Source organism: Tetrao urogallus (assembly GCF_951394365.1).
Source record: "Tetrao urogallus genome assembly, chromosome: 18".
NCBI lineage: Eukaryota > Metazoa > Chordata > Aves > Galliformes > Phasianidae > Tetrao > Tetrao urogallus.
Window position 1 is genome coordinate 7,271,984 of NC_136831.1, and position 72,089 is coordinate 7,344,072.

At 43.1% G+C, this 72,089-nt stretch overlaps 3 protein-coding genes across 3 annotated transcripts; 1 reads left to right on the forward strand and 2 right to left on the reverse strand.

The window, feature by feature from the left end:
• Positions 1-16,082: 16,082 nt before the first annotated feature.
• OGFOD3 (2-oxoglutarate and iron dependent oxygenase domain containing 3) lies at positions 16,083-51,075 on the reverse strand (the record flags this gene model as incomplete). The annotated part of the gene is made up of 9 exons (XM_079544286.1): positions 16,083-16,219; positions 28,548-28,671; positions 32,158-32,311; positions 37,258-37,314; positions 38,672-38,736; positions 43,759-43,801; positions 44,587-44,662; positions 50,713-50,939; positions 51,017-51,075. 9 exons carry the CDS (start codon positions 51,073-51,075, stop codon positions 16,083-16,085), a joined length of 942 nt encoding a protein of 313 aa, XP_079400412.1.
• Positions 51,076-51,087: 12 nt separating this feature from the next.
• On the forward strand, positions 51,088-58,074 carry HEXD (hexosaminidase D; the record flags this gene model as incomplete). The annotated part of the gene is given in 12 exon segments (XM_079544171.1): positions 51,088-51,294; positions 51,297-51,421; positions 51,485-51,572; positions 51,670-51,834; positions 53,336-53,519; positions 54,692-54,763; positions 55,256-55,451; positions 55,621-55,703; positions 56,505-56,583; positions 56,659-56,760; positions 57,254-57,343; positions 57,906-58,074. Coding segments are annotated over 12 exon segments (1,560 nt in total).
• A 3,863-nt stretch (positions 58,075-61,937) lies between these two features.
• CYBC1 (cytochrome b-245 chaperone 1) lies at positions 61,938-68,025 on the reverse strand (the record flags this gene model as incomplete). Its single annotated transcript, XM_079544328.1, has 6 exons — positions 61,938-62,064; positions 62,590-62,734; positions 63,989-64,085; positions 64,949-65,022; positions 66,032-66,073; positions 67,941-68,025. The coding sequence occupies 6 exons, from the start codon at positions 68,023-68,025 to the stop codon at positions 61,938-61,940; spliced, it is 570 nt and encodes a 189-aa protein (XP_079400454.1).
• Between the last annotated feature and the right edge of the window lie 4,064 nt (positions 68,026-72,089).

Consider the following 72,089-nt stretch of genomic DNA (forward strand, 5'->3'; position numbering starts at 1 on the left):
AACTAGATGATCTCAAAGGTCCCTTCCAACCCAAACCATTCCATGATTCTGTGATTCTACAGTTCTAAGCCCTAGCATAGCCCAGGCTGGATGTGGCTCTGGGCAGCCTGGTCTGGTGGTTGGAACCCTGCACATAGCAGGGGGGTTGAAACTAGATGAGCATCGTGGTCCTTTTCAACCAAGGCCATTCTGTGATTCTTTGATTCTACAATTCTATGATAAGGGCGGAAGGTTGGAACACACGTGTCATCCCCAAGGTGTGCTGTGCTGTGCTGTGATGCCCTCTGAGCATAAGAAAAACCCACCACAGTGCTGATGGTTTGGTTTCCAGTGCTTGGCCCAAGGGGAAGGTCCTTGAAAGGCCACCGTCCCCCCCACAGCATGACAAGGCTGCCATAGGACGGATGCTTACTCCATAGGAATAGTGTATATGTCACCAGGTGCATAATGGAAGCAGGTGATTGGAGAGCTGTAGGGGTTTCAAGAGGAGCATTAGGGAGTAGGCTTCCTGCCTAAGAAAAATCACATGCAAAAACATCTAGTGCCAACGAGACTAAAAGCATCATTATCAGCAGGCAGGGGAAACTGGGAAGGATCTGTGCTTGGGAAAAGAAATAAGAGCAGGTTAAGCATACACAGTCCTAACACACTGTGGGGTGACTTTGGGTGGCCATGCCCTCGCTGTCTCCAGCAGGACTGTGCTGCAGCCTCAGGGCAGTCAGCATCAAGGGGCTGATGGGGAGCATCCAGATGGAAGGTGAAATGTTGTGTGTTTGTCACTCATCTCATTTCCCACTCAGAGCTGCTCCTCTCTGCCATCGGGCTCTTGTGAACCCGCATGCTCTTACCCTGCAAAGAACCAGTAAACTAACAGGCACCATAAAGCATGTCATTTGGGCAGGGGAGAGCCTGTTTAACAAGCCAAACTGGCCAGCAATCAGAGGACACTGCTGTGCATGATGAATGCCAGCCCGTTAGCAGCACAGTGTGCAACACTGCATCCTCCCAGGTGCTCAGCCGGGTGCAGAGCATTGGGAACGTGGCTCCTTGGAATCTCCCCTACTCCCAGGAACCAGAGTGCAGTTTAAGAGATGGACTGTATAAACAGCATCTCTCTTATTGTCTCGTTGGAGCTGCTACACTGCCAAAAGGCAGTAGCTCTGACTGCTTAATAAATATCCTGCCAGGGTGGGTGTTTGAACTTCAGTTCCTCTCGTCTGTGGATGGGAAGCCTGGACGATTCTCTGTATGCTTGCATCAGGAGACTGTCTTCACATTGTCTAACAGCAAAACCAAATCAGCCTGGTGGATGACTCTGGAGTGGGATGGTTGCCTCGTGTCCATGGCACAGAGTGCTGTCTGTGGCTGACACATCTTATAGGATTCCCATACGGGGCAGCTTTGCTCACCCAGAACATTCGGGGAGAGTGTAGAACTCTGGGTTCTCACTGCAAAACTCCAGACGTTATTCGAAGGAAGGAAAACAGCTTTGTCATGAGAAGTTTTCTGCAGCACCCTTTGGCTTTCAGGTTTCATGGCTCACTGTCCCCTCTGCCTCCCCAGAACACAACACCAAAACCAGCAGACAGTGAACGAAAAGCGCTCGAGAGCTCGTTCCTTCCTTTGATCTAAGGGAGCACCAACTGCAGTAACAGCAATTTCTCTGTTTTCACTTGAAAAGAGAAAAGGCTGTGCTTCATGAGACAAGTGAGAGCGCTCATTCCCCCCATGCCCTGGAGAACACATTTGGGTCTCGCTGATTTTCTGCAGGCTTCACCTTGAATCACACATTTTTCATCGCGTTCTTCTGCGCTTTTTAACAGCGTGTTTGTGGTAAATGCTTCAAAACCTCATGTTGCCACTTAGTCCTGAATACAAGCAAATCATTAACGTTTTAAGTCTTATTAAGTGCCTATTGTATGTCTGAATACCAGGAAATCCCATGAAATAGAGGTGATTTTATGGGCACTTTGTACATTGCAGGGCTGGGTGCATTAGCTGAGGAGACTGGGCAAGGTGACACATTTGCTGTGCCCAGAAGTCAATGCACCATCTGTGCCCCGTCAGCATGGTCAGAATAGAAATTGCATGAACTTCCATGCAACCTAAGAGAGCAGATGAGGGAAATCCTGAAGTCAGCCCCACCGTCGGCCGTCGTACTTGGGAGTCCCTCTGGTGGCAGCAGCTCTCTTCCAGCCTGAGGTTCTCAGGAAGAAAATGAGCTTTTTATTTTTAGGGTTTTCAACCTGACTACATGAGAGCTTTTAATTTCTTTAAAATGTAACATTACTGCAGCATCTTCTGGACAAAGTGAGTCTGTTATGCACAGAAGCCCACTCCCAAGTGCTAACTTTGCTCTCCCACATTTCTTCCTTTGCAAACCCAGACTGACTTATTCCCATCATTTCACACAGCCTTGCTAGCAGCACACATGGAAACACCCAGGCTTGATGACTGACTGCAGCTTGGCCAGGTGTCTTTTTGCCATTTTATATACTTGCTACTGTCAGTTTTTCTGGGGAATTCCAGAGACTTAGAGTTAATTGCTATGGCTTGTAAGAAATCACAGAACCATTTGAGTTGGAAGCGACTCTTCTCCAAAAGAGTGGCTGGGTGCTGGAATGGCCTGCTGAGGGATGTGGTGCAGTCACCATCCCTGGAGGTGTTCGAGAAACATTCAGATGTCGTAGTGAGGGATGTGGCTTAGTGGGGAGGTGTTGGTGGTAGGCGGGTGGTTGGACTGGATGAACTTGGAGGATTCTTTCCAAACTTGGTGATTCTATGATACTGTGACCCTTAAAGCCCAACTCCTCTGCAACGAACAAGGACAGGACAGCTATTGCTTTGCCTTCAGAATTCTAGCAGCAGCTTCTCAGGAAATAAGTTCTCTTTAAAATAATTACTATTACTGTGATACAAGCTTCTTTGTCCTTGATGAGAAATGTACCTAAAGCACAGCAGAGGGAAAGCATGCATCTCTGGCAGCAAAGTTCCATGGGGGGATGTGGATGGCCTGGAGTTTCATGAAGCCTGGTGGGCTTTGCGTGCTCAGAGCTGAGCCCAGTGATCCATGGTCCCAGCCTCCTGGCCCCAGGGAGAAGGCTCCCAATGGGGCATACTGAAGCAAAAATGGCAGCGTTTTCCTCCTCTCCCCTCCCCTGTTTCCCAAGAAAAGGTACAATTATAAAAGGGAAAAAGGAATTCTGAAGAATTCTTCTGGCACTGAGGCTCTGTGTTTGTGATCCTCCTTAGAACTCACAGGTCATTTCATTTTTTGTGTAAACGAAGTATTTTTGTAAACACTAGGAATGCTTCTCCAGCAAGGAGCAAGGTGAAGAGTTTGCTGAATCTCTTCCATATTGGGAAAGAGCCTCCCCAGATCCTCCATCAAGTTATCTGGAGGAAAAGTAACAAATAAGGGTACACAATGCCAACCCACCCAGCGCTATCAGCTGCATATGGCACAGCACAGCTCTCAAAGCAAAATGGAGCTGATAAGGAAGAAGTGAGAGCTGCTGAGCTCGTTTCGGCCACGTCTCACTACGGTGCTGTCAGCCTTTCCTTGTGCACGCCCGTTAGGATCTTGAATTCAGCTCCTGAATTCTTAACTAAAAACAAATATGAATTCATCCAAACAAAGCAAGGCAGATTCCTGAATCTAAATGTGCTGTGTCCATAAACACCGAGTTCTGGAGACAGTTAGTGCTTCACATACGTGCTCCTGCAAACCTCATCAGAGGCTTCCATCAAACTCATAACACTTCTAAGCCATTTAGTTTCACGTCTTGCCTTCACATTTGGGAACTATAGGGGCAGCTCATGCAAGAAGCCCCCCAGGAGGTGACACTGCATTAGAAAACCCTACAGATACGTTGAGTTTCTGCTTTTTCTTTCATAAGAAGTTGTTTTCCTTCATTCAACACTGTAGAAGGGAATATCTTAGGCTGCAGTTGTGATGCCGTTCTTCTGAGTTACCTCCACCCCCATGTTTTGAAAGCAGCTTCAGTGTCAGGGCTCAGGAGCAACCGCAGCAGCACAAGGCGGCAGTTATCTGATCCCTCTCAATGTACAGTTATCCTCCTTCCCATCACTGGCAACAGGACTCTCATCGTGAGGCCATTCATCCTGAAGGCTGCTGATAAGTATCCCAGGCAGGCTTAGAACAAGATAGCCAATAAAGCCCACATTTACAAGCACTGTGATGCTGTACACCTATCTGGGCAGCGCTTGACATCTGAGCTGGGGGAGATTATCAGCCATGGGAGGAGGTGGGAAGCCCCGGCTGCTCCTTCACAACCCCAGGGACTCTCTGTGTGACCTTGTAGAAGCCACCCATTGCTGCCTATAAACCAGCGATGTGGTTTCCATGCTCTGCACAAGTGTTTTAAGACACCGGTAACACGTGTGAAATGCTTTGAGATCCTCAGATGAGAGATATTATGCACAGCAGTAAAGCACTCTCCTTTTAGGGACAGCTTGGGATTCCAGTTGGCTTTTAGTGCTTGAACGGAGGGAATGTTTGTGTACCAGAAGAACTCCTCATCCATTTTTAGATTAATGGCAGGCAGGGAGTGAAGATTATCGCTCAGCCTGCAGCCATGGCAGCTGTGCTTGGCTGGCGTCTCAGGGAGCACGGCTGGAACGATGCTCCTGATAAAAGCATCATTATTTCATGGCACTGCTGCTCCACACTTCTGCTAGTGAGAGCCAAGAGCAGGAGGTATGGCAGGGAGCAAACTCTGCTCTTCACCTCCTGGCAGCCTCTTCCTCCCCATGTCACGGGTTGGGAGTGGTGGGACTAGCAGAGGTGAGGGCATCGCTCCCTGTCATTGTGTTCTTGCCATCTGTTTGGAATGATTAAATCAAGGAGCCTCCTCCTGCAGTAGGCACAGCACAGCACGAGTAATTGCCCACACTCAGCAAACAGCAGCTGAGTAGCTTTGCTTTGCTGCTTTACTTTGTTTTAATACAAACACAAGTTTGTTGTGGCACAGGTCTCCTGGATTTCCGAGTGCTGCCTCTGTCTCCACAGCATCTTCTCTTAGGGGGAATGAGAAAGTGATGGGGAGAACTCTGTAGCTCCTGTTTAAGTGGAGGCACAGCTGGAACAGCACCCACTCTTTTCCCTCCCTCCATCCAAGTGAATCTTCTCTCTACCAAGCATTGGGGGCCCTGGGAATTCACTATTTATCTGTTATATAAAGGAGGGGGAACAGCAACAAGTTTGGGGTTTAGTTCAATAAAAGGCAAGAGAAAAAAAGCCTTAAGCCTGGGAAAACTTCTCACGTCCGCCAGTACCACTGTCATGCACACAGCCCCAGAGGGGGCCCAGCGTGGGCAGAGGGCTCTGCTACCTGCACAAGGCAAAGGTGAAACATTACTGTGCCACAGCAGATGGCTCATTAACCCAAATGGGATCACAGGGAAACTGCCCGAGGCTGGAAGTGCTGTGCTGCAGCAGCCACATCCTGCGAGGAAGTGCATGGAAATAGGGAGGGCACCAGATTAGACATCAGAAAGGAAAAAGGAAAAGCATCAAAGCGGCATCTTAACAGGCCTTCCATCTTCTCTCACATTCTGCAGTAGATGTTTATCTTAAGGAGCTGTGAGGTGTGTGTTTCAGGCCCTGTCTGTGGATAATTACTGACTTCAGCCCAGGACCTGTACCTGAACAGTGTCACATTCCCCTCATTCTGAGCAGCATTTACAGAAGGATGGTGGATTCAGTTTGTTTGTTCAGTAGACTCATTTTGCTTTCAGCGTGTTGCTGCCTTTGGTGCTCTTGTTTTAATCTTCCGTACTTCTTTGGTCTCTGTGTACTCCATCCTTGCTTTGCCTCATGCTGCAGTCCCTCCTTCCATCCTCCAGAATGAAAGTGCCTCCACCAGACCCCAAAACATAGAGAGAGTTGTGAGGCTCTGGGGAAGTGTCGTACCTCTCATGTCTGTTGCTTCTTGCTGCCTGGGGAGAAGGCAGAAGTCTCTATTGATTTCCACAGCATAACCACAAAGTAGGCACTGCATGACTGCTCCCAGCAAATCCTGCAGCTCCAGCCAAGGAATCTGCATCCCACAGCTCCAGTCTGCCTCGCTGGGGGCAACACAGGACATTTCCATGGCTGCTGCTCCAGCTTAAGCCCTGCTTTGTCCTGCTTTGCCAAAGCATCCTTGAAGAGATAGCACTGCAAATTTGATCCACGCTCATTGTTTGTGTGATGGTTTCTAAGTCTTGGACTGCACACTTAAGGATTCAGCACAGAGTTGGGATGGAGGCAGCAGTTTTCCTCCCACCACTTCCAAAACGAGGTGGTTTGTTCCTGTTTTCAGCTGTTTGACTCACACCTCACGGGCTTCATTTCCTGGCATGTTCACAGCTCGTGCTGAGAAAGCTGCAGTTGGCGAGGGCACGGTCTGTTATGGATTGTAATTACTTGCTGAGCTCATTATAATTGTTCAGTTATTGAATAATTTGGAAAGCCAAGCAGGGGGAATATTTGGTTAATTAAGAGCTCGTTTAATCGCTGCTGATTTTATCTTTCCAAAACAGCTCTCACCTTACCGGGGTTTGAAAACCTTTGCTTACCAGCACTGCCGGTGGGAAGCAGGAACTCCGCTCTCTGCCTTCCACTGATGGCACCTGCTCATTTATTACCCAGAGAGGCTTTCTGGAGCAAGGACAAACTTCCAGGGCCTTTGGGCACGGTGGTGCACAAGACTGAAAAAAATAATAAATCCTTTACAGCTTATTGTCGTGATTTTACTTGCATGAAGAATGTCAGGTATCTGTATGAGAGCTCAGGCAGGCTTGTAACTGATTTCTTTTGAAGACTATTTGGAACAGTTTTGAGGAAAGGACATAAAGAAGAGATACCACTGGAATCAAGATGAATACAGCTTAATTCGGAATTATTAGTTAATAACAATGCTGCAGACATTCAGAAAGGAAGGAGAAGAAAAAGCAAAGCCTCGCAACCTTTGTTGATCGCAGGCAGACTTATCTGCCCTTGTTACTTCCAAAACCTCTACAATTTATGGGCTCCTCTAATCCAAGCACAAAATGAAGTGTACTGAACCTCATCCTTCACAATATGCCCTGGAACAAAGTAAACTTATTCTAATGTGTACTCCCTAAAAAGAAAACAGACAGACCTTGTATCTCTGGAAACCTATCAGTCTTTCACAAAGGCACTCATGAACTGCTCCTCTTCTTTTCCTTTTAGATTAAATGCTTCAAACAGGAAAATAATTTTACCAGCTTTTTCAAAGCAGACTCTGCAAGGTGAATTCTGCAAAGCAGAAGAGCTGTCAAAGCAGGTTGATTTTAAAACCTGACAACCATGACAGCCTCCTCGCAGCAGAGCACAGCCACGTCACTGCTGCAGTTACCCATGGTTACAAAACTGTTGAATGAAATTGAATCCAAACCTGTTGAGGAATGTAACTCCCAAACAGGCAGAACAAGTGATCTGGAATGATAACAAGTCAAGCAATTAATGCATTTGTCCTGAGTCCTGGCTGCTGAGGGGACAGGGAAGCTCCTGGTGTGATCTAGCTTTGTATGTTGCTTTTTTGAGAAGAGGGTCAGCCATAAAGCAGCTCTGTGGGAGCCCCATGGTTTCAAGGAGAGGAGAGCTAGGGGGTGTTCTCTCTTTGTCCCCAGGGAAACAGCAGAACACAAAGCAGCTACAGAGCTCTATCAGCAGAGGGTGGCTGTAGAAACACTGTTCTCAACTCTCAGTACTTCATGAATTGTCTCTAAAAACCTGTTTCGGTCTGTCCACACGGAGGGATTCCCATCTGCTGGAGCCTTTGGGCCAGCTGCCAGCTTCACTTTTCACCGTTATGCCTGCAGGTGTGACATCAGTCCCCACCAAGCATCGCTGGGATGTTCCAATCAGCACTGCAGCACTGCTACCTGCAGTCAGCATTTTGGCAGCAGGAGCTGAAACATCACTTCGGACAATGGGACACAACAAGCAAGCTTTGCTCTCAGGCCCCCCCTCCAGTCTCATCATCCTCACCCTTTTCTTTCAGCACCCTTTCATTCTCCCATTCCCTTTCAGGAACTCCTTTCTGCTGCCACCACCCCCCTGTGGCCTCCAGCCCTGCTAGATGTGTGTCCCCCACCCAGAAGCTGACTGCACTGAGAACTCAGCAGCCAGAGCACAGCACGCAGCCCCAGGCCCTGACCCTCACCCTGGGGTGGTCTCCATCACCCACCCCACAAGGGGCTGAGGGCCACAAAGTATTTCTTGGCTTCCTACGTGGGAGTGCGTGCAGTCAGAATTCTCCGAAGCGTTACGTTTTACTGCCACTCCCCAATGTAAACTGGGTGAATTGATGGAGTCAAGCCCTGAGGATAAACACCAGCCCTGCTGTTTAGAGTAACTGTCGCCAGGAGGAGAGGCGGGCGGGCGGCTGAGCCTGGCTGCCAGGAGGTGCCTGCACCCAGTGGCACCCACAGACCTCAGCCCTGGGACAACAGGAGCAGTGGAGAGAGGGGGGAACCGGGGTACCAGAACAGAAAGAGAGGACCAGCAACCTTCACCTGAGTCATTTGTAAATGTTTATAGCTGGGGATGGTTTAAGTCTTCAAACAAAGCCAGCCTCTGGATTTGGGCACTATGTGGCAATGCTACAAAATGCTGTTTGAAGGAGTTCTCTATTTCAGATTATTTTCAGTATTTTAGCTGTCTAGCAGTGGTGAAGCTCATGTGGCTAGGAACCATCCTTGGCTATGACACCTAAACAGAACTTAGGTAATATTTATGGCCAGGCCAGTATTTTGAAGGAGACTCAAATTACTTAAGATCACTAAGTCCAACATTCCTTCCACATCTGTGTTCTTCCCAATCATAGAACCACGAAGGTTGGAAAGACCACTAAGATCATCCAGTCCAACCATCAGCCACCCCACCATGCCCATGAGCCACATCCCTCAGTGCCACATCTCCATGGTTCTTGAGCACACCCAGGGATGGTGGATGCACACCTCCCAGGCCCAAGGCAGCTACTGTAGAGACGGATTTCACTTCACATTCTAGTACAATCACTTGCATTCTCAAGGAAAAAAGCTGTCTCAGATGCACACGTGCTGTCCTCAGCCTTCAGGGCCTTGAACGCAACTGGAAAACACCTGTTCTCCTAAATGATGGTTTCGTGCATCTGTAGATCTCTGCCTGCACCCAGCAAGTAAGCCAGTGAGCTCAAATCTCATCCATTTGGAAAGATTTTGCAATATACTAGTTCTCCCCTTCCTTAAAATATCAGAGGGGAAAGGGACAGTTGTACATCCAGAGGATCAATTTCAGTCTAACATGAAATGGCAGCAGACCAAGCAAATAATTTTCTATTCCCACTTTTGTCCTCTCTGTGTGGATGTCCCGGGGAGCAGCCTGCTGTCCGTCCGTCCCGCATGTTCATCTCCAGCTGGAAGAAAACTCAGGTTCAATAACAGCTGCTGGGCAGGGGAGAGGCAGACGATGCAATTTACTTTTTCTATTAAGTTAATTGATCTGTTTACTCACTCACTCAATCTCATTTATTAATACCAAAGCTTTAAGGCTCAAAGCTCTTCTGTTTTTCCAGCTCCGTGAAATGATTTAATTAGAGATAGTTCTGCTGCTTATAACCTTTGCCACGTTTGTAGCATTAATGTACAAGCCCTTGTTTATAAATATACAGTCCCCGTTACCATTATGTTTCCCACTCCAGGGGAATCAGCGTGCAGCACATCTGCTGTCAGCACCTTCACTTCTGCCATCCTCCCCATCACCAGAAGGCAGAAAAATTACTTCTGAGATGCTCAGATCTAAGCTATGTCCCTGCAGGATTCAGCTAGGGAAAGGTTTTGATTACTGCCCTTCTGTACATGCTTCATGGCCAAAGTATTTTGTTTAAGGAGAATGATCAGGAAGAGGACAAATTTTAACGGCCTGCCCGAAAGCCTAAATATAAACCTGAGCTGCAGTGTGAAAACGTGTTTAACTTCTGCTGGAAGCGATAGGCTTTGCAGTACGTTGGCCTCTATTTAACCCTCTATTTAACTTCTCCCTCTGCTTGGCTTGCTGTATTTATTTCTCACCTTAGTGAACAACAGGCAAAGTTTATGTTGATCCTGTTCCTCCCTGTGGAAAGGAATTCCTCTCTAATTACTTTTTATCTCCCTCCAAAACAATGACAAAACGCATTTATGGTTTGCAACTGCAATTGCAAAACAGAAAAAATGCAAGATCATTTTCTCATTCATTTTCTGTCGAGAAGGACTGAATGGTGTAAGACTTGCCTGGTTTCGCAGCTGTCAAAGTTTGGAATCATCTGCTGGAATGTGGCCTTCTCTTTGTATGTGGGTGTTCAGTGAGTCACATTTAAAGCCCTAGATGCAAAGAGGATTCCCAGAACACATCTCCTCCTCTTCAGTAATGACATATACCAGAAATAAAAATGTTTGCCTGCTGGTGGGGATAGAAGAAACCACCATCCAGAGCCAAATGATGCAAAATAACTCCATGAGGACCCACCGCTTTTTATGTCCCTCCCAGATTTAATGCTCTGGCTGCCAAAGTAATGCATCAGGAGGTCAGTGACGAAGTGCAAATCTACCCAGAGACCTTATCCTGGCAGTGAAAGGCAGTCTCAAAGGAAAGCACTGGGATTTTTTCCTTCTCTGAGATGCTGTGATTTCAGGCACCACCAGTTCTGCAGCCCAACAGCTCAGAAATTCAACCAGTCCAGGTTGCCTGGAAAGCCTCAGAATTATCCAGCAGTAAAGCTAGATGTTTTGAGGGGTTTGCTTTGCTTGGGTGCATGTGAAAGTTAGAGAAATGAAGGAGCTGGTGCTTCCTGGCTGCTTTTATGATTTTGCAGTTAGCATCCAAGCATTTCTAGTGATCCTGCAGCCTGGTCTGCACACGTAGGAGCATCCCTGCCAGCAGGGATCCCCTAACAAGATCCATCCTGTAATACAAAACAGCCACTGATGATCAACAGCAAAAAAGGGTTTTTTTGGTTTCTATTTCAGAATCCAGTACTTTCTATCCACAGGTTTTCCCCAAAAAACTAGCACATTCAACAGCCAACAACATGGATCCCTACCTTGCCATTCTTTCAGCTGCGTAAGATAATGGGAGATGGAAACAAACACCTCTCCGAAATAACAAGCATCCTTTTAAGCAGGGACAGAAGAAAAATAAGAGAGTATTAAGTTAAAGAATGAAAAAAAAGAAAGCAAGTTGAACACTTGTCAGTTTACCACAATCAAAAATTCTTCTTCAAATTGAATACACACAGGATGGGTTAAAAAGGATGCAGGAAAAAGACAGTTTGAGTATGGCTGAGAAAAATAAGCCACATGTGGGGGTCTGTCCACTCAAACATCGGGTGCCTGAAGCATTGCTATTTTGAATGTGCAAACACTATAGAGCTACAGTTAGCAATATTGGGCTTTTTCACAGGCTAGGAAGCAGAGTGAGCATTCCTTGCTCTAAGACATCCCTAATCTCTTTGAAATTAAACAGCCCTGCATGTGCATCACAGAGCTGATGAGACAGGAACTGCTGGCACCAAGCTCTAACAAGGCACTAGTGGCACTTCTCACTGGCGACAGGACGAGGAGAAATGGGCTTAAGTTGCACCAAGGGAGGTGTAGGTTGGATATCAGACACTGAAAGGGTTGCTAAGCATTGAAGTAGGCTGCCCAGGCAGGTGGTTGAGTCACCATCCCTGGATGTGTTTAAAAATCATTTGGATGTGATGCTCAGGGACGTGATTTAGTGGAGGGTTGTTAGTTAGGGTAGCATGGTTAGGTTGTGATTGGACTTGATGATCGTTAAGGTCTTTTCCAACCTGAGCAATTCTATGATTCTGTAGTGTGTGTTTCCAGGTCACTGTTTGCAGTGATAGTGCAAGGTCAAGCACTTTGCACATCACTGAACATCAAGGCAAATGCCACTTGCAGGTGTCCCAAACAATTGTGATGGTCGAGGCAGTGAATAAGTAACGGCATACACATACATTCCCTATTTAGCATTCACAGTAGGTAAAAGCTTAAGTTTGCTAGGACAGAATTGAGATGAAATAAGAGATTTGAGAGGAGATGATGGAACAAAATAAAAGAAAGATGCACAGTGTGGAAATAGGAGTTGTTTTCCCTCCTGCAAAGCTTAGGTACAAGTCACCCGTGCTTGTATGGAAGATAAACGTGCCTACACAGACACTTCAGGGATAAATGGGCTGTTGTTGAAGGAGAGCTGACTTTATGTTTCAGCAAACAAGCTGTAAAACCAGCTTTCAGCCTTCTAAGCAGGTTTACAAAAGTGCAGATAAGGCAAACAATGCTGTACTTCCTCAGTGCTCTTTCTACAAGGAGCAACAGCCACTCACCAGGGAATTACCAGCACTTTACGAGGGCTCTCTGCCCTGGATTTCCTTAAAGTCTGCCTTCTGAATGAGGCTGGTGATCCACGTGTGCCAGAGCCATCTGTGGTTCACGAAGGAAATCACTCTGCTATTCTTTCAATCTTCGGTTGGGGTTCCTCACAATAGACTTCATCAGGAGAGACAAGAGCTGAGATTTTCTTTCTTTGCTTAGGGGCAGAGGAGTGGGGTTGCATTCTCTCCTGTTTCTATTAGAAATGAAGAAAGAAACCCAGGGTTTCTTGACAGCATGGCCTTTCTGTAAACAGAGTATTCCAACCAGCTTTCCTGAACTTGAAATTCATTCAAATGGAGCTTGTAACATTTCATGTGGACAACACACCTTCAGGATAAGTCTCAGTGCAAACGTGTCTTTCCAGCTTTTGTTATTTACAGGGTGTTAAAGAAGACACAATGATTCCACAACTGCTTACACACCTGAACATTTTACACGTCAGAAATCCCAAGAGGTCCACTCAGCGCTCCAACAATCCAGTCGTACAGGATTAAAAGAAATAAAATGAAGAGTGTGCTATAGCACTGAAAGCTAGGTGTATGTCAGAGACCAAATCTGATCACGTATCTGTTAGTTTAACAGGATATCCTGGTAATTTCCAACGCCTTAATAGAAAAATAATTTCCAAAGTATCATTGGATGAGCCCTCCAGAAGTGTTACCCAGTGTCTTAGTCGAAGGCATCTCCTGATGCCTTTTCTATTTCACCCTGGCTTTTATTTCACACAAACAGGCTTTCTTTAAAAAAATCTTTCTTTAAAAATGCTTAAATTGACATTCCTAAATACCTTCAATGATTATGCTTGAAGGGACAAGGCTCAAATGTACATCAGAACTTCGCCCCAGTTCCCCCCAACCACGTACCAACCCATCTTTACATTATTTGAACCACGAGGGCTCTATACAGAAGCTTTCACACCTCTGGGAAACATCAAGATTTTGGGTTTCCCGTGTGTTCAATTAAGAGCACTTGTCTGCAGCAGCTTGGCATCAGATTTATGCTAGTTGACTAGAACAAATCCTGTCCTCAATCTGAATTCTGAGAAAAGGAACACTGCATTTCCCAGCAGCGACAGGCAGGCTGAACCTGAAAGAGGACAGACGGATGCATCAACAGCAATTACAGTATTTTAGATTCAGAATGATCTGTCAAGAAATGGGGAGAGATAACCCCTAATAAAAAGTTATTAGGGGGCTAAAATTAAGTCAAGCTTATTTCTAATGATTGCTGAATTCTGCAGATTCCAATGCGCCTCAGGAACATCAGCCTTTCTGCTGTTATTTCCCTGCTGGAGGATACAATCAGAATCTTTTAGATTGTGCTCTATTCCCTCATTTGCCACTTAATTTCTTCATAGATCTGGATATATTGCTTTTAGTAGTTCAGATACTGAAGCTTCAAATACAAAATCTTGATTAGTACCTGGAACACACAACATATTGAATTATTGTGCTTTTCTCAAAACATAAATTCTATTACCAGGTACAGCGCACACATTTCTCACAAACTGCATTTGACAGGTTTGGTCATCACATTGAACACGTTACTGAAGCTTAAAAACCCCAGAAGACACAAATACCAATTGGATTCTATTTCTGAACGTCAGTCAGTTCGCATTACGGGAGAAGCGCACCATGTTTGGAAGATATTACAACGTACAGGATCTTCAGAAGATTAAAACCTGAGAGGAGATGAGCTGAGATTTCCCCCATGGCCTGACATGTTCTTGTTAAGCAGTGTTTTATAGAGGGCAGCTCTGAATGCACCACTGCCATTTAGTGCAACTCAAAGCCTGGATGACAGAAAAGTAATAAACTCTTGGAAAAAATGGTAGAGCCCTCAGTTTTTATTCCTCAACCTTGAGAATCAAATCCAAATCCACAGAGGTCCATTGATATTTAGATTTCTCTGACAGCAGTGGTAAAAACCGCGTTTAAATCACAAGGTGGTGTTAGAAATCAAGTTTTAAGCCAGCAGAACTGTTGCTGATGATCTTGGTCTGCCTTCACATAAACATACAACTTCAGTGGGATGAATCTGCTTTGAATTAACAGCATTGGAGACAAGTAATTAGATACAGATCCAAATAACAGCATTATTTTCCTATCATCCAGCCACTGAAACAACTCCTTGGAGACTAGGAAGCCCTTCTCAGGTCTCAGTTTACTTCAGAATTTGAGAAAAAAAAGACTTTCTTCCTACCATTTACTTAACATGGTGGCCCAGAAAAACCTTTCCCAAGTCACTGCTTTGTTTCTTCATTTGTGCTGCAGCGCAGTCACCCCTTTCTCTCTGCAGAGAGCAATTCATTATTCTAATAACATCACAGACTAATGATCCTAGCTGATTAGAAATAGCCATCCTAATTCAAAATAGAGAAATCCAAAAAAAGCTATTGATAAACTTTCTGGAATGAAATAAAGCATTGTTTTTAGACAAAGTAAACACAGCAGCTCACTACACCCGATGTGTAAGCAGTGTCAACAATAACAGAAGTCAAGAGCCCTCTTAAAATGGGTCTTAAGATTAAATTCAGGCCCAATAAATAGATGCTTCAAATTGTTGTACAAATGAGCTCCAGCTCAAGAGCATTTCAGTTTAAGATGTAAGTGGACACCAACTTCCCTCAGAGCCCACATACCATGCACAGCTGCTCAGCACGGTTTCATTACCCAGCTGTCCAAGCAGCAAGTCAGGGTTTACACGATCAAGTCTATAGAGACAAGCACATGCAAAACCACCACAAAGCCAACTTCCTTCTCACCTGTGCTGCTCTCAAATCTTACAGTCATAGCTGGGAATTTGGACAGCTGAACACTCGGCTGAATACAGAGTGCCTGACTACCTCCACCCAGCTCTCCTTTCAACACTTGATGTACACAGTTCAATGGTCACACTCCCATAAAGCCAGCATGTGCTTTCTGACCAGGAGATTAATTGTTTTCATTAAGGTGACACTGACATAGTGAGTTGCACTGGGAATGCTGCATGCTGGTCAGAGGAATCCACTGTGGTGCTGTTCCCTAGTGCATCACTGCATTTGTGATTCAAAAGCAATGTGCTTTCTAAACTAAAAGGCCGTATTTCTGACGTCACATTAACTGGTCCTTGTTTGTAGCAGAAAATGTCTGTAGAAATTTAATTTTAAAAGAAAGTTCAAGTAAAGCCCAGTAGTCAAACCACAGGTGTACTGCCTGTGCTAAGGACTATACATTCCTATCAAGAGGAGATATTTCTGAAAGGATAGCACTCATCTTGATGAATTAACTTTGGTCAGACTTCCTAAATCCCATCAGTAATAGAAGCAGCTGCAGGATTTAACAGCAGCATGGGGTGTCATATCAAGATATAGTCCAAAAGGTAGTTCATAACATTTACACTGAAGAATCAAAATAAATAAGTAGAAAAATAAAGAGCCAATCATAGGATTACACATAAAGGGAAATCTTTTACAGAATATACCAAATCTAAGATGGTCCTTAAGGCACTGTTTGCAGCATGTACTGAAAAGGACATGTGGAAATAAAACGTGTTACAATATCATAATACATCTGGGAAATTCTGATTGAATGAGAGTCTGTAAGAGTTCTCTCCATTTCTCTCGCAGGGCTTCTCTTGTTCCATCTGACCATTATGTTCCACCCCTGGAGGAATTACATCAAGACTGGATCCCCAATGCTATGTTCTGGGTTGCAAGTGAAGGAGATGGTGATGGCGTAGCGAGTGCCCCAGTGAACCTTTTCCACCCGATGCAGATTCTCTGATCCAGAGGTGAAAAAGGAAACCCGGCCTGTAAAGACAAAGTATTTAATCAGCGACATAGAGTTTGCCACTCAGCAATCAGCTCTACACAGTTCTGCTGTTGTTGTCTCAGTCCAGCTGCTCCTAGCTACCTGAGAGCCCTTCGCTCATCACACAAACTGCTGTGAGCTTGTGCTGCACTCTGACAGCTTTATGGACTGTTTAACTTTATGTTAATCCTTCGTGCTGCAAAGCTGGAGACGTAATTCCACCACATCTCATAGTTTATAGAAGGTAGGAGGAAGCCAAGAACATACGAATCCAGGTTTTAGTTGCCTCAGTTAAGAAGAAAAAAAAGAAAAAAAGCATCTCTGGTGACAATCAGTGAAGCGCCTGGGTTTCTCCCTGCTTCCCTTCTAATCTGGGCTCTAATTTTAGACCAAAGAAGGAGGAAGTGCTACGGAGGTGGTAAAAAGTCTTCAGTGAACAAATGCTCAGCAGGTTCACAAGTAGCTGTGGCAGCTTATTAGCACTGTGCCAAGTATTTGCTATAGCTTTTTGTACACAGCCAGCTCACTCACTCTTGAGCCAGGACAGAAAGTTATGTATTACTCTCATATACAAATTAATTTTCCTTAGCAGGAGTCACTGCATCTATACATAGATTTGGAAGTTGTTCTATAGGTGCAAATGCTTACCCCTGTGCTTCATCCTGTCTAAGCTCTGACCATCACACTGCCCTGCCATGGGGCTCTCCAGGCCTTAGGTTGCTTCAGGGTGGAACCCAGTGGCTTTGATAACTCCAGCAAGCACCCCACTGAACAGCACATCAGAATGGTCACTCTGCACTTCCATGCTATTTAAGTATTTTGAGAACATAACAGTTTGATGTTGAACACATAACAGAACTGAAGCAGCTCTAGGAGTGCTCAAATTTCCATAAAGGACAGTAATACCAACACGCATCACTGTTTTACCCCAATAGCATATGTTTTTCCTTCTCATCTATTTTTTTCACTGTTCAGATTAGACTAAACTTTGTTAAAGCTTACCTAGAACTCACACTGACAGTCTGACTCTGCCTGGGATCATTCACCACTAGGCCAACCAAAAAACTTCAAAGGCTAATTAAAGTCTGCACAATTACAAGACAAGCTATTCCAACTCTGGTACACTGCAGAAAATGGACATCAGCTACATAGCTGATGTTCTTTGCTAACTAAAGATGCAGAAGTTATTTTGCTCGCCTGCTCTTCAGCAGCACACATGGGAAGTTTGAACAAAACCAGACTGGCCTCATGGAGCTTGAGCTGCCTGTGTCCATGCACATGCAGCTGCAGTGTGTATTTATTCTCTCATAGGAAGCAGTCTCAGCTGCCAAGCAGAGCTATGAACTCATATATCATACTCTTCTCTGCCTCTGGCTGTAGATCAATAATGTGTAAAGCTATAAATAAATGTAAAAAATAAATCCATTTGTACACATAGCTCATACACACCTTGGTGTCCTGCTCTTATGGAAGGAAGACTGTAAACAAAAGCAACGCTCTCCTATCCTGCAAATGTTACAATGAACAGAATGACTCTTGAGGTTTTAATACAAAGTCCATTTAACTTGAAAACAGGGGGTGCTTTTTTTTGCTTTCTTAAATCTTATTTGAATACCATTCAACTACATCAAGATTAGTCCCTCGCCTGCTCACCCAAAGCTTTGCCTTACACAGACTCTCAAGCTTTTTTCATTGATCTCTTATTAGAAACAGTAGTAATTCAGAATTAGACAAGTTTCAGTGTATTGTTTAAACCAGTTTAAATGGATTCTTTAGCTACAAAGAACGTGTTTTAATTTTCTTCTTTAATAAATATATGTCTTCAGATATACAGTACTTTATAGTTCCTTGTGCACCTGGTCTCATCTCTGCCTGTTAGGGTCTTCCATGTCACCAAATATGTTTACTGGCTGTTTCTGAAGATACTTTTTCCTCAGTTGGAAAGAATTGATTTTAAAACCATTTCCATTACGAAATTTCAGTATGAATGCACAGCCTCTCCACTTTCTCCACAGTACAACTCACCCCATTCTTCATAGTATAACTGTTCAAAGAGGGGGGGGGGACAAAAGAACATCAATTCTCATCACATCTAATAACACTTTTAAGGGATATACAGTAACATCATTATCCAGGACACCTGGGGAGAGACACAAGATAAAATCATCCTCTTCCTTAATGGTGCACCTTTAGTGATGGGCCTTTCAAGCACACGGAGACTTCATGATCTTGCTTCAATACACAGCATCTGAAGAACACATAAATCACTACAAGAAAGCAAGTGGGTGAGAACTAAGTTGCCTTAAAAAGTGTGCCCTAAACACAGGTTGTCCTTGTTCTAGTAATTTTTGATCAATTCTGAGTTCAGGATTTTAAATCCCAAATTTTATATGAAAAAGTATTACATGGTGATAAGTCACGCAGCAGTGCGAGGATTTCTGTCACTGGCAGAGGAAGACATCCCCAAGGCAGTTCCACTAAGCTCTTCACACCATCAAAAAGCAACAGAGTGAATGCTGAGCTTTATAAGAAATGACCACTGTGTTACAGATGTTAAAGAATGGCTATGCAACTATGCATTGCAAACAAAAAAAGTGCACGTACACTCCATTTCCTGATGAAACAAGTGACAAAAACTCAGCACAAACTACACAGAACTCAAATCCTTCTTCCTTTTTTCTTTCCTTATTTGAGCTAAGAAAGATTTCAGATTTTTTTTTATTTCCATCTCTCCTCCTCCCACTTACCCAAGAAGGTTTCTTTCCAACATGCTTTTCTGCTCCAGTAATAGAATCTTGACTACTACTTCCCGACACATAAAGCTTGGTTTGATTTATGAATTGTTGCTGTTAAACTGTAAGCTTTTCTGAGATCACAAGCTACTACTCAACACAGCTTTATAGCGTGGCGTTTTGTAACCAACAAAAAGAAATGAAGTTATCCCTGGCTCTTAAGTGATGAGCTTCTGGGGTGTGGAAAAAAAAAATACAGGAGAGAGATTACCTCTTCTCTTGAGGTCAGTGCTTCTAAGCTTTCAGAGACATCAATCTCTGAGCCAGGTCCTGAAAGATGAAGACTGGAAGTGTCTCTAGATTAGAAGCAACGCCAAGAGTAGTAACAAATTTGTGTTGTCTTTTTTTGTTTGTTTGTTTTTGCCTCTGAGATAAATCAAGTCTGAAAAGTATTTTATCCTGAACATAAACATTTGACTCACATTTTCCCCCAATCACTGCAAGATGCCAAAAACTCCATTGCCTGTTTGGTTTCACACTTTAACCAGTACCTCAGCCTCAGGGAAGAGTTCAGATCCACAAGAGCAAAGGAAGTGCTGTGGGCTGCCCTCCCACATCTACTCTCCGTCTCTTTCTCACCTCCACTTGCCATTCCAGAGGAACTGAATCAGACAAGACATACCACAGCAATTAGGGCAGCACATCTGACAATTTAATGCTTTTAACACTTGGGCATCCAGCTCCTGTATTAGGTAAAAATACTGACAATTTTGAAGACCTTTCCATTGGTGGCCTTGCTCTCTTTTCTGGACACAAACACAACTCTACAGCTGCTCTCAAATGGCTTCAAGATTCCATAACACTGCACAACAGTTACAGAGTCCATGGAAGAGCAGAACTTCCTTACTGCAACATGGGAGTGAGTTTCTTCGTTGCTCAACGATGCTCTCCACAAACGCACTTGTTTTCATCTTTCTTTGTATACTAGCAAAAATAAAATCCGAAGAAAAAAAGATTTATGGTAACCTGAATACCTACAGGAGACTGTTTCTAAATAACTAGCTTGCCCACAGCCTGCATCTGTACAGGAACAGAAGGAATCAATCAGTCCTTGCCTTTGATCTAAGAATCCTTGTATCTACAACTGTTCTCTCATCCCTTCCATTTTTCCTAGAAATGTTCTGTTGTAACAAACTTCATCATGAGAAGATTAGCTGATGAGCTTCCATTCCCTGCAGACTGGATAAGGTGTTATTGTGGTGCAGCCACTTCCCCTGCCTACTCACAGACACTTCTCCAGCTCTGCTTCTGCACTGGTTTCATCCACAGCTGCTTTTTTGGTTCCTTTTTGATGTTATCCTCACATATCCATAGAAGCTTTTACAAAAGTAACCAAAAGGAGAGTTGTACTGGAGTTTAAAAAAACTCACACAAACTCATTTAAATATGTCAGCTTCTCACACCAGTCCAAGCCAAGGAATTGCTAACAAGCTCAGCATGACAACATCCATCAAAACTGAGCCCTGGTCTTCCTTGTCACTGACACAAGTCAAGCTCTCAAATGCCGTCAGGCTGAGAAAAGCTTATGATGTCGAAAAAATGGAAAGGGAGGAAGGCTGTAACTACATTAGAGGCAGATTCTTGCTTTCCTGAGTTTTTGGGTTTTTGTTTAGTTGTGGTTTTTTTGGTTGTTTTTTTTTTTTTTTTTGAGAAGCAATTTTTGCACTGATCCACAGGAATCATTAGTTATAAAGACATAAGCACCAGCCACAAGATCCACTGCTATGAGTTGCCTATGACCCCAATTTTGATCAAGTAACACTATTCACAAAAAATACTTAAGCAGAAGCAAAATCAAGGCATATTTCACAGCGCAGCAGGGACAGCCCATTTAGTTTGGCATTCAGCAACATCTCACAGTATTCCCATAAGGTTTGTTCTCTGGAGATGTTTTCCCTGCTGAATCTCAACATTCAGTTACATTTTTGTAAGCAAACTGCCTACAGTTCTCTACCTAGGCTCAGTCCTGGGAGCAATATAGACTGGAAGAATATACACATACAAAAAAAATATTTCATTAACAACTATGCCCCTGACATGCAGGGCAACTTTAACCAAAACCATTTAATTCCTCATTTGTTTGCACGTCTCTAAAATGAAGATGACGTATTCTAACTGGGTTGTTGTACAAATTAATTAGTAAACACTAGTACAGTACTTTGCAGTTAACACATTGCTGCTTAACAGGTATGATAAAGAGTATCTTCTGTTGCCTGTATCTATTCTGGCAAGAGAACAAACAGAAAGGTATGTAAAACTTATAATGTAGAGAATAAATAAAAGGACTTAGCAACCTACAGAAGTGTTATGATATCACAATGCACAGAAGAAAAAAACCTCACATACTACAACATTATTACACTTCTCATCATAGATTTACTGCATGTAGAATTATAGGTTCACTACTGAATTTCAGTTGGAAGAACCTTGGGAGGACATCTTAGCCATCATTTTGGAAAGGAGATGGATAACTTCTAAATTACATCCAAGTCACATCAGGTTGCTCAGGGTCCTATCATTAGCACACAAGTACAGCATTAAAAGTAAACATTAGTAGATCAGGACACATTTAGATAGGAAACTTCCCAAGCATGTATTTCAGATACACACAATTTGCATCTCCGGTGATCAATTCTCAACCAGGAAGCCGTGACTAGAAGATCTCCAGAAATCCCTCTGACTTCAGTTACTCTGATTTTACATGGAATAGGCCATTCATTAATATCAACATTGGCCATCACTTTCTGCAGCTCCCTTTTTGCAACAAGCCCATGTTGCTGCTGGGTTCCAGTCCCTTCATGCTCCCACCTTTCACATGACTCCACAGCTTTTGCTTTCTTGGCAGCATCCTTTTGGCCCTTCTAGTTTAACTCATTGCTAAACTTCCCTGTAAACTCCTTGGCTCACACAAACATCAAGCAAAAACTGCAAATCACATGTTACGATTGTCTAGACCAACACTCAACCATGCAAGTGAGTAAAGGAGAGCTTAACTGACCCCTCACCATCCTCCTTTCACCAGCACGAACCAGGGCTGGACACCAGGGAAGGATGGGAGGGATGCAAGAGATTTCACCTTCAGGCACCATCCTGAGCAGCTGGCAGTCACTGGAGGGACTGAGCTGCTGCTGGAAAGGAAACAAAGCAACTCCTCTGCCAGATTAAAGGGAAACAGTTAGAGTTTATCTGGCACTATGGATCTACTCAGCATCTTTCATCCCACGTATGACAGCTCTGACTGTCTGCTTAGCATTTACCAGCTCTAAATGTTACTCACAAACAAAAGAAAACAGCGTTTTGTCTGCTGAATGACACTAAGTCAGAAGCACTGCCTGGGAAACTGCACAGTCATGTCCTTAGGATTAATTGCTAATTCATTCTGGTGTGAAGTCTTCCCCCTCCCCAAACACCGTATTGCTAGGCAAAAAAACCTTACATTTTCTGTCATGGCACAATAAGAATTACTGGCATTTGGCAGCGCTGTCTCTCATGCATTAAAGGCGGAAGCCCTTCTGAAGGCAGTGCCTTCACTACCAGAAAGAAAGAGCAGCTGATGGGTGTGCATCCTACCTACCTGCACACAATTACACTGCTGATGTGGATTTCACCCCAGACATAAATCAAGTTTATATTGGTTGTTCTTCAGGTGAGACTTGAGTCTGGATGTTCTGCCAACGTTTATGGGAGAAGAGAAGGCACGAGCTTCTCTAAACGATTCCTGTACCTACACAGGTGAAAAGCGTGCCAAGTAAAGGCGATTAGGGCCCAAAAATAAATCAAAATGGATACCTAATGAAATCTGGTTGCAAGCTTTTCCCAGATATTTTTAGTAGATAGAGAAATTACTTCCTGTTATGAGTAAAATTAATGATTAACGTGGCCAACCCTCATAGCTCACCTGTAATTTGCTCAAGTATTATTAATACTTTCTAAAGTAATTGTTTCTACTTTAAATAGAAAATCAGCTGGACTGAAAGCCTACAAATTACAGTATTTAAAGAAAGCAAATGAACAAGTGAATTATTTCCTACTAAAAAAAAAAAATACATGTGCATTTTTAGATTTCAACAGAATCCCTGCCTGCTTCACTGCCACCAGCACAGTTGGTTGCTCAAAATAACAGGACTTTCTGCTCCGTACATTATGTCGAAGTGTGGCAATCTACTATTTAGAAATAAAAAGTGCAGAACTGTGCTTTTTCCCCTCATCTCTCCTGCAGAGTGCCACCCACACCTCCCAGCCCTGACCCTCCCTACCCGAGAGAAAATGCCAGGGCTATCACCTCTGCTGTCTCCCACGTTTTCCCTTTGCTACTCAGCCTCAGCCAACCCACTCTCCACAAGTGCTCTGTTCTCCCATTTTGGAGCACTCTGCAAAGCTGCAAAAGAAACTTAACTCCCATGAAAAGTTCTCACCAAGCAAAGCCCTCTAAGAATAACGTGCTGCAGTTTCAACCATGTGAAATACCTCTGGATTGCCTATTTTCCTTTTCTTGCCTTTGCTAAATACACCATGTTAAGCACAGCTGGGGTCAAATCACACAGATGCCAAAGTTCCAGATTCTGGACTCCTGGTGGAGGTGCACTTCGTACTTAGATTTACCATATCACTGAACCATAAATACAAGGGTAACTTCTGCTCATATCAAGAAATGCCCTTCAAAAAAAAAAAAAGAAAAGGAGCTCATGACAGTACCTACAGTGTGCAACAAGAATTCAGAAAGCTTAGGAACCAACTGAAACATCGCTACTGATACAGCATTAACCCTTGGCTTAGCTGTGGTGTTTTGTGTTTTGTTGTACTTCATCTGTAACTTTACCCAAATTTCATAAGAGAACTGTTTGACTTTCCTCCGCTCCCTCTTTGTGCCTTCAGCTTCACTGCATATTTGTCCAGCAGTATCAAATCAAGTTCCTAGAATATCAGTTTGCATGCACCTTACATAAAACCCATGTCTGGCAGAAAATGCAGTGAGGAATGAAAAGCAATGAGACACACTCAGTGTGCTTATTTATAAGAAACTAATTTATACCAGTCACTGCTCCCTATTGATAATGCTTTGCAAAGCACTCACACAAGATATGTTTGGCTCTCCCTCATCTCACTAGCACTCCTCAGCCCTTTCAATGCTCCAGCTACTTTAAAATGGCCATTACAGGCCTCAATACTACAATGTCTTCTTGAGTGAATGTGCTACGTGCAAAGCAGCACGTGAAGTGCAAGGCCTGAGCTGTACTTCCCAGGTACTGCTGATTTATGGGCCCAATTAAAAGATAACACTAAAAAAAAACCAAACCATCAGAAACCTATCTTCAAGCAGGACTGGAATACAAAAAACAGAGCCTGGAAGTTAACCTTCCTTAGAAAACAGAACAGAAAGCAAAAGTAGATCTTTCCAGGCTCCACATACAAATGAGGACATGACCTAGAATGGTGCAGCCATCAGCCCATGCCTGTGACAAGACAATCTTAGCAGACTTCCCAACCGTAATGATTCTATGATGAGCTATGGAGCGACTGCGGGTACCTGTTACAATACACTTCTTTCACAATCACCACAGATCCTCATTTCTCTACCATCTCTCTGTAATCACCTTACCAGTCCCAAGTGCAATTCACGACAGGTAGAGAAAAATCACTAAGAACTGCCACCTCTGCTTCAACCCGCAAACTTTGCAAAGCTGATTATCCCTGCAGCCATTACTGCCTGCTCTGCTTCCCTCCCTGCAGGGCTGACAGCTCCTTGTGTGGTATTTTTGTTTTGGTTTTAAATCATCTCTCAGCTTTCTGATTTATCATCAAGATGTGACCCAGTTTTGCTGATTGAAAGGAAGCTAAAGCTAGGAATGCCAGAAGATTATCCTCATCTAAATTAAATCAGCATCACCCAGATTAAATGGGGAGAAAGAACATGTACAACCAGTGATAAATCAGACACGCCATGATGCAAACAGAAATGTTAAATATAAGCTTTAAATACAGACTCCACACCTTATGTTAATGCTTTAATGCTGTTGTGGGACCTCTGGATCTGGAAGTATTGTTTTTTCTCAGGAAAAACTGTGCTCTGTTGTTATGCTGCATTCCCACAGCCTTTAACAGTGAATTGCTCCAAGGTGGGTTTTTGGTTTTTTTTTTTTTTTGAAGAGCACAGTAAAAAAAGAGATGATAAATTTGTACCGCTTAACTTGAAGTACTGCAATTACTCTTGTGATTATGGGATTTGACAATCATCTCATATCTAACCACTCCAATAAAGCTACGCTTACCTCAGCAAATTCACACACAGACACACTGAAGCTCATTCCTACACTGTGAGAACACCAGGGATGCACTCTAGGATGTTTATTTCTCCTTACCTGAGCAGAACAATTAAACAACCAGGCTTCAAGTGCATTTTTCCACTCTAACAATAACCCAATGTCACAAGTTCCCAAACAGGTCATACCTTCATCTCCAATATTTCTGGACTTCCAGAAACACACACTTCTCTCTCACAACTCTGAAAGTACACTGAGCTTGATATTCACAAACGAAACAGGAAAGTCATTTCACACTGTCCAATGGACATAATTCCTTTTGTCTCTTCAGTTCTTCTCTTCCACAAACTCACGAACAAAAAAGTGATTGTGAGCTTTCCAGCTGCTCTTTATAAAAAACATTTATTAAAAAAGCCATTGCATCAGTTTTGGAAATACAACATGCAGGGCTGTTTAAAAGAAAAAGATACAACTTCAGAACTGTTTCTTTATCCAAAAAAACCAGAAAACCAACACCACCTCCTTTCAGAACAGAGTTTACTTGGAGCAGATAATTCTCTTCATCTCTATACAGCAAGTTTATTGCAGCAGACAGAGGTCCCAGCTGCAGTCAGAAGACACACAGGAACACACGTTTCCTTGTGCCTTACAGGCTGCAAAGATGTGTCCTTAATGCCACCTTTGCTGACTGATCAGCCAAAGTCTGTATATGTGAGTTAGCAGTGGTGACTTGCCCATGTCCATCCAAAGGAACAAAGCAGTCCTCAAGAGCCTCCTGACTAATAAGTTGCAATACTCTCCTAAAGCAAGATGATTTAGTCATCATTAAACAAACCAATATTACAGAACACGGTGCACATGACAGCCTTAAGATCAGCCTAGCACATTCAAATATGTGCAAGCATGACTTGTGGACTTCTTACACAAGCCACAAACACGATAAATATTTTTCAACTAGGTTCCACAAGGAGGGAATCCGATAACACAGGGCGTTTTTAATTGTATTTTTTTTTGTATTTCTGATGACTGCTTTCCTGCTCTGTGGCATCCATATAATGCCCTTCTGTTCTTCACTGCAGAATCTGGCACTTTAATAAATTACCACTTGCAGAAAAAGGAATGTGCTCATTTTAGCACAGAACACCAGATGCCCAAAATGGAGACCAACTTTGAAACAAGAAAGAACAAATTTTAGAATGTAAATGGTATTACTATTATAGAGAAAGTAAATTGGCCGCCGTGTATTAGTGATCACAACAGCCATCTCTACAGAAGCCCCAGTCATCCTTAGCAAGAAGCATAAAAGATTATCAGCACGTGGTTTAAAAAGCTGCAGCAATAAGAAAAGGAAAGGATCAAAAACAAAAGAAAAAAGACAGAAAAAAAAGAGAAAGAAAAAGGGGGAAACAAACAAAACATGGAGAAAGAACATTCTGAACATGAAAAATAGATCAACTTCTACCAGCAACAGAAAACACCCTGGGGCCACTTTCTAGTTCTCATTCTTTCACAAGCTGCATTTTTTATCAACAAGAGGAAAATGAAGCAAAATTGCCATCATGTTGTGCTTTATCTCTAAACCTTTTCTCTGTCTCTCACAAGGCTTCAGTAATTATTTAGATAGCACCACGGGCAGTGATACTGTCACGGGAGCCCTGGCAACTGTGCTTACACAAAGGAGGGTGGAAGAAAGGTGCAGCTGGCGCTGAACTGCATTTTCTGTGGTGCAGGTGTAGCAAATCTCAGCTCTCATAAGAGACTGGTCTCCCCAAGCTCAGCATTCTTTTACATTAGAAGGTGTGTTTAGCTAGTTGTATTTCACACATACCATTAATACAAAAACACACGGAAGGGAAGTTGCACAATCAGGTGCTGTTAAAAATCTCCACACCTCAGCCTCGCCTGCTCCCCCTTCCCATCCAAGAATGACAAAGAGCAAACACCTCATAGCAGAGCTGGAAAATGAGATGGATGGGGCTGAACGGATGCAATTTCACAGTTGCAGACTTTGAAATTAAGCCAGGGAATGCTGCGTACAGCGGTTGGACTGACTGCCCAGCGCTGTGCGAGGAGATGGCAGTGCTGCCAGCTGTGTGGCATTCGGTTCTAAAACCAACACACTCATCTTAGAATTGCACCTGGAAATGACCCAGCTTCATTTGCTTCTGTTCAAAATACCAATAGCAGCATTTTGCAAAGGATAATACTTTCAGGTCAGCGTTCATTTTCACCCAGAGAAGCCAAAATAATCAAACAGAACTACTGATACCAAACACAGAGATAATCAGAGAGTTTATCTAAACCAGCATTACAGCTGTGGAGTGGATCATTATGACCCATAGGACACAGACAAAAATAAATTTAAAACAAACAAATCCCACCACACACCCTCATCCACTTATAGGCAGCCATGGTAAGATCTCCTTGCAGGAACGCCTGTCAGAAAACAACTGATGCTGTCTTAAATGAGAAAGTTTTTTTCTTTTTTCTTATTAAAAAAGACTGAACACAGTAGGAATATAAAGCTGTCCTTAATATTTTTTTCTGCAATGGCCTTGCCTTACGAAGCACTGAGAAACACTGCCATAAGCTCCCTGCTTGCCTGCCAGACAAGTTGAGACTGAGCGTTTCTTCCTACACACATTGCCCAAAGTAATTCTAATTTCAAATAATCACCTACTGGAAGAATTTTAAGCCATCCTTAAGGAAAGACTTTTTTAGTATAACCGACATCCACCTGAATGCTCATTTTTTGCACATCTATTGAAAACATTAATGGATTTATAATCAGGTTACCATGGTTCATCATGGTACTGTGCACCAGCAGGGCTGTGGTAATTCATCACCTTCACACCCAGACCATAGTAATTACAGAGTACTGAGCCCCACTTGGAACAGCAAAGGAATTTCAGGCCACAAGATGCAAAATGAATTGCTTTATTGTAGATTTGCTGTAGTGTAAGGATGTTCACAGTGTTCTCTTCGCTCTTGATGCGCTGCAACCCATTAAGCTACCATGGCTGGATTGCAGTTCTAAATACTACATCTTTCAAGGAAGTCACTTTGAAATATCTGGAATAAATCTGTACAAACTATTTCTTCTTAACATTTTTAATCTTACTTTATACCCAATCTCAAGACACACACACAAAAAAGCAGAAAACTGCATCATTCAATAATCACTGCTGACACAAAATGCAGAGTCCCAGTGTGCCAGCCAGCTACCCAAGGGCACAGGTTGGCCTGCCTCAATGCAGGCAAGCCAAGACTCTTACCTGCTTGGGGCTCTATTGTCTTGTTGGATCCTGCATCCATAAACACAAACCGTCCACCGCCAAAATCTTCAGCATAGTCAGAGAGGTAGAGCAGTGAAGTATAATCAAAGGAGCCATAAGTCACCTAGGAGTAAGTCAACATTATCAGTTATGTTTATACAAACACTATATACATATAATGAACTAGTATTTTACCTTTGTTATTTCTGTCCTCAAAGTTCTCATAACTAAGAAACATCCCTGCTGATCTCTGTCATTTCAGATGTACAGTCATAAATCATTTAGGTTGGAAAGACCACTAAGATCACCTGGTACAGCCATCAGCCCATCCCCACCATGTTTACTGAACAGCCAGAAAAACATTGTGTCAGAAGTTACACCTGTGTATCATATCAAATGTATAGAAAGGCTCAGATCTGTTTGTATTATTTCAAGAGAGAATTTGACCATAATACTGACAGTGATGCCCAAAAGCAGTCCTTACATAACTAACCCTACCTACTGGCTAATCAGCTAGAGGTGCCTGGAAACCTCACCTTTTACTCTCTTTCATCAGCTGTCATTCAAGAGCTTCATGGTAACAGTCAGATATTGACTTTCCAAATAATTACACATTTGTTGTGTGGAAAGGAGTAAATGTTCCTCCAGGATTTGTTTTAAAATCTTCAAACACAGCTTTCAAAGTCCCCGCTTCCTCTCAGCCTACAGACCAAAAAACCCATTTCTAAGTATAACAGAACAACTTTCATTCCTGTTAAAGTATTATTTATGTATTTTGATCACTATGCAGGCTGAAGGTGTGGAAGAGAAATGCGATATATTAGTAGCTTCCCTCCACACATTACCATTGAGTTTAGCTGGCTTCCAAATGTATTTTCTTTTCGTATCTATACCACCTACAATTTAAAAGATGCTTAAAAGTAAACTGCTGCATTCTCAAATGTCTTTACAGTGTATCACAGCTCAGTCAAGTTCTGAATTACACCATCAAACAGGGAAATACACAGAGCAGCAGTACTGTATAAATATACATCATCAGCACAGTGTTTTGTCTGATCTGGTGACTGTTAGAGCTAGGTGCTATTTCTAGGCTTAGAAATTCCCTAAACATTTTTTATTTTCTGAAGTTACACTCATTACTGCCAGTCATATTTTAGCTCAACATCAGCTGCACAAATTATTCCGTAAGGGCAACGACTACAGAGAACACAGCAACAGATGGCATAGGAAGACATTTTCATTCTTACTCATTCTGTTATTTTGACCATAACAGCTTAAAGAAAAGTGCCAAATGCAGCAATAAACAGTCCAAGTCACAAGAGTGAAGAACATTTTGGTGATACTCTTGTCCCTGTATTTACCCAAACCTTGTTAGCAATATAAAGCAGTAAATGTGCCACTGCAGCACCTCTGAACAGCCATTCTACAGCCCTACTCCCACAACTAGATTTGCAAAAGCTATTTTAACCCTCATTGCTTCTGCTACAAAAACTCCAGTTAGTGTAAGGTTTGGCTTGTTTAACTTGGGAGAAAGGCTGAAAAGACTCTGATTGCTGCTTACACAGGGATGAGAGAAGGTGGAACTGGGAGGAGGGAGGGGAACAAGACCGATTAAGAGGGTCCATACAAACCAATATAAGTGTGAACTGATCATGAAGAAGTTCAAGCTAAAAATTAGTGAAAATATGCACTGAAATCCCAGAATAGCTTCTTCAATAGAAGAAATTCAAGGAAAAATAAAATAAGCCTGATTTTATGATAGAGACTGACAAGTCTGTGAAGGATGACAGAATCCTCGCCCATGGAACTGCAGAATTCATGTAGTTCCACATCTCTTAGAGAACATTATAAGACTATTGTGCTGTCAGGGCTGAGCATGCAACAGCAATTCCATTATAAATCAGGTATTTGACTTTGGAAAGGTTCAGCTCCAAACAAATCCCATCCAAGATGAAGCTCCACATCTTCAGCCAACACTCTATTTGATTTACCTTGTTTGTAAAGTCAACAAGATTAAATGATTCATTCGGCTGATTTAAGGGTTTCCATTCCATGTAACTAAAAACCAAATTAATTTTAGAGGGAAAAAAAAAATCTAAAGCCTCAACACACATAACAGAACTGTGCTGTTCCATTATGCACTTAAAATCTTTCAAACCAAGGATACTGAGATGGAGAATTGTAATTGCAGGATACTCAGCAGCTCAGAGAAAAAAGGTAAAATGTGCTCACATGCTCCAGTTTGCTTTCTCAGCTGCAAAAATCAAAACACCAGGCAGGCTGATCGCACTGAAAACACACTGTGGAACTACACAACTTGTCCACCTTCTCTGAAATATTTTCTGACCCACCTGTTGGAATACAGTCTCCTGCATAGCTTTGAATTTAAATGCCATATAGCCATAGCAGCTACATCTATTTTGTTAACCTCTAAATACACAATATAGATGCACATTGTACAGATACACACACCACATATATACAGACTTATATAGAGATATATTTGTGAATCTAGTAGATTAAAATCACATGCAGACATACATATTCAACATACAGTAATTTTTTTCTGAAAGCTACGATCTGGTAAACAGAAGTCACAGCTTTTTAAACAAAAAGCATCCAGAAGCTGGTGTTAGCTTCTCTGCACCAGTGACTGCACAATCCCCTTGCCTCACCTCTTTCAAATAGCACCTGCATTTGACATTATCATCCATAAAGTAGCTTGGGTTGGAAGGGACATTAAAGCCTTCGCAATCCCAACCCCTGCCATGGGCTGGCTGTCCCTCACCAGCTCAGGGTACCCAGGGCCAATCCAACCCAGCCTTGGGCACCTCCTGAGATAGGGCACCCACAGCTTCTCTCTCATCGTGTTTTCTAAACCTAAGTTGCTTCCACCAACATCACAAAAGAGTGCAGAAGCATGTGCTGGTGTGGTGAGCAACAACAGATGTGCTCCCTTTAGACTCTTCCATCACTTTCAAGGTAGGATGTTTCACTACTGGTTTTTGGTTTTGTTTTTTAATCTTAGATGTTTCAGGTCATCGACTTCAAGGTACACTACCCATACACAGACTATAGCACTGAGGTGTAACTTAGATTTTGATGGGCTAAGTCCTGCTTGGTTCTATCTTAGGCATCTTTTAAAACTCAACAATATGATTTTGTCTACTTTATTTTAAACAGAACACAAACAAAATCCAGGTTGCACAGAGCCTCTGAATTCAGTTTAAAGCACCAACACCTTACTATCAATTGTAAATCACATAAGACCATTGAAAAACCTGAAGTATTAAGCCATGAGCCTAGAAACAGAAAACTACACAGTGAAAAGAAAGTCGTGGTATTGCCACTCAAAAAAAAAAAATCCAACAATAAAACATTAAATTGCTAATAGGATACCATGTCCCCACTGCAGAAAAATTGTCTTGGATTGGATTCTAGAATTTGCTCATCTTTCCTTTTGTTCCTCATCTGAAGATTTTTTATTTTTTATTTTTTTTTTTAACAAGCATGAGTTCTCAAGTATGCTTAAATGTTTAATGCAAAATAACTTTAAAGTGATCTAACAATAGCACAGAACATTTGCATCCCATTAAAGCCTCCTACTTACCTTGTCAACGTGTGGGTGCCAGTATTCATCATGTGTTGTCTTTGCTTCTGTACTGTTTATTCTAGAGAAGAATGTTGGCTTAGTCAGGTACATGGAAGAAGAGCTGATACCAAAGGTCTCAGCAATCTTCTGTTGAATTCTCTGTCTCACATCACTGCAAAGAACAGAACGCAGCAGACTGAGGGTTGGAACAGCACTGAGGCCCCATCTAAACAGTGACACATCTCTCCTGTTTCTTCTCTGTGCTCCTTCATTCACTGTTACTGCTTCCTCAGAGCTAAGCATCTTCCTCAGACTGTGACTGTATATCCCACTTTCCCAGTTTATTTTGCCTTCAACAATAGACACTTACTACATCAAAAAAAGACAGAATCTGCAGTTTTCTGTTGGTTTTGTCTCCTGTGGTCCAGATTTTGATTAGTGTAAGCAGTCTGTTTTCTAAGAAATTCCATGCATATTGCAGTGTTTATGAACTACCAAAAATTAAAAAGTATCTTACTTGCATATTTTTAATCCAAAGCAGATGACTGGAAATGAGCATGTTTGTAGTGTTGTCTTGTGAGACAAGCCTTCAGTCATCCTTCAAATAATTCCAAACTAGCCCAGAGGAGTCTCAGGCTCTATGAAATTCAAGGTTTGAGGCCAACATATGCATTGATATTGTATCCAGATTTTCTTTAAAAATGAATGCAAGATGTTTTCCCTAATTATTCTGAAAGTTCCAACCACAGTGTGTCTACATTGGCTACTCCTGTGCTTGCCAAGAAAAAGAGCAAGATTTTGCTTTTTTTTTTTTTTTTTTTTTTTTTTTTTTTTTTTTTTTTTTTTTTAAGATAACATAGAACACGAGGAAGCAAGCATTTTTAACTGTACAGAACTGCTTATACAGCAGCATCCTATGCTGTCTTTCAGGACAGACAAGGGCACACAGAGCTAGCACAAAATGCCCCAGCTTCAGTTCACTCTATGATACTTCAAGATTCCTGTGACTCATAGGGATCACTGGAAAAATCCCACAAATAAACACATGCAGCTAGTATTTGATTTTGAGGAAATTAAAAAGCAACAAACTACAAAGAACACAGTAACACATTTTTTAAAGTGTTCTCAAGGCTTAATCCTCTGTTTCCTCTTTAGATACAGTTTTCTCCCCGTTTAACACACTCTTAGCTACTGTACAAGTTGTCTTTTTCTTCCTTCGAGGCCTTCAAAAGCAGCATCAAAGCCAGACACTTGGAACATACACCCCTCTGAAATTCTGAATGGAATTTCATTGCTAGTTCTGCGTCTTTCCTGTGCTAGACATTTCTCTACTGGATTGTAACTGGATTTAAGTTTTCAGCAGTCAATTCCAGCTATTTGAGATGTGAAATATGAAAGCCATGAAATGAAGTTAGAGATGAGATTATCAGCTATTTACATGACTGCATGAACTGATGCTTGAAGTTGCAAGCTACGTAACAGCCATGTTTTGTAAAAGTAACACCAAGAAAGGATCTACAGGCCACCACCCCTTCTCCCCTCATGCCTGTGGGCGCCTGGTCTATCTGCCTGCCTTCCTAGAAATAGGAAGGAGGCTGCCTTATGCTTCCCAAAAGCATTAGATGCAGTTACTCACTTCATCACGACTCGAAGGCAGCTTGCACTCTGAGCAGCCCACCACAGGAATTAACAGCCTAACCCACAGCGAAGGAGCCCATTCCCAAGCTGTATGGCAGCTGGCTGCACCAGCCAGCTGGAACAAACTCTGAGTTAGCTGAGCCACAGTCCTGACACAACTTTAAATCTCCAACAGTCGTATCGCTCCCTAAGCAATGCTGCTTCCTCTTTTGAGTTGATTCTTTTCTTACTTTCAAAAACTTTCTATGAACATTTGCTGTTCTGTGTTCATAAGGCTCTGCTAAAGCTGCATTCCTCCTTGAGACATCTGTGCAATGGCTTCAGCAAGACTGTAAGTTTTGCAAACCAAGCAGAAAAAGCTCTGCTTCCTGACACACAGAGAAGTCTAGCTGGTTTGGATCATATCAAAGAGAAGAAAAAACTTATTAGTCAAAGTATGTTGCACAGAGAAAATAAGCACATTTTTCAAAAGATAACATAAATAAGAAACAAATTCAAGTAGACAAGGAAAATAGTGAATGGGGAGATAATAACAAAGCAGGTAAGGTGAAGGTCGAAGCAGAGATTCAAGCTTTAACCTGGTCTTGTGGCAGCACCTGCCTCCAGCTGACACAGCAATAGCCAGGTCTCTGAGCACAGAGCACCCTGTTGGCCTCCCCTTCCCCTGTGTGCTGCTGCCTTCAAATACTGAGTAAACTGCAGATTTCCACTGATACTCAAACAAGCAACCCATGCTGCAAAGACTTGCTGGAAAAAAGCCCCAAGCAGCAACGTACCTTTGAGTGCCTAAATGCTTCTTCCTTCTTGAGCACATACTGTACCACCAGAAATGCACAGAAACTCCAGGAAATTCCTAGTTCAGCCAGCTTTCTACATAGGGAGTTTAATACATACTTTCTAATAATATGAAGTGAGACCAAAAAAAGTATGTAGGCACTAGGCTGCAGTTTCCAGCTTAATGCAGCAGCAGCCACATAAAGGACTGAGAAAAAGAACCAAGTGTCAAACAATAATCTCTCAAAGATATAAGCTCTCAGACCAGCAAAAAGAAATATATATATATATATATGCTGTTAGAGGCACTGTGCACAGTGAGATTTTCAGCACAAAGCTCTATGAAACCACTCAGCTTCACTAGCTCACTGTCAGTATCTCTGCACTGCTCCCAGTGAAAAGCACCAAAGGCAGCAGCAGGAGACAAAGCCACGCTCTTCTATATCCAGAAAGTTTCAACAGCAATCACACATGAACAATGAATAAAGGCAGAAAGCAAGCTGTTAGTTCTCCTCTGCTCATTCTGTGTCTGTGCCTTAACAAGTTGAGAAGTTTCTGGAATAAAGCTTTGATGGTACTGTTTTTTGCTGAAGTCACAACCTTAAAAACAAGCGCACGCAGATTTAAAGGTCTTACTTCTGGATAAAGATGCACCTTAATAGGTGAAAACGCATGAAACAGGAGGAACTGCTGCAATATGCTTGGCAGACAGGAGAAAAAGCATCAGCTTTGAAACTGTATTAGCTTATAAAACAACATAATTCTGACGCAGATAGTTTAGAAAGCAGCCTCCTGGCTCAAATGCCTACTCAGATTTGTTATTGTTGTAATCAGTAATACTCAGACATGAATTACATCCAGTTATTTCTCTCAGGAGTGTATTTTTAAACAGACCTTAGTAGGTGAATGAAAGTAACGAAGATAAAACGCTCCCAAGAATAGCATAAAATCATTCATTAGGACATAATGCACTGCAGCATGTATTAAAGCATTGCCATTAGTATGAACAAAAGCATTCTATATGGGTTGTAACTGAAATATCTCCTATATCAGCATGCAACACCAATGTACTATTGATGTTCTCTAGCAGAACTCTCACCCCAGAAAGCAGGGGTCGGAAACTAGCATGAATTGCTGCTCAGGACACCTCCTGCCCATTAACTTCTGTTATTTTTACAGATTCTTTGTTCTTTTACAGAACGGAAGGCAGCACAAATTACTTGCAAATTATTCCCCACTGTCTTGTGAGGCAGACACTTGATACCTTCTAAAATCAATTGTAATCAAAAAGCATAATGTGTTTGTGATGTGTTTGAGGGCAGAAGTACATGTCATCAACAGTGATAGCAATATCAAAAAACATTGGGTCAACTAATAAAATTTCAGTTGTTAATAATAACATATGCTGTCTAAATGGAACATATCAATTAACGTATTTGAATACTTAGTTCTCTTTCTGCCACTAGAGGGAGGTCAAATTCCTTCATATAGACTAGAAAACATGAGCAAAAAAAGCAGAAAATCATTAAAATTAGACTAAAAGATCACAGAATCACAGAATTGTAGGGGTTGGAAGGGACCTCCAGAGATCATCGAGTCCAACCCCCTGCCAAAGCAGGTTCCCTACAGCAGGTCGCACAGGTCGGCATCCAGGCAGGTCTTGAACATCTCCAGAGAAGGAGACTCCACCACCTCCCTGGGCAGCCTGTTCCAGTGCTCCGTCACCTCACTGTAAAGAAGTTCTTGCGCATGTTTGTGCGGAACTTCCTGTGCTGCAGTTTCCAGCCGTTTCCCCTTGTCCTGTCTCCACTCACCACTGAAAAGAGTCTGGCCTCGCCATTCTGCCCCCCACACCTTAGATACTGATAGACCTGGATCAGGTCCCCTCTCAGTCTTCTTTTCTCGAGGCTGAACAGACCCAGAGCCAGGCACATTTTAAATTATGAGAAAGCAACTAAAATGCTTAACTGAAGATTTATTGTGTCTAATCAATTAAAGAATGTTTGCTCCTAAGCTTTGGCAACACACTTTCACAGACACGTGGAACTCATTAGGTTTTTCTCTTCATTAAGTGGATGAGCAGGTCTACAGGAAAGCTGAAAGCATCAGATGCCAAAGCTGTTACATTATAGCACATTTCATATCCTGGCTTCTTTAGGAGGAAAGCATGCTCTGCTTCCCAGGAAGTAATTTGAAGTCCTTTCACTTCCTGCTTCATCGTTTTTAATGCTTTCCTACACTTCACCTCCCAGTAAAAAAACCAACAGTCCTATTCTGACAGTAGTATAGGACTGTCGTTATCCAAGAGACATCATGGTTGGTGATAACAGATGTCAAACAGGAGTTAGTGATAAAATAGATTACAGCTCAGATAATATGATCTGAGAACTCAGGCAGACAGCTCTATTTGCTTGCAGGTCTGGAACTGGGCTTCAGCCATCACACCCTTATGCAGGAAGGGAAATGCAGTGCTGCCACCATCTGATTCCACTTACACCATCAATACCAGCCTGACATCGATGATACAACTAAACAACATCTGCTGTTTTGAACTTCAAACATCTTAGTTCTCAGTGATTCTATTCTGAGCTTTGAGTTCAATTCCATGTCTGAACCCATCACAAAGGATAAGCATCCCCAGCTTACACTATACAAAAAAATACCAGGTTTTGTAGTTTATTCAGCAGTCACTGAATTTTTTCTTACCGATATAATGCAAAATCCTCTTCTGTGAAGGTGTCTTGAATTTTGTCCCCAAAGAACCTGAAAAATCAAATAAAAATTTAAAATAGCTGGTACTGAATCAGACTGCCCAATAAACCATGCTGTATTCTCTTCCCATTTGTGCTTTACTAATAGCCCATGTATAGAGACAATACTAAAATCCAACAAATGCTTGAGTGTGAAGTTTCCTAAGCATTGCTCAAAGATCAAATGTTAAAAGATTAAAGGATCAAGATACAGCAACTGATAATGGAATTCCCAAGGCATGAAAAATGCCCCCTTCCACATGAAATAAGCACATGGATTCAAGTTTTTTTAAAACACTATTCCAGTCTACTTGATTTCTCTCACTGCTGATCAACTACAGACTGTAAGTGTGGAAGTGGGGAGAGAAAAAACACCATAAAAATTTCCCAAACTACCTGCAAGTACTCTCTACAAGTGTAGAGTCTTGCATCTGGGGAGGAATAATTGCATGCAGTGGTACAGGTTGGGGGATGACCTGCTGGAGGGGAGCTCTGCGCAGAGGGACCTGGGTGTCCTGGTGGACGACAGGTCGGCCATGAGCCAGCAGTGTGCCCTCGTGGCCAAGAGGGCCAATGGCATCCTGGGGTGCATTGCAAAGAGCGTGTCCAGCAGGTCGAGGGAGGTGATCCTCCTCCTCTACTCTGCCCTGCTGAGGCCTCATCTGGAGCACTGCGTCCAGTTCTGGGCTCCCCAGTACAAAAAAGACAGGGATCTCTTGGAAAGAGTTCAGTGGAGGGCCACAAAGATGGTGAAGGGCCTGGAGCATCTCTCCTATGAAGAAAGGCTGAGTGAACTGGGTCTGTTCAGCCTTGAGAAAAGGAGACTGAGAGGGGACCTGATCCAGGTCTATCAGTATCTAAGGTGTGGGGGGCAGAATGGCGAGGCCAGACTCTTTTCAGTGGTGAGAGGAGACAGGACAAGGGGAAACAGCCAGAAACTGCAGCATAGGAAGTTCTGCACAAATGTGCGAAGGAACTTCTGTACAGTGAGGTGACGGAGCACTGGAACAGGCTGCCCAGGGAGGTGGTGGAGTCTCCTTCTCTGGAGATGTTCAAGACCTGCCTGGATGCCGACCTGTGCGACCTGCTGTAGGGAACCTGCTTTGGCAGGGGGTTGGACTCGATGATCTCAGGAGGTCCCTTCCAACCCCTACAATTCTGTGATTCTGCTGAAGAGTAGCTTTCAGTAAGTCCAGTTTAACAAAAGATAATGCTGGTTTTCCACCACAGCAGCTTTTCAACTAGCTGTGGAAAACTGTGGTAAATCTAAGCAACTCTACAGCTGGCAATGCTAAATCTTCCAGCCCAGTGGACTGAATACTGAAGGTGCAGGATTACAGGAGTGACAGCAAGTCAAAGTGTCACATTACCTGTACAGATTAACAAATTGCTTCCCTAGTGAAAGAGCTCCAGAGTGCAAGTCCAAAATTGATGCCTGGGAAGGGAAAAAAAAAAAAAAGGAGTCTGAGAAGGTTTTATTATTTAACAAACTTTAATAATCATCTTGTTGGCTTTCACTTGCCATACCCTCCCAAGTCAAAGTATTAGTTTCTAGCTTCACATCCAAAATATTAATGCTTATTTTACAACTGCAAGCCTCCTCCAGTTTGTTCTATAAATGACCATAAGATTAAGGCACCATATGGATAAAGCACAGAGATCCAAATCCAGCATACAGAATTGACAGAGCCTTCCTCCCCAGGGTGAGACACTGTGTTCCTGGACCAGTCTTAAAGACATTCCCCTTTCACATTTTCCAATATTTATTAAGTGCTCAAATAGCAACACTAATATTTAACCTGCCCAACATTTGTTATTAAGATTTCCTCACCATGTGTTGCTGTGTACTTCTTGTATTTAAAACAGAAAAGTTTGCTTTAAAGAACAATTACAATTCTAAGGTTCGCCAGAGCCACTCTGTTATTCCAATTTCTAAACTGCTGTAAACTGTAAGAAAAAACTAAAGAGTGAAAAGATTTCATATCTGGAAATAAATAAATCAATCCATTTCTCCATTTGACTCAAGCCAAACGCTACTGTTGAGCTCCAGACCAATTTAAAAAGGTCAGTATTCACATTTGCTATGATAGAAAGCTAGTTCTATATTTTCCTAAACTGAATGAAGAACACTGTTGTACATCCCTTGCTGTCCAGAAAATACATGTTTTTTCCCCATAATTTAAATAGCAATTAAAAATATGCTCACTTAAAAGCAGCATTCCTTCCTTCACTGAAAACATCAAGCAGCAGCAGTGGATTAGCCTGACTGCCACCAACATTAATACGACATCTCTGAGGTACAATATCCTGGAAAAAGCATTCTCATCCTGGAATCTGGCATTTCCTGATGCACCACGTACCATCCACAGGTGAGCTGTGTGATAACTCCCATCTTACCAGCAGGATTTCTGGGCATAGCTGGGACAGAAACCACTTTTTATTTTAACCAAATTAAAGACAGGCTGGTGAATGCACGGCAGCACAGTGACACAGAGCTGCAGTGGCAGCCAGCAGTACGGTTTCAAACACCCCCTACACCCCAAGTCTCAGCACACTTCTCTCTCTCCTCTGGATCACATCTGGGAGGACACCCACGCCAATCCAAACAAGAGAAAAATCACTGGAGGCTCAACTGCTTTCAGCTTCAGAGCAGAGATGGGAGCTCCACTAAAGTCTCTATTTAAAAAGAGGTAACAAACTTACTTCAGTACATCCACCCAAATTTATTCCCAAACTTTTAAGAACATACAAAGTAACAGGCTACTGAAACAGACATGAGTTTTTCAGACTTCTGCTTCTCACAGAAATTCTTTAAAGACTGCAGAGGACTGTTTAAGAAACAAGTCACCTTTCTGCAAGAGCTGCTCTAGGATGAGCATTAGCTTTACTCAGGCTTCAGAAGTAACATATTTTCATTTCATTGGTTTCTGGTTCTGTACAATAATCTAAGTTACAGCTGGAACAAGCAAAACTGCTTCCTTGTAGCTTCAAAAATACGCTTGTAGCCATGCCAAGGTAGATTATAAGGGGAAGTAGCAGGACGTATCTGAAACATAAGTTTAATTTAAGAACAAATTGCTTTCCAAATACTTCCAGCACACGTTCCACACACTGCAGATGATCACAGCTATGTGCTAGAGACCAAAACAGTCAAGTGGATCAATACAAGAAGTACAAGTACATGCTCCCAAGAAGTGGTGACATTCATAGCTGAGAAGGCAATAACCACAATGCAAAGCCAGACAAAGAAGACTGAAAACGATAAGAGAATATTCCTCAGGGTTGTTTCAAACAGGAGGAAAAAATAACTGAAAGACAGAGGCAAGGACTTGATTACGAACACAGAGCAATTTCTTTAATAGCTAACTGGAAAAGAAGCTGAAACATTTAATTTAGCCTCTGCCATTCCAGAGCATCCAATATTTTCAGTAGCATTTTTAATACTCAGAAGAACACCACGTAGAGGACGGTGTCAACACCACTGCTCACAGTTCAGCTGGCTGACCAAGTTTCATTAGTCTGTACTTCAGATCAGTGCTCCCAGGCAGAAAGCTCTGCAAAGTTCATCTAAAGATGGCAGGAGCAATGCAAACGGATCCACATGTAGTCACGATTGACAGCTCACTAGATGATCCTGGAGGTCTTTCCCAAACTTAATGATTCTATGATATGATCTATTTATGAGATACGGTTTAACAGAAGTGCTAGAGAGAAGAAATTGAACTTCCTTTTAAAAAAAAAAAAAGGAAAGGAAAGTTCTTTTGGAACTTAAGAGTTGTTAGTATCATAATTTCCACCCCTCTCACTGCAAAAAAGATTCAAGAAGGCCACATCAATAGCCACCTTTTTCCAGCACATGGCAAAAAGGATCCATTTCCCTACCTCAAGGGCAAGGCATGCTGTCAGGTACAAACTGACAGCTGTCTCCAAGTGCCTGCTGGTAGCTAGGCAAGAAGGAAGGAAACTATGGGGTCTGATGTAACAGATGTATGAGATAAGATAAATACCATGCAGATGCTTTATCTTCTCCCCAGAAAAAAATCAGGACAGCATTTTAAGGACTCTAGAATTTGGTTAGAAGGACTGAAAGCAGGAATGATATTACCTGCAGAAATACCATACTGTGCATGGGTGCGTGTGCCCACATCAGAAACCCTTGTTTGGCATCATAGCCACACGCTGTTTGCTTCTTTCAGTCATGAGAAGCACAGTTTTCCCTACAAGAAGGAGGTTTAGGAAGCTACTAACGTCAATTTGCAGCAGCATAGGAAATGGAGCACCTCAGCTGACTGCACCAGGGGTTTCTTTTCCCTGGCTTCAAAGTGCCAATAGCTTTGATAGTAAATGAGTCAAGTTTCATTTATGCTGGAGAGATGTTTGACTCACTCACATCTTTGGAGGTGCTGCCGTCAGAATAAGTAACGTAAGCAGGGATTGCATGCAAGAAAATATTGGGTGGAGAAGAAAGAAAGGCCATTAGCTTTATTAAGATGGGGAAAAAAAGTTGAAAAACACCAGGAGAACTAGCAGAAATTACATTCTAGAAAGAGAAAGAACACAGTAGAAAAAAAAAAAAAAGTTATTTTGCAGAGACCTACAAGGGAAAGCAGGACAGTGGTGCAGAAGGTGCCTCTGTTTAGATTCTGCTGGAAGTCAGACCAGAAAATTACACGTCCTCTTCTAGCTTCAGTGTGTGCATGCACATGAATGGGCATGTGGGCAAATACACTGATCTAGGAGCAGCTATAACAGAATATGGGGCAGAAAGTTCAGCACAGCAACTGGGGTATGACTCCTAGGACACTTCAGTAATTCAGTGTCAGACAGAATCTTCTCAAAACAAAGGTATGGAGAAGAACACAAGTTTCTGTGTGAACCTTCAGTCCCCCAAGGAAGCAGAAAGGACTGCAAACAGGGAGAGAATTGACAGAGTTACAAGTTTAGCTCCTTAAATTATTAACTTACAGCCACACAAACAAATCTACTTCTGTGAACTCAAAATACAAATATGACAAGCAAACATGCTATTTAAAATAGGAGTAAATCAGAATGAAAATAGTCTGCCTCACAGCAGGAATTTGAAGCTTGGAAATATGGAGATAAAGTTGACTAAAGAAAGAATTGAAAAGAATCAAAGAGAAGAATTATTGAAAGAATTTTTAAGGAAAAATTTAGTCTTAGAACAATGAACATAATTGGATGGACTTCGAAGTCTCAGACATGTAAAGCAAAGCAGCAGACCTCAGTCAACAGACTTGCAGCTCATAAGGCAGAGTAAGGTGGCCAGATGGAATGAGAGCTGAAGCATTTTGTATGCTATGTAGACCAGAGGTTTGAAAAGAGGACAACAAGCTTCAGTGAAGAAAGAAGTTTTATCTACACATCATCAGCACAAAACAGTCATTATTTAATGAGATCTGGGAGCCAAGATTGCAATATCAGGAGCAGATTCACTGCAGGACATCAGGAATCCAAGAATACAAGGAAGAAAAAAATGCAGAATGGAAAAAAAAACCAACAAAAAAAGCAAAGGCTAAGAAAATTTAGGTGAAGGACTACATTCAAAGGGCTGTCCTGAACATTATCCTCTAGAAATGCTTTTCAGCTCATCTCTTTAGCATCTTTCAGTGCCTACCCACAGTTCTGGGTGAGGTTTCAAAGCAACTCCTTTTGCAAAAGCTCCTTTTGCACCTTTCCCTAAGGAGTCACAGCATGCAACAGCTTTCTCACATTCACACACTGCAAGGAACCTGAGAGGATCACAGCCTACAGTTCTGAGACCAACAAAATTTTATTACCAAAGAGCCATTTTCCCCCATTTCTCCTCCCCTTTAAAAGCTCCCAAAATGTTTTCTGCAGATCTTTTTAGCAGTCCCAAGGACAATTTTAAAAAGTCTTTTTTTGTTGTTTTTCCCTTCCATCACAACTTTTCTCCTTTTCTTCCAACAAATGTCCCAATTCAGCAGAGGCCCAAAGAAGTGCTTATGTTTACAAATACTCAGGAAACAATATCTGTTCATACACAAAAACAAACTGAGAACAGAGGGGAAAAATGCAGAGAAAAAAGTGAGGTTTTTTCCACATTTAAAGAACATAATTCAGAGTTCTGCTGAAGACATTACATGGAGTTTACACAAAAATCAGCCTGTATGTGATAGCTGTGAACCACTGTGATTTGGTTTCTCAAAAAGGAAAGAAATCAAACTTGTGTATTCTGCTTTAGCAGCTGGCTCCAGCTGCAGAAGACGAAACCAGACCAAGAGAGGCACCAGAAATATTAACTTAATAGGAAATGTGTCAGCTGTACTGGAGAAGTCGATTATAGTGCTAGCAAAAGCATTAATAGGATAGAAAATAAATTCCCAGACAATTTCCCCAAATCCGTTATCTCCTGTTTTTAATCTTAAAGCTCTCCTTGGAAATAAGAGAATGTAAAAATTAAGAGGACACTGCTCACCCCTCCATCTGATCCTCCCAAGGACAGTCCCCTCTCTGCTATTCTGCAGGCAAAACAACAACCTCAGATGAGAACTGAAGGCTTGATTACTTTGTCCTTTAATGTCATTATATAAAACACACAGCTTTCCAGTAAGAGTTATTTACTGCATCAAATACAACCCAGTTAAGTAAAAAAAGAGAAGCTACCTTTTATTTGAAACCCTGAATTATGCACTTAGTCATGAAAATAAAGTATCTACACGTTGCAGAACATTTCTGGGCAGGAACAGCCCTTACATACAAGACCATAAGCACCTTCACTAAAAAACCCCACAACCCTGGCTTTCAGATTCAGTCTGGCCAAAATTAAACAAAACAAGCAAATAGAAAAGCCACCCCAGATTTTCTTATTACAGACTTTGACAGTCCCATGCTATTTGATTAAAATTGATCACTGCGCTCATAGAGAACTACAGGGTCAGCACCAGGTCGTAGCCACCCAGAAAGCAACTCATCTGAAAGGAGATTTATGTTTGGTTTTATTGTTTGGTTTTATTTCTGAATGTAAACTGGAACAACAGAACAAAATTGTTCAACATTTATTTAGTGCAGAGAATTCTGTTTTCTTTTCTTTTCCCTACAACCCAAATGCCCACACAGCTATGCAGACTCTGTATCAAAAAGTCTCCGCTACAACAGCAGTGCAAAGTAGCTTTTAATAAGATACACACAAGTTTAATGCATTCATCAGTTTAAGTCACCCCCCTTCAGCTTGCCAGCTTTCTGTTACACCTGAACTGGGGCTCACTGTCAGTATGGCAGATAGAAATTTAAGAAGGAGAATTACCTACGGATTCTTTCCGCTTCCTCCCTGGTGATCACAGCATCACTCACACCTCTTCCACACCTCCTGGGAGTGCACCCTGAAACACAAAAGGAAAGACCACCTTCCCAAAAAGCTCCCAACCAAATCCCCATGATGTCCTCCTACTCCCCTTTCAGATCCACAAGAGTCAAAAGTTACATCAGGAGCCACAGAATATTTTTATCAAAATCCCAGTGTAGGATTAAAACAGACTTTCTGATGCTGCTGAGCATATCTAGCACTTGGAGCCAAAGATGCCCCTTGGTTAGTCAGGCTGTGCTGGAGACATCTGTACATACGTACATGTAAAAAGACAGATGGGAAGAAGGGCAAAATGTCTGCATCTAAGTGCAGCAGTACAAGTGTTCTTAATTGTATAACTGGTCTCAGGAAGATGATCTTCAGTGATTTCCCCTTACCTGCTCTGTTCCAGCCTTCAGACAGGCAGGGCAAGAGCCAGGGAGTTCAGAAGAGCCACATGGATCCCTTCATCTCAGGCTAACAGTTCAAAATTGGGCAGCATTTCTAGCAACTGAAACCACTTAATAGCAAACACCTACAAAAAGTTCTTCTTCACAGTGTAAGCAAGCATTCAGATAATGGACAGGGATACACACCACTCTCAAAAGGGAGAGTCAAGAGGGCAAATCACATTCTGAATGTCTCTACAAACAGACCTCAAAGGACAGTTTTTTATAATGGATCTTGCATTAAAAGGTGTCATAGCCAAAAGCATTAGGACCTACAATAAAAGAAATCACTTAAAATTCATTACAGAACGACCTAGCATTTAATATTAAAAGCTCAAGGAAAAGGATCAGCAGTAAGAGGAGTGAAGAATATATGAAATTTCTTTTAAAACTACAAGTCTGATGCACAACAGCCTTTGGGCAAGAACAAGAAATAAAATCAGTTCCAAGTCAATACAGACCTTGGGATGCTGCATTAGACATTTTCCTGGGGAAACTCCATTTACAGATGTAAAGTTTATGGAAGAATGTGAATGAAGCCATTTTCTGACATTTGCCAACACACTTTTCTGTTGCTGAGCTCCTCTTCAGAGATTATTTGTTCCTCGGAACAAAGGAGAGGGTACAAAGCACTGCTGCAAGAGGAAAAGAATCGCATTCATCCGTGCAAGGCAAAAGTGTCAGTCTGATCAAAAGCATCTGATGATAACAATGAGCACAGTGACAAAAAGAAATCTTGCCACAGTACAAGCGCTCTGCAGGGCTGCACACTGGCATACTGGACGTGCCTTGGCTGCTTCAACACTGCAAAACCCTGCAACTACAGCAGCACCTTGAGAAGAAAGAGAAGCCACGAGGAGATGTGGGTGCAAAACCTGAGGCTGACAACACGTACCAACTGCACACTTGAAAAAGTCACTTATTGGATGTGTATTTAAACTGGAGGCACTGAGGGCATTCCCAGCAAACACCTGAGAACCCAACTATTCTGAAAAGCAATTGTTCCTTCTAAACCACTGGGGTAAAAATGTAACCCACTTGGTTTCCTACCTGGATTTGCCTGCTGCAACCCAAACAATTCTGCCTGTTTTCTGACTACCAGCAACAACTCACTGAGATCAGCTCAAGAGTCAAATTCCAGGAGGCACATGCTGAATTATTTGAAGATGATCTATGAAAGCAGCAGGCAAAAATGTTAAGAGCTTACAGTGTGAACCACCAGTACTGCAAGGCCAGCACAGAACCCAACATTATAACAAAAATGAACCAGAACCCCAAGCTCACTTTTCTCCTTTTGACACTGCGAACAGCAGCAGAATCAAAACACACCATTCTTCAGAAACAGAAGTGTGGAGGAAAAAAAAAAACACAAAACACTTAAAAATGCAAAAATTCAATTAGCAACCTGAAGGTGCTTCACGAATTTGAAAACAGCACTTTGCAACACAGCCCCAGAAGCATAGAATTCAACTGACAAGGGCTTTCCAGGTGGAAAAGTTGTGCTAAGTTATGAATTAGAGGGGGGGAGGAAGAGAGGGTGAATTCTGTGTTTGAGGAGAATTGTAATTATCCCCTCCCGCTGCAGTCAGAAAAGCAGGGCCATGTTCTCATGGAAATCCTGAGCTTTTTCAGTCTCTCAATCCCAGGCACTGACCGTTTGCCAATTAAACACTGCAAGCACTGGAAATGCTATGTTCCTTTGTAGCATATAACCTAGCAGTCACGAATGGGAAAAAGTAGCAGCCAGTAAACAATGCCAACTATTTCTCATCCCCCCTAAAGCCCATAAAGCTCCATCGTATGCGTAGGTTAAAAATTGGCTCTTCACTTTTGAACGCCAGCATGAAAGCATCTCGGAAGCTGAATGATGAGACATCTGTGCCTCCACGCTAGCAAACACTCATCATAAGAGCAGGACAAATGGCTGAGGGAGAAACAGTTTCAATTCAACACTCACAGATGTACAGAAACAGCCAAAAAAGGAACGAATTTAGGCTGCCAGAACTGAAAACACTTATGAGACATTTCATTAAGAACCACAAGATTCATTCACCAAAGACATGCAGAATAATTACCACCAACCACAAATCACACACCATGTATTGCACACCTTATCGAACACTCTATGGGTATAAAGACGTCAACAAAATCATAAGGCACAAGTTCGGAAAGCTGCAGTACACTTCTTATTATTATTCTGCTACAAAACAGGATTAAAAAAGACTGAGATAACAGACTGACACAAAAATGAGATTCTAAGACACTCAGGAGAAAGCTGAGCATAGAAAACCAATAAAGTTGTCTTTACAGATAGAGACAAAAGAGCAGAATGACCTTCCTTGTGCCACTGAAAAGGACTCTTTAATGCACGAGTGGCAAAGAAAACTCTTAGAGATAAGGGAAAGCATGTGTTCAAGGAGAGATGTGGCAAAAAGGAAATTCAAAGGAGAAATTCAATGCTCCACAGCAACTCATCTAAACAGAACCTTCCTTGCATGACTCCTCAGAAAGGACACTAGAAAGACTTGCTTTTTCAGAAGAGATTTGTGCTCTAAAATTCTGGCTGCAAACAACAGCGCAGGACTTACCCTTCTGGAAAGGCTGGTACTGGAGTCAGGATTTAGCAAAGCTAGCTTTAGAGAGGATGAGGGTTACGTTGTGTAGCAATTGGATGTATCAATACATTGGGAAAGGTGTGACAACAGAGACGTGATGACAGCAGGACTGACATGACAAAGAGGTGCTATAAAGGAAGGGAAGAAGATTGCTCACCTGTATCAGAAGATTCTGGGTTTGCAGGGAAAAGCTTCTCTTTTTGGAGATCCCTCCTTAGTGAACCTTCCCAGCTAGGGGTCAGCCCTCAAATGAGGCTAAGAGAGGTGCAGCCAGGCTGCTCCCCTTCCAACTGCACGTGTTAACTGCCTTCACCTGTGCTCCCAGGGCTGACTGGGTCTTTTCCACCAGTGCTCAATCAGTGGTTCAGGCTGTGGCTCAGCAGTTCCCATGCATATTGCTAAGCTAGGAAAACTAGCAAAGATAATGCTAGAAGCAGGAGGTATTCTGAAAGAAACAGCTGAAGCTTTTCCAACCTGAGAAGATAAACAAAAACAGAGTCTAGCATGAAATCAGACAGGTTCCAGAAGCAAGGTATGAATACTGGATGCAAACTGTGAAAGGACTAGAACCATCTGTGTTGATGAAAACAATTTCAGCATTAAGAAATGTGTCATCTTTGTCTAAGAAACCACTGCACGTGGGAGCACTAAAGCAGTAAGAGCATATTTCCAAAATCTGCACTCATGAGAATATAGGCTAGCATTACAGAGTACCCAGTAGCTTCCACAAAGCTGTGCCTAGCAAAAACAAATCACTTATCTAATAAGCTACTCAGCTTTGAATGCAGGAGTTGTATTTTTCCAATCAGAAAAGGAGAAATGTACACAACACTGAAAAACCAGAAATACTCCCTAATCAGCACACAGAAAATAGAAAGTAACAGGACCCAGGGTCTAGGTGCCTATATCCCAGCTTTGCCTATTCTTGAAAGAGGTTCATTGCCAAGACAGGGATGACTCTTGAGAGAAAAGAGATGGGCAAGATGATATTGTCATGATAACACCAGAAATCTCAGTGTTGGACCCACTATTAAAAGTGCTTTCCATATCCACTGACCTCACCTCTGGGAAAGGATCTCAGAGCCTCAGCAGTGGCAGAAGCTTTGAACCCTAACAGAGTATGCCAGCACACACAGGACTATGCACAGATTCATCAGACACGCTGAAAGCCACAGCAGCTTTAAGTAGTTAACCATATCTCAAGAGAGCAGAAATAGCGAAGATCTGGCTGCAAGGATCAGACTCTGCTCACAGCATGCCCCACCTTCTGCAAACATCATCAACTTAGCACTTGTAGCACATTTTATAGCTGTATGAAGCAAGTTTTCTGTTGAGCAGTACTATGGAAATAAGGCTCTGTGACACCAACCACTGTTATCTGTCGAAGCAAAACCAGATGCTCTGTTGGACTGGATTGAGGGGGAGCAGGTGCATAAGTAAGAAGCTCATCTGAACTGTGGACAGACCAAAGGGTAATGGCAGCGTGCCTCCTGCCACAGCACCAGCAGCTGTGGATGCAACGCCAGAGTAAAGACGGAATAAAAGCTCTTCAGTGATAAAAAGCTGTTTCCAACAAAGCGATTAAAGCTGAGGAGCCGAATGCAGTTCGGCAGAGAGCAGCAGTCTGTGCGGCGCAGCCACCCCAAGCTCCCAGTAACGCGTGCAGCAGGAGCGCTGCGGACGGCTCACGGGCGCCCTCTGGCGGGCATTGAGCGAATGCAAATACACTGAATACAAACCCATCCAAGGCGACTCCCCCTCGCGCCTCCAGCACGTTCCTGGGTTTGACGCCGACCACACCAGCCATTTAATGCGCGGTCAAGAGAGGGCACGCTTGCTCCTCCCACACTGCAAGAACACAGAACGCATCTGCTCATTCCTCAGCTGAGATATCCTTAAAGTTCCTTCTCCACGCTGTTGGGGCTGCCAAGACCACAAGTCTTCAGCTCAGAACATTCCTCTAACAAACCAGAAATTGGGAAAATACTGTTTTGGTGAGCTTTCTTGTTTGTTTTTTTTGATAAACCAAAGCCCTGGTAGCAGAATGCAGATAGATTCAACCCCAGTTCAGAGTTGAAGAACCAACCTGCAGCAACACTGGCTGCATAGATTTCTCTGGCCTTAAAACAGCAGAAGAACAGCCAGCAGCCATTCTTCCTTACTGCAGGAAGTTAAAACTGAACACATGCATTCTCATGCTCAGAATCAAAAAGTCCTCCTACTGAGGACGCTCTCTTGTGAGGAAGTTCCTGAGGTGCTTTATTTGGCTTCAAGAACATCTACTGTGATGAATTCTCCAAAGCCCTACCACATGAACACTGGGAAGGCCTTTTTTGACCGCAGGCTGTGCATCACCTTCTGTCTTGTTACCGGTTTTTTGCCCAACACCACCAGGACCAGGCAGTTATCCCCCCCATCTCCCATCCTTGGGGCAGTACAACCAAGCTGCAAGCTGATGGCCGCTTCCCACCAAACCAGTGCTGGAAGAGCTGCTCTGCTCCAAGCAGCTCACTGCAGCTCCCAGTAAGCTGCAGTAAGCTTAGTAAGCTTTTGTCAGCCACATAACAAACCAGATAAGGGAATGGATTTGTCTAACAGCTAAAGAGGAACCAGATTTGGATAACAGCTTTCAAGAAGAGGGCGGCTGTAGCATCAAGGAATACAGTTTAGCAGGTATGGTGGGGCAGGTTGATGTTTGGACCGGATGCTCTTAGAGCTCATTTCCAACCTAAATGATTCTGTGATTCAAATAAATCAGGAAATAAAGTTTTTATTTTCCCTCAGCACGGCACAGTTCATCACTCACGCTCAACACACAGCCAGGCTGAAACAAGAGCTGAGCTGCTTTTTCACAGGAGGAGTGCTTTGAAGAAGAGACATCTCCCGAGAAGAAGCCTCTTCCTGCTCGGGAGTAGCACAAAGTTTACTCCGCTCCCCCTGAGCCTCAGCAGAGCGTTATGTGAGAAGCACGGGGAGCGGCCCCAGCGCTCCGCCTCCCTGCAGGAGCGGGGATCCCCAAATACCTTCAAACCTCCGGTAGCCGTCGTAGTCCCCGGAGCACGGCACCTCCACGAACTTGTCGAGCAGCGTCTCCCCTCGCCCGGCCAACACCTCGGCGACGCCGTCCTCAGCGCTCCGGGAGCTCCACGCCAGGAAGGCGCCGGCGGCCGCGACGAGAGCGGCGGAGACGAAGCACGCGGCCCACAGCCGCCCGCCGCGCGCATCCCGCGGACTCGCGTTCCTCCGTGCGCTGCGGGGAGCGGCACGGCCGTTACCGCACGGCCGCCATTCGCTCCCTCGCCGCCCCTCCTCCCGCCCGCCCCTTACCTGCCCTGCCGCCGCCGCTCCCCGCCGCCCGTCCGCCGCCGCGCCGCCACGGCCGCCATCGCCGCGGAGCGATGCGCTCGACGCGCCGCGCTCGGACTGCCGGGGCGGAGCGAGGGGAGGAGCGAGAGGGGCCAGAGCCGTCGAACGAGATGCGGCGGCGCCTGGTGCACCTGGACCTGAAGGGCGCTCCGCCCCGCGCCGCGTACCTGGCCGAGGTGTGGGGAGAGGGGAGGGGGCGGCGCTCGGCCCGTCCCGCGCCCCCCGCTCGCCCGCCACCACCCCCCCTTCCCCTCAGGTGCTGCCGCTGCTCCGCGCGATGGGCGCCACCGGGCTGCTGCTGGAGTACGAGGACGCGTTTCCCTACGCGGCGCCGCTGGAGGCGCTGAGCGCGCCGCACGCCTACAGGTAACGGCGGGGAGGGGCGGCGGGCGCGGCGCTCGGCGCGGCTCTCAGCGCGTCCTTCCGCAGCCGCACGGAGCTGAGGCAGCTGCTGGGCCGCGCCGCGGAGCTGGGGCTGGAGGTGGTGCCGCTGGTGCAAAGCTTCGGGCACATGGAGGTGAGCGGCCCCCGACCCGCCCCCCCCCGCTGGGGCTGCGCACGGGTCCGTCCCATCGCGGGTCCCCGTCCCATCGCCGCGCCCCGTCCCGCCGCAGTTCGCGCTGAAGCACAAGGAATTCGCGCATCTCCGTGAGGTGAAGCTGTTCCCCAACGCCCTCAACCCGCACAAGGAGGAGGCGCGGGCGCTGGTCAGAGCCATGATCGACCGCGTCATGGAGCTGCACCGGGACCTGAGGTGGTTCCACATCGGCTGCGATGAGGTGAGGCGCGGGCCGGGTGCTGCCGTGACAGCGGAGCGTATCCATCTTAATGAACCCAAATACGCAGCTTACGTAGGACTGACTGTGCCGGGCCAACCTTTGGACGTGCTCCCACGTCACTTATGGATTTGTGTAGAAATGATCTCCTTCCACGAGAGGAATCTCACTTCATTCAATTCTGGACCATATGGTTGCTAGTTTTCTTTAACTAAGACTGGCGAGAACAGCTCACAAGACAAACCTTCCAAAGACAAATACAGTATGCTTTAATGTATAACCAGTGAATGTACAGATGTTATAATTCCAAAATATACCAGAGAGTTTGGCTAAGCAGTAAGCAGTTTTATTATACTGAAAGAGAATAGATAGAACGCTTACCCATATCCTGGGCTCGCCATGAAACTCCAAAGGAGGGGATCTCCAGAAAAGATTCTTCCCCCCTGGTAGTCAGCTCTTAAATGGGTCTAGGTGCCTTCACTTGTGCTCCCATGGCTGATTCCTTGCTCGCCTCAGGTGGTCAAGCAGAGGTTCAGGCTGTGATTCAACAGTTCCCATGCACTTAATTATTCCTGAGATATTTTAATTCTTCTAGAAAACTTCCCTGGTAAGACCTCATCTGGAGCACTGCGTCCAGTTCTGGGCTCCCCAGTACAAAAAAGACAGGGATCTCTTGGAAAGAGTCCAGCGGAGGGCCACGAAGATGGTGAAGGGCCTGGAGCATCTCCCCTATGAGGAAAGGCTGAGTGAACTGGGTCTGTTCAGCCTTGAGAAAAGGAGACTGAGAGGGGACCTGATCCAGGTCTATAAATATCTAAGGTGTGGGGGGCAGAATGGCGAGGCCGGACTCTTTTCAGTGGTGAGAGGAGACAGGACAAGGGGAAATGGCCAGAAACTGGAGCATAGGAAGTTCCGCACAAACATGCGCAAGAACTTCTTTACAGTGAGGGTGACGGAGCACTGGAACAGGCTGCCCAGGGAGGGGGTGGAGTCTCCTTCTGTGGAGATGTTCAAGACCTGCCTGGATGCCGACCTGTGCGACCTGCTGTAGGGAACCTGCTTTGGCAGGGGGTTGGACTCGATGATCTCAGGAGGTCCCTTCCAACCCCTACAGTTCTGTGATTCTGTGATTCTGTGATTCACAGAATCACCACTGTTGGAAAAGACCTTCAAGATCATCCAGTCCAACCGTCCACCTATCACCAATAGTTGTCACTAAACCGTGTCCCTCAACACTAAATCCAAATGTTCCTTGAACACCTCCAGGGTCGGTGACTCCACCACCTTCCTGGGCAGCCCTTCTGTGATGTGTTTAGTCAGAGCCAGATCCTGCAGGTTGATACTCACAATGTCTTCAGCACTGAAAAGCACTTTGAAATACTTCTGCTCAGTGTGTTACGTTTGTGCCGTAGTTTGCGAATACTGTATGATTGCGTGATGCTGTATCAAATTTGTTCCCCCTATTCCCATACAGGAAGTCAGAATTATTTGCTTGATGTTTCAGGTCTACTACCTTGGTGAAGGAGAGGAGTCCAAGGAATGGCTGCAACAACAAGGGAACACGCCTGAGAAGCTGTGCTTATTCCATATAAAAGCAGTTGCAAGTTATGTGGTTTCGTCTTATCCCACTGTGACTCCCATCGTGTGGGATGACATGCTGAGAGGGATCAGCGAGGAAACACTGGCAGGTGTGTCACCTGGGATGGGGTGAGTCGTTTGGTAGCCCTCAAAAGAGTTCACGCATTCAGTTGAAACAGATCTGCTATCAGCTGAAATACAATACAGAATGATCCGAGAATAGCTGAGATGTGGTCCATTAGAGTAAGAAGTGGAGACACTTAGTCCATGGCAATGCTACAGACTTTCTTTTTGACATTGGGCAAGTCATACAATGTATGCAGTTCAGTTTTCTATCTGGTAATAGTCATTTTGCACAGTGGTCACCATAAATTCTACTGTCTTTACCCATTTCAAAGAAAAACTGTAGTCTTTTCCTAAATTTCTACACTTCTCACCACCTTCTAACGTTAGTTGTTACTTTGTACAGTATCTGGTTCCCATAACGCAGATTCAAGAGAAGCTCTGTGTCCTTGATGTTAAAGTTGACACAGTGAGGAACTCCAATACTGTATTGTCACAAGCCTCCTATGTTGAAAAATATGCAACTACTACTAAAGTTAGAATGGTTCTAATGGACTTTCACATTTTTCCATTTTACGTGTCTGCTCTAAACAGATTTAGACAGTATCATGAAGAACCATACAGCTCCTCCAGCTCTGATTGACCTACTCATAGCTTTCATGGTGGGGAATCATCCCCAAAAAACTAGAACTCCTGCAATTCCCACAAAAGAAGCACAGCATCTAGCTATGTGCAGTCTACCACCACAGCCAATAATGGACTAAGAGTAAAATGGGATGCAGTTAAAGTACTCAATTTATGCACGGTTTACTGCATCTTGTTGAGGGGTGAGAATTTCTCACGTTTAAAACTACTCAGGGAGCTGATTATAAAGGGAAGCTAACCTTGCATCTTCATTATGGGCTTCTTGAAAAGCTGAGTTCTGTGCAGATAATCCCTAACCTAATGGGTGATTATTTCCTTTGAATTTAGCTGACATCTTGCATGTACCGTTTGCAACTCCACCAGTTCAAGCAGGCAGGTAAACTAATAGATTCATGCCCCTGACATGTTCAAAGTCCTGACAAGGCTGAAAATGCACGTGGGCATGAAGAATTCAGTGACAGGCCATAGTTTGTTCTATAGGTGCAGTAATGCATGACTGACATGTACTTCTTTCTCACCTGTAACTGTCCTTTTTCTATTACTTAAAAAAAAAAAAAACCTCTGCTCCTTTCAGAATCTGGGATCCCACAGCTGGTGCAGCCTATGATCTGGGACTATGCTGCAGACCTGGATGTGGAGAGCAAAGGTTTGTACTTCTCTGAGCTGCGTGGAAGAGCTCTGATACCTGATTATTTATTATCATTTTAAGCTTTCTTTAAAGCTTTCCAATGTGTGCCATTTTGGGAAAAACAACAAAAGTCTGATCAGTGCTAATCCTTGAAGGGGGGAAAAAAGAAAGTGATGCGCAATTGGAGAAGATGGAGTGCAGCCCTTATTATGAGAAAATTCTTCTGAACTACTCCTTCAAGGCAGCAAACATCCTACAATGAAAGAACAGCAGCTAATTTTTTTAGACAAGTGGAGATTTACCCTCCTCTTATTAAATTGTATGATGCATTTAATACACTTGTATTATCAGCAGAATCGCCCCAGCTGCTTCCATGCCAGTAGACCTCATGGCTCTTCCTCTAATAGAAACGTTCAGAGCCCAGAATTCTTGTTAACTGGAACATTGCAGACATGGCTGAAAACTGGAGAAATATGTGTCCTATAGGTATTCTTTTGTGTCTTATTTCAGTGCTTCTTATAGAGAAGTATCGTAGATGTGGCTTCTCCAAGGTGTGGTTTGCTAGCGCTTTTAAGGGCGCTACAGGAGTGAATCAGTCTCTAACACTTATTGGACACCACTTAAAAAACCACCTTCAGTGGCTGAAAGTAGCAAGCAGCATCCCTGCTGATGTGCTCCAAGGTATCGCACTGACTGGCTGGCAGAGGTAAGGCACGTCTTTTAACATGAAGCAGACTTCCACCCAAGCCTTCCTCAGATGCACAAGGAACTTGGAGATTTAGAAAGGAAGTTGGCAACGCTGGAATCTTTCCTATCAGTTACTGCTCAGCTTCACCCAACTCGAATGTCTAATTAGTGAATGTTTTCTTTTTTAGGTATGATCACTTCTCTGTTTTGTGTGAGCTTTTCCCCGTGGCAATTCCATCACTGGCTGTATGTCTGCAGGCACTAGAGAATGGTACAATGGCAACTTTATTCTCTCTGAGCTAAAGCCTAACACAGCAGTGAAATGACCTTGCCCTAAGGTTAGCACAGGCTTACTACATTTTGAGGTGGTTTCACTATTTGATCATGATCCAAATTACAAAATAGATCTCGCATCTCACCTGCAGCAGCAGAGAAGCCTCTTGGCCTATGCATTTAAAAAGAGCCATAGTATTCCAATCATGTTGTATTATAAAATATATACAGTATATTATATATACTATATACAAAATCACCACTAAACTCATCACGTACTGGAAAAAAAAAATTAAGAATTGCTTTCTTGGTAATTAATTTCAAACTTTGCTGGTACATAAGTGAGACTAATGAGACTAATGACATTTAAATATTGTTTACATACAGAAATTAATGCATTTTCTTAAAATGCACCTAGGAAGTAAAGTGCCTTGTAAAAACTTCCTGTCGTTTCTGGCTTCTTCAGAGGCAGCTGCCAATCAGATTTTTAATTTTGTCTGTCTGCATTTCTTTTCAAAACATTAAAATACAACCTGCTTATGCTTAACTAAGACACTAAAAGTATTAAGTACTCTGAATGGAAAGCTCATAACTAAAAAGGGCTTTTTGTGGCACAAGAAGCCTTGTGAAAGATGTACTCCCTCCACCCCCCCTTTTTTTCCTTGTTCTTCTTCTATTTTAACTTACATTCATCCAAAGAGATCTGGTAAGCCAAGGCTGAGTGCTTGAGAAAAACCCTCTTTTTGAGCACTTTTGTTATGAAGGCTCCTCTGTCTCATTTCTTATGTCCTCTGCCCAGGTGGCTATTCTGAAAAGGTTAAAGAAAATGTGGAAAAGCTCCTGGGAATGTCCAATCTGGAATTAGATACTTTCATGAGGTAAAATTCCAGCTGCTGGACTCAGACACTTCACAGTGCACAGTAAGTGCAGAAACTAATGATCTCTTTGGACAGCACAAGTACGGGGACCTTTCCTGGCAGCAATATTCTTGCCCTTGTGACACAAGTTAGCTTCTACCTCAAGTCATCAGTGGATGAACTTCTTGAAAGGAACAGGTACTAAGGTTTGCATTGATTTTTCTGTCCACAGGAGCGTGGGGGCTGTAGCACCTAGAAATGGGCCATATACACAGGGAACTCCAGCAAGCCGCTTGAACGTTAAGCACTACATTTCAGGCATTTCACCCTGCATACCAACACCTCAGCAGAACTTAATGTCTGAATTCAGCTGAATTCCTAGACTGCATGTGCTGTCTTACTTCAGTAAACTGATTATTTGTTAAATTAGAACTTAAAGTGAATATTTTTAATTGTTTGGTTACCAAAAAATGAACTTGAAATGAAACTTAAATTGCAGCAGGTGTCCAGTTGTTATTGTCTGCCACAAAGTCTTCTACAAGCCAGTTCCAAAGATATATAGCCTTAAATTTGCTTACTCCTTAGTCATTCTCTCCACTTGTGAGATAAAGCTAAAGCTCAATCACTTCCCTCTGTTTACAGATACACTCCTGCTGTTTCAAAGACTGTTCATACTAACATATATTTTCAGGTATGTCACAGGCTGGTTCAGTCCCTACCACAGAAAAAGGAAGATTATTCATCCTATAATAATGCATCACTTTCAGCCAGATGCAATAAGGTAACAACACCTATTTTACAGAGGAACAAGTCTGTCATTTTTCAGGCTGGCAAATTCCTACAGCTTTGAGTTCTCACCTCTTTATATAGTTTACTCAGAAAATCAATCATTGCAATGTGTTCATAGAATAGATTTAAATAGAAGAGCAGGCTTACTTTTATCTGCTGTCTGTTGAACAAATTTAGTGAATACAAGTACAGATTCTTTGGAAGGCCCTCCCTTATGTTTGGAGTTTCTCCTCCATCTCAGAAGTTGTGAGTCTCAGTGTGGGAATATAGCAGGGACCAGGATCCAGGCAGAGCTTGGGATAAAACCAGGCCCCTTTCCCCTGGCAGCGTGTGTGCTTTCCGAAAAAGAGTTGCTAAGATTAACAGTACTTAATGTACCATGTTTTGCCATTTGTGCTAAGGTCTTTTTTACAGATGCTGTTTCTGCATACTCATCCTAAGGACTGTATCCTCTTTGTAGCCCCTGTGAAAGCCCTAGTAAGCTTCTCCCCTCTTGAGGCAGAAATCACCTGCAAACTTGATCATTTTCTCCTTTCTTCCTTGATTTTGGTCAGTCTTCTGTCCAAGTGGAATGCTGTGGTGCAAGACCTCCAGGCAGCCATGGAGCAAGTCTTCCACAAGTGTACTGTAGAGGAGTGGATGGAGGAGAACGTCCACCCCAGCCTAGAAAAGCTGCAGCAAGTGGTGGATGATTTAGATAAAGCAATAAAAGCACAAAATTAGTCATGTTTTAATTTGTCTTTTTCAATGGGAAACGTGGCCAGTGGACATGTGCAAGTAGTCATATGGCTAGAGTTTGTCATCTTAAGAGTTGAAGCAACAACTGTGATTTAACAAGTGACCTGAGGGAGAAAGGAATTTATCAAGGTAATAGGCTTTGAGTCTGTATTAATTGTCCTCTAACACTGCTGAGCCCTGAGTCACCTGCCCTGTAAGATTTACTCTCCTTGCATAATGGAAATCAGGAGTCAGAATTCAGCTGTATTCTCAAGACAGAAAACTTTCCCCACCTCCCCCACCCCCCCTCAAATTCAGTACATCTGACAGCAGTTTTGTCCAAATTTCAAGCATGACCAAAGTCTACTGAATGCAAGGGAAAAATGCTCTTACCTTCTGTTTTCATCTTGAACATTCAGAATCTTCAGAAACTTATAGGAAGATATTTTAGGACTTTACTGGAACATGAAGATACTCAATACAAGGAAAACAATTCTAAAGTCATGTAGTTAAGAATACTGTATCACGAATCTTCAGAGTATCCTTTACCTGTCTGCTTCATTTACTGCTTTCTTGCAAGTCTTACCTCAGAAGCACAGGTACTGATATGTTCTTGAACCGACTGTTAAGACATGAGCATATCTCTGGATGCAGAGCACACAAGACGAGGTAGCATAACACAACTTACTAAAATGAGAAGTCTACAAAAGTGGTCTACAATTTTTGTAAAAATAATGCACAGCTGCTGTGTATGCCTTAATTGCAGAAGTCACATCCCTTACTCTAAGATTATTTAATAAATACTTTGATATTCCAAGTGTTTGTTGAAACTTTGTTTTGAGTACAGCATGTTGGTTTGGTTTAAGAGGGGAAAACATGCACCAGTGGAAAGTTGGTGTTATTAACTGAAATGAAAAAATGTTAAGAAAAGAAAGCATGATCAGGATCAGTGATTACATACCAGTGATTCCTCTGCCCTGCCCGCCCACCCCATCATCTCCAGGAGGTTGGTGCCAAATGGTACTCCAGACAGCCAACAATATTAATATAATTAAAATCAACAATCAAAAAAGATTAGTGACACAAAACACTTTAGAGGTGATTTTATCAATGGAGATTTTAATAAAAAAAGACACACGAGGCCTTGCTGAAATTCTACTTCCATTTTGAAGTAGAAAAGCTATTTCTAACTATTTTCCAGACAAAGTTCTGCCTCCTAGCAATCTACCAGTGTCAGAACTAGCACTTTTCATGCAATACGTAAGCCAGCGTGGCTTTTACTACCTGTATAATTGTAAGACACGTTGCCATTTGTGCAGCAGCCCTCTCTCTCCTGTCTACCTGCTCTCAGCAGGATATTGAGAGGGAGGGGTGCACCTAAGCATCTAAAAGGAGCTGATTATTGGACGTCAACTAAAAACACAACTCATCCCACAAAATATCACTCACAGAACTCAGGCCATCCAATACCTTTCTGTAGGTCCTTCCCCCTCCTAGAGCATCTCTCACATTTTGGTTTGGTATTGCAGGACACCTATGTACATCATGCTTAATGCCAAGAACGTACCGAAGGTTGATGCAGAGCTCAGCTGAAGCAGGACACAGTTTAAAATTAGATCATGTAAATACTTCTGTAAAAATGGTTTTTAACTGAAAAACCACAGCATTATTTGTATTTTCCCCGTGACACCAGCTCTCATGGAAACAGAAAAGAAACTCAGTGTAACTAAGATTGAATGCAGGCAGTTTTGTCCATTTTATCCACTCAGTGGTCAAATCTGTAGGTTTGGAACATTAAGTGCAATGCACAGCCATACCACATACCCCTCAAATATCTTTGCTACAAAGAAGATATTTGCAGGTAGTAGAGTTATTTTACTTACATTACACTGTAAAAACTAAGCATTTAAGGGTATTTCCTACTGAAAGTCTTTAGAATGCTCAAAACCCATTTTACAGAGTGATGAAAAAACAGTTCATCCAAATTCAGTCTCACTCTCCTCTCCAGAATGAGTGTTACTGAGGGTACATACTGAAATGAAAATCTCTCTGAAGTGTTAAAAAAAGTTGCAGAATATAAAAGGTTTGATGGTTTGTAGTTTACATCTTCCTGCAAAATAAAGGCCAAATCTGGTTAATTACCTGCAACCTGTTTTTCCCCAATGTTCATTCATACACAGCAGCTTCCCAATTCCAGTAATGGGAGGCAGAGATTGAAAGCAACGTAATCAGCCAGAAAACTTGGAGTGCTTCAAGAGCATGTCTGCTGGCAGAGGTCTGTTTTGATACCTGACATGATTATTGACATTATTTAATACTAACACACCTGGTTCAGTGCCACAGTCAGGCTGCATCAACAGCAGCTCCCTCTTGCACCTGGATGACTTTCAAACCAGCAGTAACAGCGTGTTGGTCTCACAGACACAAATGGCTGGAAGTGAAATCAACCTGTTCTTTGGTCAGATAAATGGACACAGTTTCCATTTCCAATGGAACGTGCAACTGAAATCATTTCATAGCTTTCACTTCTTTAGAGGTAGAGTTTTTAAATAGGAATGCAGTTAAATCCTGAAGAACCAGATGCCACCAGACATTTAAGTGCTGGCATGGAGGCAGACCGTCTCCACGTAGTCTATTCAGGCGTCCCAGAGGAAACCATCAGTATTTTCTAAATCAGGTCTTAACTCCATACAACTCCTAACACAAGTTGGTAAACTTGAATACAAGCAGTTATAGCACATGGAAGGAACTTTCAGCTCTTATAATTTCTGTACTTGTAATACCAGCATGTTGATAGAGGTACAATGAAGTTTTAGTTCTAGACAGAACATGTTGGCTAAAAGAGGTAGCTTTTACTTCATAAAGTACCTTGGAAAATTCATAATTTTAACCACTAATGAAGCCATTGGTCAGAACAGAAGACAGTGCACACAGAGTAACACATGGGCCCAAGCCAAACACTGAGCCCAGCTATCTTAAAAAAACAACATCTAAGTTATTATTTACCTCCTCATTACTACAGCAAAATACTAAACTGCCATGGTGTCTGACATCAGTCTTTTCCCTACCTGAAGGAATGTTTATTTACTTCCTTCCCAAACACACAGTTAAAATAGTAAACATTTAAGTCTAGAATAAGGCTATTCTTTGGGTAGTCTATGCCCAGAAGTTAAACAGAACATAAAGGCATTGAACAACCAACACGGTCATTTGTTGGTTCTTAGTTATGGCCCCTTAGCAATTCCAAGAGGAGTAAGACAGTAACAAGCTGAGCAACCTGATGTTTAAAATTCCTGACCATCCTCATGATTTCCACTGCTATCTAATAGCAAGTCAGTAGTAGAGAATATAAAAGTGCCACTACCCTGCATCACCTCAGTGCATATATTAAGCTGCTTAAGACCAATTTGCATTATATTCACCCATATACAATATTTCAGAAACCTCAAAGCAGTGTGTTCTGAGTTAAATTCAGCTGTTCTGCATTTCATATACTGTACCTGCACATCTTTGCAGTAAGTGGAAGCTTACAACTATAGCTCCAATTCATTAATGGGAAAGTACATTTTTAAACCTGTACAATAATAAATAACTACTCCTAGACAATTGTGACAAGCTGACAAAGTTCAAAAGACAGCAGTGTCCACATCCAGGAACTAAGATAGAATTTGCTTTTGATTCTACAATGGCAATATTGGGAGCACAGATCTTGAAGCAGTTTAGCACAAAAGAAGATGCCCTAAGACAGATTCTTCCCACTGTAAGTGCACATGTAGAGAAATGCCCAAGTCAAGACTGAGGAATTTTGTTATGAAGAACAACCAATCTGTAATTTCCAGATCTTTGAACGTCTCTTCAGCTCATCACTATTAATATTCATCCTGTGGTTCACCAGCATCACTAGCTTCTGTTTCACTGCTCTCATAGACATCTTGGCTCTCTGCTCTGTCCAATTCCAGAAAACTGATGACAAGCTTGGCAACTGCTTCCACATCACTGTAGAAAAGAAAAAACAGCGTAGGAGTTAATGGAATTGTGGTGCTGATGAAACAAGAACAGGTACATTAATTTCTTCTCCATAAGAGAGAGGCCAGGCACTGGAATGGGCTGCCCAGGGAGACAACTGAGTCACCATTCCTGGAGGTGTTCAAGAAACGCTTAAATTCTGCACTAAGGGACATGGGTTAGTGAGAAACACTGGGGGTAGGTGGATGGTTGGACTAGGTGATTTTAGAGGCATTTCCCAACCTTGGTCATTCTGATCCTTGAGAACAACTCTTTAAAGGGCCAGCTGATAGGACAGAGCATGACTGACAGCATCCTACAGAGAAACATCAAGCCAAGCAATTCCTTCCTTGTCAGAACACATCAATCCTCTTCTCACAGTCCCTGCTGCAAGTGGTTTGAAAAAGTTAAATAACAGTCATATCAGCATGTAGGAATGGTGCTAAAATGATTTGTTTAATTACTGACCCATGTGACTGGTTTTGCAATTAAAAAAAAAAAAAGTCCACACTTCACCTTCTGCAGCCCAGCACAGCACTCTGAGTCAGGGGGTGTGAAAATCCAGTGATAAAGCGTAGCACAACCAGGTAACCCTTCCCAAAATACCGCACCGTCTCCTCTTCCACACTGACATCTCTGATCTCATGCAGTAGAGCAACCACTGTAAGCAGATGTGGAAAATAAAGCCATCTATGATTAGCATTTCAATAAACTTTCAGCACCTCTCCTAAGGAGCAATCCTAGTCACTGTGCCACTGGGACTCTGTGCTCTTGAGTGCTATTGCTCTGACCTCACACAACTACCACAGACTTGTAATACCAAGGAATTGCTAAAGCAATGGACCAAAACAAACAGCACAGTGCACACCAGCTGGTTCAGCCCTAATGAACAAGTTACACTGCTTCCTAGGAAATGGAGACCATTGGTTTCTTACATGGCCACACTTTAAAGAGTTTCAACTCTTTGTGTACAGAGTAGGTAAACAGCTGTTAAGTTTACTGAGATAGAACAAATAGTAAAAGATTTAACTTTTCAGAGTATCTGCTCACCTCTGCATCCCCATATTAACTGTAATAACCTCTCAGGAAGAGATGTGCTGGGCTCCAACACATCCAAAAGAAAAGTTCACAAATTAAACATCCTTTTTATCTTCTGCCCCCAAAACGTCCTGTTTAAAATCCCAATCAATGTTAGGACATGGTGTATTCTGTCAATTTTCTAAGCACCTCGAGAGCTGGTTTGATTTTGACTACCAGGAATAAGAAAATCTGACACTGAAGATCCTACTTCACTTTGCAGTGGAACTTCTGCCTCGCAGTAACCATAAGGAAGTCACACACTAAACTTCAGCTTCTGTCACTTCATCAGAAAGCTTAAAAGAAATCAGATGTTGCATTAAGCTGAGCCTACTGAATATGCTGTCTTCAGTGGCCATTAACTTTGTTTTGTTTTCAGAAAAAAAAAAATCAAATGGTTCATTTTGCTTTGCATTAAATAAGAATACTACCCAGGCACTTTAGGGAGCCTGATACAATTTTGAATCCACCAATAGTTAACCTAAGCAAAATATCTTTCCACCTGTCCCATTCACAAAGCAGGCTAGCCAGGGGAAATGCAAACCTGCATATAATCATTCCAAAGGAATGGCTTACACTCATCTGGAAAGCAATGTGGAAGCTCCTGAATTAAAATGACTAACGCGATGCATTCAGTACCTTAGCCTGAAAAGAACACGCAGAGCCTAAAAGGCAATTTATGACTTTTGCTGTTTGTGAACAAATCAGACCTGGAAACAAATGTGCCTAAAACTTGAGTACAGAACTCTTGAGGGAAAACAAAAAAAGAAACAGTAAACTCTTGGTGTTTTTTTCTGCCCGCCAACCACAGTTGCTATTACAGATACTGCTCTCTCACCTTGTTCACTGCCTCCTTTTGAGAAGGTCAGTATCTTTTTGTAAAGATTGAATGTTTTTAGGCAGACTGTTCCCTTGTTCTTGTCAAATACAGCTTCCTGTAAAATTGAACAATTAAAAAAGAATTTAAAAACAATCAATTTTCTCTTTGTATACAGCTATTTTAATTCTTACATCTAGCTATTTTAATTGGAGACTTTTGTCCATTACTGGACCATGAAAACAGTAATCTTGCACATGGTTTAACAGACTTTTCCATATCTCTTAAATTACTTCTAGAAGGAAGATAAGCTGGTTTCCCTGCTCTCCTGCTACATTCTTCACCTAATAAAAGCTATGCTGGAATCAAATCTGAGCACTTCCATGCTGCTCTTTTAACTCTCTCTCTTACAGACTGGGCTTACATTAGGTTTAAAATTTCCCCAAGACTCAATGAAGACACCAAGTCTCTCTTGGAGGTCACTTATCCAATAACTCACACCAGTGACAAGCCTGCAGAGGGGGGGGATACGTTCTCAGCCCATCTCCCAACACAGACATCATAAAGATCAGAAACAAGCCTCACAAACACAACTTCTTCCTAATTGAAAACAGCCTGAGTAGTCTGGAAGGCAGAACCACTCTGTTCAATGGTCACTTATTAGTAGGAGCAAGTGAGCAAATCAGTAGAACATCTAAATGAGAACTTTTTTTTCACTCATTTACATGAAGAGAAAAAGCCACAAAGAGCAGGTCTGCCTGCATGTCTGCCACAAAAGACAGGTCTCCCCTTTAAAAAAAATGTGTTCTATTTACCTTCACATCCTAGCTTGAGAATTTTGAAGAGTTTCCTCAAAACCAAAAGCATAAATTGCTTGTTTCAACTACTCAACAGCAAAGTACATCAGACAGCTGAAATCAACACCTGACAACCATTTCAGAGCTAGCACAATAACCTCATTTCCTGTGCTGAACATCTTACCTCCCACTGCTCCAGATTCTGTGCTGCCACGAAGAAACATCCAGCCATGTAGAAGAGCTTCCATGCCAAGCTGTCTGAAGAACACAAAAGATGCACAGATTTAGAGCTTCTCTCCTTCTTTCCTATACAAAACAGTTTTGCACGTTCCTTATAAAGGCAACAAGGAAAGAAGTGGTTTCTCTGATGCACCTGAGCATTTCTGCCATTAACTCTAATGCACATTATTTCAGGATTTAGGGACGATGCAAAGTAATTCACTGAAGCTTCACAAAAGAAAGCAGTCAGCCCTTTCAGCAAGCCAACACTTCTATTTTTTTGTCCTGGAAAGGTTTACGCCTAGCAGCCTATCTAAACAATTTGCTTACTCAAGCTTTTACTGAAAGGAAAATAGAATATAGGTCAGTATTGTTTCAAAAACAAACAAACAACACTTAGATGTCTGATATAGTTGGTGTTTTAAGCAGCTTTCACTGAACTTTGCTCTTCAAATAAGTATGGACTGTAATGGCAGTAAGTTCTTATATGCTACTAAGCTATAAAACCTGAGGCTCAACAGGATGCTGCAAGAGAGTCACAGAACAGCTTGAAAAACAAATTCCACGGGTAGAAAAATACCTATCACGTGGTGCACTCTGCTCTAAGGGGGGCAAGCAGCACCAGCTGCCTGCACTCAAAAGGTGTTTTTCTGTGAGTAATCTCTGCCGGTGATGATCTAACAGTTTCCAGAGAAACAGAGCACTGGCATCAAAGGCACATAATTTCATTATGGGGACAGACAATCCTGGTACATCTTCCCAGGAGGGCTGTGGGGAGCAGCTAATCACATACAGCATACTGAAAGCACAAAATGCTAGAGCACTGAGTGTTATTACTTAAGATAGTCTTGCAAATGAGCAGGGAGACCAAGTAAGAAACACAGCGTTCAAGCATAATGACTCACACAGAGGCAAGAATTATTATTGGATTCTAACATTCATGTCACACAGAGGGTGACAGATTCATACACTGCCTTTGTAAGGCTGCACAGAGCCACACAAAGGAGTCAACAGGAAAAACAATTCTTGAAAAATGATAGGCCATTACCTGCACTGTAATAAGCAGCAGCCAAACCTATGGAGGCTATTCCTAGAATAAGAGGAGAGAATTAGAATGAGGAACTCAAACCTCCTAAAATTCCCTGAAAATACAGAACACTCCGAAATTAAAGCCACAAGGTCTTGTGGCTGCAACATTGATTTACTCTACAAAAGACAGTTATATTTCTTTGAACTTAGTGTAAAAAAAATAAATAAATATTCTCCCACACTGCATATAAGAAATTAAAGAGCAGAGGGGACCAAAGTCAGAAATAAAAGACAATGACAGAACTGAGAATTTTAGAGAAACTCAGTCTAACCATTACATTATACTTCCCCTCAAGCACAGTACAACTTCGAGCACTCATGCTTACACTACCGAGGTTATTTTTCCCCCTCTAAGTACTGTGAAGGCAAAAGAAAATTTGTGCAACAAACTGTGTCAGAAGCCACCAACTGCCTTCCTCCATTCAGGAGGAAGCTGTGGCAGTGTGACTCTGCAACTGAGCACTGCTACAGTGCAGATTTTGCCATTTCTGAGAACCCAGATTTCTTTTCAATGCAAATGTGGATCCTGTATGCTGCCTGGCGTACAGCAAAAGTTCTTTCCCAGCCCTTTTGAGACTTCCTTAGAATTCAATCTATGAGTGTGAGGTTCTGCAGATGACAGACTGAAAAATGATCAGTCTCACTGTGAAATTACTACAGAGAAGAGCAAATATCAGCCCCATTTAGGGACTATACAAAAGGAGGAGTTCAAGTCATGATTCCTCTTTCTCAAAGAAAATGCCAGAAAGAATCACAGAATTCTCATGTTGGAAAAGACCTTAAAGATCATCAAGTCCAATCAAAACCTAACCATGCTACCCTAATTAACCATCCGCTAAATCACGTCCCTGAGCACCACATCCAAATGATTTTTAAACACATCCAGAGATGGTGATTCAACCACCTCCCTGGGCAGCCTATTTCAGTGCTTAGCAACTCTTTCTGTAAAGAAGTTCTTCCTGATATCCAACCTAAGCCTCCCTTGGTGCAACTTGAAGCCATTTCCCCTCATCCTGTCACCTGTCAGTAGTGAGAAGAGACCAACCCCACTCTCAGTGCAATCACCTTTCAGGTATTTGAAGAGAGCAATAAGGACTCCCCTCAGCCTCCTCTTCCCCAGCCTAAACAGCCCCAGTTCCTTCAGTCTCTCCTCATAGGCCATATTCTCCAAGCCCTTCCCCAGCACTGCTGCCCTTCTTTGGACCTGCTCCAGCACCTCCATGTCCTTTCTGTACTGAGGTGCCCAAAACTGAACACAGCACTTGAGGTGAGGCTTCACCAGTGCTGAGTACAGGGGCACGATGATTTCCCTGCTCCTGCTCACCATCCCTGATCCAAGTCAGGATTCTTGGCCATCTGGGCACACTGCTGGCTCATATTCAGCCGACTGTCCATCAGTACACCAAGGTCCCTTTCCATCAAGCAGCTTTCCAGCCACTCCTTCCCATGCCTGTGGGGCTGCCTGGCATTGTTGGTGACCAAAATGCAGGACCCAGCACTTGACGCTATAGAAACTCATACAGTTTGCCTTGGCACATCAATCCAGTCTATCCAGGTCCCTCTGTAGTGCCTTTCTATAGCATGACATATGCATCTCGTGCTACAAGCTCCTTCAGGAATTCATTATGATTCCTCTCTCTTAGTAAAAGTTCTGAAATAAACTGAAGAACACTATCAACAAAGAAGTTAAAGAGTTCAGGGGACTGAAGTCAGAAATAAAAGGTAGTGGTGAGAACAATTTAAATTTTAGAATAAGAATAAGAAATAATAGAATAATAAGATAGATAGAATAAGAATAAGATAGAATAAGAATAAGAAATAATAATAGAATAAGAAATTTTAGAGAGACTCAGTCTTACAATACCTACCAACAAAGACAGACCAAGACCTGATGCCAGGTGACCTTGTCAGATGAAGAAGGGAACTTGTGCGGGTTTCAATCAACATGTACATCTTCAGGAGCAGTTCCCCACAGCCCACTCTGACTCATGTAACCTTGCTGGAACAAAACAAAAATAGAAAGTAGAATTGTTGCTGACTCTAACACTCTCTTTCCTAGCATGTTACCACTTCTTACCAAGTTTTTATCTGGACTACAATAGCTCCCAGAGTGGGAACATGACCTTTTTCTCACAGGAAGAATAGCATGCACATTTTAAAAAGGGCAGACAAACAAAAACAGTCATGAGAAGGAGACTTGCACAACAGGAACCTGAACTATTTTCCATGAAACTTTGCATTTTGGGAATAAAGTCTCTCTTGGTTTCTACCCTTGCAGAAGAAAAAGTCAAAAACAAGAACCCAAAATGTTAGTGCTGCATGAATTAGCAATTCTTCAGACTAGCAAAACAGCAAGTGTAATACAAAGACCTTTGATGGCATTTTTGTGCTACATGCAGAGGCAGCCACGACAAACTGTGCTGGAGCTGCAGCAAGACAACACAGCCTTCTGCACCGTGGATACCAGTTGTCCTCATTCCCCAGAACAGAACAGCAGGGTTACAGCCTCAGCCTGACTGCGAAGTGTCAGATAATGCCATATACGGCATTCCCAGATACCAAGCCTACTCCAGAATAGCAAAAGGAATTTCCAGCAATGCTCCATTCCCCCCAGCAACACCATGCTTCAACCTAGACAGAAAGTAACAACAGACATCAAGAAAACAAGTACCTATTTAAAGACAGCTAAGAGCTGGGCAATTTCATGTAGCATTTACAGCATCCATTTACTTCCACAGCATAAGATGGTTTGAGTTCTGACATGACATGAGAGTTCCAAACCCACCCCACCCTAACACTACCAGCATAACCTAAGAGCAGACATGTACCAGGTGCAAGTGGCATTGGAACCAACTCAGCTGCTCAGAATTGCCCCCAGAGAAAGGATTGCTTCTTCTCCTGCAGTAAGCAGAGATGCTTGTTGTTGTTGTTATGAAGACTACAGTCTCCAGGAAAAGCTGAGAAGGGCCCAACAAACACATAAAGTGCTGCACAGCCCGGGCTGTGCTTCATAAGGGCACACTCAGGTGAAAGCAAAACTCGCTCCCATCGAGAGAAATCCACCCAGCCGGTGTTATTCAAACCGATGAGGGACACCCAAAGCGACGGCACAGCCGCGCAGATGGGTGAGCGGGGGGTTCCGAAAGCAGGGAAACCCAATCCTACCGATCCCCGCATACCCCCTCGCTCCCGCCTGCGGGGCCCCGGACGGGCGGGCGGCGGCTGCTGAGGCGCTCCCTGCATCCCGTGGGGATCCCGTAGGGATGCAGGGAGCGCCTCAGCAGCCGCCGCCCGCCCGCCCCGGTCCGCCTGACGCAGAGCAGCACGGGGCAGCCAACCCAGCGGGGGCTGCGCCTCATCCCGCCCCGCAGCCCTACCTGCCCGCTCCGAGAAGTGCCCGCTGCCGCCGCTCCCCGCCGATTGCCTCACTCGCCCTAAGGACGGGGCGCGCCGAACACCATATTTAGTGAGGGCAACCACAGCACTGAGCTAACCGGGACGGCTCGGGCTTTGTAACTGGGAGAGGAAGAGCCTCATCCAAGATGGCGGCGCGGCGCCCGCGTTCAAGATGGTGGCGGAGCCTGGGCGTTGTGTTGTCTAAAAGTCATCGTTTTCCAAGTCTGTGTGGCTTAACGCGTATAGAAAGGAGTAGGGAAGCTTGTATTGGCAGAATGGGGAGCTGTGTGCTGTTGGGCTAGACGTACGGGGTGGGAGAGCTCTAGTGGGTGTACTTGGTGCTGGTTTGCCAGTCCTGCTTTGGGTGAGGTGTGTTCAGGCTGGGGCTGAGGGGATGGCAGGGCAAGCCAACAGAATCCTGGAGTGATAGAATGGTTGGGTTGGAAGGGACCTTACAGCCCCCCGCCCCACCCTGCTGTGCCCACACTGAGGCTGCCCGCAGCCCATCCATGTGCTCAGGCACTTCCAGGGATGGAGCACCACAGCTCTGCACAGTGCTGGAGCCTCACCGCCCTCTGAGTGAAGAATGTCTTCTTAACACCTAACCTAAATCTCCCCTCTTTTAGTTCAAAGCCATTCCTCCTTGTCTTAATGCTATCCAGCCATGTAAGAATTTGCTTCCTCTTCTGTTTATAAGCTCTCTTCATGTACTGGAAGACTGAGTGAGGTCTCCCAGCAGCCTTCTCTTCTCCAGACTGAGCACCCCTGGCTCCCTCAGCCTTTCTTCGAAGGAGAGGTGCTCCAGTCCTCTGAGCATCTTCATGGCCCTCCTTCTGGACCCACTCCAGCATCTCCATGTCTTTCTTTGGTTGGAATCCGTCCACCCAGAGAGCCTCTTCCAGCTGCCACTGGTCTTGGCAGCACTGGTGACCCATGGAGGCCAATGGATGCTAGGGCTCTCAATGGCAGCAGGTGCATACTTGGCACTTGGGGCACTGACTGCCATGCAGTGTTCATGCTGGGCTGTGGCCACTAGTTGTTCTTCTGTGCATGTTGTACATTGGTGGGGTTAGTTGGGGGGGGGGGGTCTCTCAGTGTCACAATGTTATCTCAAGACAGCTGCACACAGAAGACCCAGTAGCTGAGACCTTGAATCCATCCAATGCAGTAGGGAATATAAAGCACAATAAATGTTGCATTTACAGGCTTAACATGAAGCTGTGACTTTTCATTAATAATGTCACCTGAAGGTGTATCTTTGTGTTTCAGGTTCAGTTGAACATCATTCACATGCAAAATTTATTCCTGTTAAATCCAGTATCTGCTCATGTCAGTTTTGGGACGAAAATGGTAAAATGTAGGAAACTGTAGCTAAGCTTAACTTCTTAAATTCCCTTTATATAAATCAACACATCCTTTTATCTATTAGATCAATTAGGTGGAAGGATACTTGATATTTGCACAGGAATGTGGTTCTTCCCAAATAACATTCTCAATTTTGGGCCTTCTTCCTAATACAAATCCAAATACTCCAGAGAGTTTGCTTAAGGCCATGATGTGATTAAAGTTTGTGCAGCTGTTCCTGAACATCACTGTGGGTAAGTGGTAACCGAGCTTCTGATTTGACAGCAATTAGTTTTAGATTTAAGTTACACGGTCCAGAGTCCTTTAGGTTTAAGTTTAGATTAGACAGTCCAGAGTGAACTGTTTGAACCTGGGGGAAAAATCAGCTAACTAATTGCAAGTAATAGAAAATATGAACTTATCTGCTATCTGTGTTGTGTAACAACAATTGTATGAATGGGGAAGGACTGCAAGGAGCTGCAAGCTTGAACTGGTGTGCTTGGGACTCATGAGGTATCAGCTGCTGGATTTGGATGAATAATAAGTGTCTGGTGTCAGCCCAACTGAGCAGCTGACTTCCTCAAAGCTCTATTTTAAAAAAATCTATAAGCAGAGGTCTCTGGAAACTGCTTTTAGTGGTAATATACAAAAGATTTCTTTTCTCTAGGGTAGAGTGTAATAAATAAGAAATTCACCTGTCCCCTCCAGTCAATATATACCATACAGCAACCGTGAGGGTCTGATTTATTCCTGTATTACTATCTGACAAAATATTAACACCTGTATGTTTCTCCAGTAACAGGATAACCTGATAAGAGTTGATTAAGTTAGAAATTATTTAAATATGGGAAACACCACACATATGCTCAAGCATTTATTCAGACTGGAATATAGAATGGATTTTTGCAAGTTACTGCTACTGATTAATGATTCTTATGACATTTTTTGTGCAATCATCCAGGAATTTCACTGCAGTACTTTGAGGGAGGTAATTTGTTAGAAGAACCATCCAGAGATATGTAATTGATTACTTGTAATTTTCTTTTGCCTAATTCTGATAGCTGTTGAGCAGCAGATGTTGATACTGGCTTGAGGCACTTCCAGCTTGCGATGCCTTGCAGTGCTGATGCATAACCTTTAAAGTTTGCTGAAGTTGGCTGCAATGCACTGTTTTCATAGAGAAACACTTTGTTTTTCTCTATCATTGTTGCTAGTGGTGCGGGTGTAAATGTCAAATACAGCAACAGGTTTCAACCACAGGGAGAGAGGCCAAAAAA